A 68501-nucleotide genomic window follows, 5' to 3' on the forward strand; every position below is an offset into this window, starting at 1 on the left:
GTTGCTTACAGCAGAGCAAACACAATCTTACTGATGGATCATGATACCTTTGACTTCCCTACTTATGTTCTCTACAGCTGTGGTGCTCCATTCAATTAAGTAATTTTCTCAAACAGTGAGATGTCATTTGACTGTTTGATCTTATTTAGAGTGACACTGAAAATTATTTTTCCATCTCAAAAAAAAAAAAAAAAAAAAATTAAGTCTTTAACTAAGAAGAAAAAGTAAAGATATGAGTAAGAGATTAAAACAATGAAAAGAAACTTAAGCAACTTATTTAACAACTTTAAAACATTTCAATTTTAGTATCAAGTTTTGAACTATTTCAGTAGGTTTTTTTAAATCAAATTTTCATTTAAAAATGTTATACTTAACAAAGAAAACAGATTCTGATAGAGCTCATGCATAATTTCAGTAAAAAAGTAATTGGTATTTTCTGATTGAAAATTTTATCAGGTCTACTTTAAATCAAATATCTCAAATACTTTCCCAAAATACACTCTTTTACAATGTCTTTCCAATCCAGATGTAGTAAAAACTATTACTAATCCTGTCTCTCCTTTTCTCAGTCAACCTTCCATTTCAGCAGGAATAAATACTAGTCTCACTTCAAACCTCAATTCCAAATTTGCATTTTCCTAGAACAATCTTTTATTCAACTCTGAGGAGCACAATAAACCTCAAATGGCACATTTTAAAGTAAGACTTTACTTATCTATTAGCTGTGTATGTGCACGAATTTATCAGAAATATAGATCTCATACATTTTTGCCTTCCAATCTGTATCAAAAAGCAATCAAATCAAATCTGTAACATTTTTCTATATTTTCAGCAAGTTATAGTGATCCTTGGCTTGGATATTACATTTAGTTACTAGCAACTGATGTAGGCAGATGGTTACCCAAGCTGAATCATTCCTAACCTTATTCAAAGTCATTAGGGAAATTGAACTTGAAACATTGTGACTGAAGTTTGTGTTTACTTGGTTTAACTAAGGTTATTTGGTGGGGATTTTGAAAAATATATTTGAATAAATGGATACAAGCATCAGTGAGCTGATCTACATAAAATTAATTTGCTCATCTACTCAGGGTTGTGTGGATTTATCAGACTCTAAAATTAAAGTATCATTGTTTATAAGCAAAGAAGTGAATAAATCTTACTCTTATATCATCTAAATGCTCCCCAAAACAAGTTAGAAGTCCAGGAGCAAAGGGTAGGGATGCCTTGTGCCTGGAATGCACAGAGTTCCTAGCAAGCACATTTCAATGAAGATTACATAGATAGATAGATAGATAGATAGATAGATAGATAGATAGATAGATAGATAGATAGATAGATAGATATACAGATCACTTAGAATCACAAACAGCTCCTCTAATAATTGTATTTCAGTGGGCATGCTGTTGATTGTAGTTTAAAGCAAAATTTGAGTGCAGATTACAGTCTGAGCAGAGCTCGGAGGACTAGCAAATACTGGGATGGACTGACTAGCAGTGAAATGCAGAATGAACACATCTAATCTGATCCTGTACAGACAGATGTGCTATTTTAATTCTGAACATTTGACAGAACTGGGACCTGATAGAAAAAACAAGGTCTCTGAGTAAAATAATTTGTAAGGTCAAGTGTTACTCAGAATGTTACATTTCTAAACAACAGAAGAAAAATCATCACAGAGGTGTAGAAACATATTTTACTTCAGCTTTAGAAGGCAATCTTACAGTAACATTTTATTTGTAAAGGAGACAACCACAAGATGGCTCCTTTCATATGATGCAAGCTGAAATAGAAACCATTTCTGATTAGGCTGTTTAGTTTTTTTCAATCCCTTTCCCAAACAACTGAAACACCAGGCACTAATCTCAGAAGAAAATGTAGTGCCACAATTGCTTTGTTAAATCATGGTTTGGGGAGGAGCATGCTCTTGTTGAGAAGTAAGAACTAAACCCCTCAAAATACAAGAATATAATCTCACTGTACAGGGTGCAGGTTGCAAGAACACTTGCTAGCTCAGAGACAGATGTTTCACACTCTTCACCTTCCTCTGGATTTTTGTTTCCTCTCTTTGTTAGTGGAAATGCCATTTTCACCTTTATTAAATACTTTCTCATGTGAAGGTTTCTAGATTATTACATAATTAAACAATCCAGTTTTCCCAATAGGACTTGCTGAATCCAAGTGATCAGCAAGTGAGATTTTTATTCACCCTAAACGTTAGCCTCTTTTTTTTTCCCCTTTATTTTTATTTTTACAGTCAGGACACAATTTGAAGATAAGGACATTGAAGAACGTTTCTGTCACTGGGCTTCAGGCTCAATATAAATGGAAATGGTTTGGTACTGATTTCTTACACTACTGTTTTTAACAATATTGGTATTTTGCCACTCAAGAAATGTTAATTTTTAGTTAAAACTGGTAAGGAATGTGGGAAAAAGAAAGGCAGTTTGTCAAAAAGCCAAGAACTATAATTAACTCCCTTATCTTTTAGGGACTAGACCTCTCAGCTGAGCACAGCTCAGTGACTCACATGTATGAAGAAAAGTTGCATAGAGGCTGAACTGACAAAGCCTTATGATGAAAAAGGTCACTCTTCCCAGGCTCATAAAGGATGACAGCTTTACAACTGTAGTGCAACAAATCTGTTTTTATTTATTACCCACGAAATCGCATCGTTTCCTAAGCAGCAAAGTTTTTAAAAAGGGCTTCTTTATGCATGAGTAATGATTTTCCCAATGAACTCCTGGTTTGTCTTGCAACCCAACCCTAGTTTATTTAACAGTGAGATTGCTTTCTCCAGGGAAGGCAGTCAGAAATGGGGGATGGGGAAAGGCAGAAGTTGGCTCTGTCTACAGGGCACAGCTGCTCTTTGCTACTAGCCTCCAACAGAGTAATACATCAGTAATTATTTGAAAGTCAGACAGATTCCCTGCTTTTCTTGCCAGACAAAACTCTGAGAACTGAGGAGTGGAAAGGAGGATAAAGGACTTTCAGTTTACTGTTTTTCCACTCATGACTTTTTTTTTCCATGTTAGCAGCTACTGCTGCCATTAATTTTCTGATCTTTGTACCTCCAGAGACATCACATAGTATGCACACTCAGTTTTAGCACTTGAGCACCAGTGTTCCTAAGTTTAAGAAATTGACTTTTACAAACTGTTAGAGCTGTTTTACCCAATAACTTCCATCTGAAAAAAAAAAAAAAAAAAAAGAAAAGTATTTATTTCCGATTCTGTTGTAGGAGTGATTTAAATAGAACACTTGGTCTTTGCTGAAGAAAGGTGAAGACAGCCAATTATCTAGATAAGAGCAACATATTTCAAGTGGTGCACCACTCAGCTGAAGTTTAATTTAACCAAAAACCGGAAGTAATCTAATCTTTTAAGTATTCCCTGAAAATGATGAGTCAGTCTCTATTTACACTGGAAAAATGATGGCAAGTTCCCACCATCACTAAAAAAAAATCATGGCTCTATAGAAATGTCACATTTTCATCACAGTTCACTGAGAGTTTTAGGGGGGAAAAAGGAAAAAAATAAAGAAAAATGAAAAATTAATATAATTTGAATAAGTTTGTCCTTTTGGAAAATCATCCTCAAAGATAGGAGAACAAAATGAAACATAAGTAGCTACTACAATGACCTACAGACCCAGAACTAGATTCAGATATAATGCAGGATGTAAACAGCGACTCTGTGACAACCTCCTCCAAACACAAGAGGTTTTATGGGACTCAGGACCAGACAAAATTTGAGGAACTCCTTATGTGACTGAGCACATCAATTCAAATGACATTTGTGAGAAGTGTTAGCCTTAGAAGCCTTCAGGCTTGCAAAGTATCTTATCAGCTCTGTGCAGGCATGGCAAAGAACTTTTGTAAACTGATCCTGTTCTGCAGCAGCAGCTGGCAACAGGGACAAATACTCTTGGGCATCTCAAATGGCACTAGAAATGATGTATGAGCAACTAAATAAAGCCCCAAGTGTTAACCAGTGCAAACTTGCTACAGCAAGAATGGAGGCATTTGAATGACTTCTGTATTTGATTAAATTCTAGAGTACTTTTCAGGGGAAAAAAATGAAAGAAAGAAAACAAACAGAACAAAAACAACAGAACCCTGACTTTGCTCAGTACAAGTTATTATAGAAAGCTCCATATTCAACCTGTCTGAAAAGAGAAACAGGAAAATACAATTTATTTGTATCAGAGTGGCACAGAGAAGATAAGTACACTACAGCTAAGTAACAGAGCAAATCCTTTTTCACAAAAAACATGTTTAAAATTATATGCTTACTTTTTAAATATATAATTTTTAGACTAGTGAATATTCAAGAAGTCTTCATTTATGAACCATTTTAGTTCTGTGCCATTAGCCAAAAGAGAACATAAAAGTAAACTTAGCTAAAATAGAGCAAATCTCTTCTTCCACTCCACTTTGTCTATAAGCTTTTCTGTGTGTTTTGCTGTTTGAAATTTAATTCTCTTAAACGCCCCAGCAAAACATGAAGTCTACCTCCTTGATCTGACAGAAACAGAAACAAAGCTTCTCACTTCCCTTAAAAGACCAAGAATAGAACTGTGGATGAAATTAATGCAAATAGAACTGCAAATAACTACCTTTTTTTTCGTATATACAAAAATGTGTTCTACTAAGTTTAGTAGCTGAACTCTGAGTAATTTTAAAAATTAAGAATGCATTTTTAATAACATTTGAAATGAAATGTTAAAAAACCCAGAATTTCCATGTCCTCAGTTTCACAAGATATGACAGTAGTTAAAGATTTTATTTCTATTAAATTTAATTAACTTATAAAGTCCATTGCCAAAATATGTTAAGGAAATCAAAGGAAATGCAGAATATCAAAATATATTACACATTTATCTTTTACATTTATCTGGATAATGATTCACATTTCAAAAAATAGAGACACAACTGTGATTTCACAAGTCATATGCCAACTACAGACTGATTAAGGAATCAGTCACAGAGAGAGCACTGTGCTGTGCTATTTTGGAACTTTTGGTGTAGATCACTGGCACGGAAATAAAAAAAAATTGACCTCATAACAAAGAATTTAGTCACGAAACAAGATACACCAGAATTCATTTCTACATGCCAAATTCCTGCACAGCATCATTAAAGTCTCTGCATTCTCCTTCCACCTTCCCAAAAAAATGCAGTGGTAGTTGTCTACCTTGTGGGAACTACTAGCAGGTAAATGAAGTCACTGTCCATAAGGAAACTAGCCAGACCCCTGTCTTTGGTGTGGCAGTTCCTATACCCCTGTATGAGATAAAAAGAACATGCAAATCTTGAATATTAATCTTATCAAGGTCAGGAATCTTCAATGTTTGTTCCTCTTCACTACATTCTCTACATTTATTGCCTTTTATGATAGTTATAAACAATGTGAACAATTATGTCAGTGGTTAAACACTATAATATAATAAACATTGCTTTTTACAACCTGGGAAATAGTGCTTTTTCATACCAAACATTTAGGTAAAGTCCATTTTTATGACATAAGCTGTGGTAGAGGTTGGGGGTTTTTTGTTTGGTTTGGCTTTTTCCTTTTTTGTTTTTGGGTTTTGTGTGGTTTGGTTTGGTTTGGTTTGTCAGGTGTTTTTTCCTTTTTTTCTTTCAATTGCTCCATTGTATAGGATCTGCATTATTTAATTCCAAACAAGGCACGCAGATACAAAGTGTTAGCATCTGCCTAGCTGTACATGTGAAAAAAATCCCCATAACCCAGGATCAGAAGTGCATGTAGGATGGTGATCTCTCAGAGCTTTGAAAACAAAGGCCAGGTCCAACATAAATTGGATGTTTTTGTAAGGCAAAGGGTAAGAGACAGAACTGAAAGTTGCTGTAGCTGAAAGTACTCCCTCCCCTGGCCAAAGCATTTAGCTTTCCCGTGCTGCAGTGTCACCATCTATAAAAGGGCTGATTTGTAATCCATCCTCCATTGCACATTATTCTGACATCTATAACTTGGCAGCATTCTAGAAGCTGAAGTGATATTTTATTTTGGTGAATTTGTAATAACTAAAGGGGATACAAATATTAGCTGCAGTAATGCCTCATGTTGAAATGCCTTATCTGTATATTCATACCACAGTGCTATTTTTTTACCTCAAAGCACTTTGATTAATTGAGTTTCTTACCACCACTCAGGACAGGATTTTATTATTCCCATTTTGAGATTAAAAAAAATAATTCAATAAGTCTTTACAGTTTAAATTTAAAAAGACAGCTAAGGTTAAAACAAAAGTTTCTGAAAGCAAGATTTCTATCTTCATATTCTGACTTCATACAGCTATAAAAAATTAAGCCACATTTCGAGTTAATTATTTTTATGAATTTAAATATCTTGATACCAGACTTGTGCCTCTAGTCCTAAATACAGAGAGCTGTATATTATTATTTGACTGTGCGAATCAAAATAAGATTTTGAGAACACACAAAAAAAGGTGTTTCATTTTGCTATGATTTTTACAGCCTAAATCCATGCTTTCTAGCTCAGGCCACCCCTGTGATATTTTAAGGAAAATCTTAAGCCAAATCTCCAGTTTGCTGTTGCAACAGCTTTCTGGAAAGTACCTTCTCTGCATGAGAGCAGTACAATCCAAGCAAACACCCACTCTCTATCAGTGCCTTTACACAATAAATGAATTCCTTAATCACCTTCTTGAAGGCTAAAAAACTGCCCCATATGCTGACTGTCCAATTCCTTTTCTAAGATTTTACATATGTACAAAGAGTACTTGCCATGGGATGCACATGTCAGAGGGGTGTCTCATGCTGGGCTATAAGCCAAGGTGCAGTTCCTCCTGTGTGCAGGTGTTTTTCTTTATGCTGGAACTCTCTGAGCACTGGATACTGCACACACAAAGCTTTATATATGCCAAAATGCAAAGAAGCCAAATAAATGTGGGGAATGCCTACGGAATCACAATTTCTGAAAAGTCTGAAGTCTTATATTAAGAGAAAGATATTTCACAGTATATTGGTGATCAATTTAGCCTGATGTTAAAGAAAAGCTTTTTAAATGCTAAATGCCCCTTGACACTTTCAACAGAAATTTATTTGCACCTTCTTTGCCCCAGAATATAATTCCTGGCTTGCCTTGCTTAATAATGTGTACTGGAAAAGGAATACTCCTGGATGCCTAGAGAAGCTGTGGATGCCCCTGAAGTGTTCAAGGCTGGATTGGATGGAGATCTGAGCAACCCCACTTAGTGGAAGGCATCCCTTCCAACCAAATCCATTCTATGCTTCTGTGATTCCATGCTTTTTAGGGACAGGTGAGTGTACTGAATTCAAACAATTGTACTCCTCAATATAACCAATTAAATGTCACTGGCGTCAGAAAAAGTCGTTCACAAATACTTTGGGCAGAAAACAGGAGCAACCAACAGACGTTCCTTAAAAATTCTGTGGAGCCATTACTCAAGGACTGGTTTCTGGCTGCAATTTAAAATCTAGCGTTGTCATTCTAACCAGACACTGACAGGCTATCTTTTGGCTCGCAACCTAAGCAGCACAAAGCCATAGCGATCTCCCAGGGCTGAGGCTGGCCTGGCAGCACGTCCGTGGTGTGCGGGAGCAGACAGCAGGCAGCAGCGCCCCGCGGGCACACACACACACACACAAACACAAACACACACACACAGACACACACACACAGACACACACACACACACACAGACACACACACACACACACACAAACACACACACACAGACACACACACACACACACAGACACGGAGCACAGAACGGCCCGCCCCGGCGGCCAGAGCGGCTCTGCCGCCTCGCACAACAGAAAATCGGGCGTGGGGCGAGGGGAGAGAGAGAGAGCGGAGAGCGGAATGGAGAAAAAGGAGGGAGGGCGGGGCGGGAGAGGAGGGAGAGGGAATGAGATGGAGAAAGAGGATGAAAGGGCGAGGGAAGGAAACGGAGTGGGGAGGGAGGCGGGGAGAGGGGGAGGGAGAGACAGAGAGACAGACAGAAGGGAGGGCGGGAGGGTGGAAAGGCGGAGAGGTGGGGAGAGGGAAGAAGGGACAGGCGAAGCCGGAGAGGGAGGAAAGGCGGAGAGATGAGGAGCGGGAAGGATGGACAGGCGAAACCGGAGCAGGAGGGAAGGCGGAGAGATGGGGAGAGGGAGGAAAGGCGGAGAGATGGGGTGAGGGAAGGAGGGACAGGCGAAGCCGGAGGGGCGGGCGGAGGAGCACGGCGCTCCGGGCTCCCTGAGGGCCGAGGTCCCGCCCCTGAGGGCGGAGCGTCGCGCGCGGCCCCGCCCCGCTCCCTTTGTGCCGGGGCCGCGCGCGCCAGCCGCAGTCGCCGCCGCTTCCCGCCCGGGCAGCGCGCGCCCGCCCGCTCCTTTTTCCCCTTCTCCCTCCCCCATTCCTTCCCATTCCCTCTCACCGCTCTCCCGCTCGCCATGTCGCTGGGAGCCGGCCCCGAGGCGGGCTTCTCCAGCGAGGAGCTGCTGACCCTGCGCTTCCCCCTGCACCGCGCCTGCCGCGATGGGGACCTGCCCGCGCTGTGCGCGCTGCTCCAGAGCTCGCCCCGCTCCGACCTGGCGGCCGAGGATTCCTTCTACGGCTGGACGCCCATCCACTGGGCCGCGCACTTCGGCAAGGTGGGGCCTGGCCGGGCTCGGCCGGCGGCGGGTGCGGGAACGGGAAGGAGAAGGGGAAGGAGGGCGCGATTCCCGCTCGCGCGCAACGCGGCGCCATCTTTGCCCGTAGCGCGCGCTGTGCCGGCAGCGCCGCCGCCCCCCCCCCTTTCCTCAGCGCCTCCTGCCGCTCCTCAGGGAATCGGGCGGGACGGCAGCGCACAGCCGTGGCGCTTGGCTCCGTTCCTGTCCCCGCGGTCAGCGAGGCGTGGGTGGCTCGGGTCACGGGGCTGGCGGCACCTGCCGTCTCGGCATCACTCATCCCACCCCCGCTGCCGGCGGCAGCCGCCCCTCTCCCTCCCCGCGGCTTCCCCGGACGGCGCCCGGGCCGCCGGCACAGCCGCGGATGGCGGGGAGCGGCCGATCCCCTCCGGGCACCCCCGGCCTGGCGGCGCGACCCTTCCCCGCCCGGGGCCGATCGTCCTTCCCTCCCGCCCGGGGCGCTCCGCGCTTTGTCTGCGCGCTCCGCTCGCCCTCCGTGCCGTGCTCGGGCTCCGCGCCTGGAGACCGCTGTGTTGTGCTGCCCGTGTTATGACAACCGGCTCGCTGGGATTCGGGCAGAAGGTGCTTGTTGTGCCTGTAAGGCGCTCCTTTTCTGCCTTCAATAGGAAAAATAAATTGCGGTTGGTTCATACGTATGGAATTTTCTGCATTGGCGTCGTTGCATTGTAGAAAACACCGAAATATAAGTAGCTGCGCTAATTTCACATCTTAGAAGGAGTGGTATTCCAGTTTCTCGATTTTTATATATGCGTTTCCTGTTTATGGTGTAGTAAGTATCTCAGACTATGCAGAATTCCAGCCTAGAGGGTTAGGCTCTGATTTTTTTTTTTTTTCCCCTCATTGATTTGAGTTCAGAATTCGAGGGGCTTTTGTTCTTGTTCTCCCTCCCATTTCCCTTATACTTCTATTTGCTTATTGGTTGTGTGCCAGAGGAGGAAGATTGATGTACTTAGGCAGTTGTCATGGTTTATAAAAGGACATTAGGAGATGGTTTCTATACATTGTGATCTTCTCTGTAGTTGCTTCTTTTAGAAACAGCTTTAGGTAAGTAGTCTTCTAGTCCTAAAAGCAAAACAAAAAACCCTAAAGCAACAAAATCCAGAACGTAGAACAGTCTTTTATCTGCTCAGAAAGAAGCTAATAATCTGCACTCTGAAAAAAGTGGACTGCCTTTATTTTCCTTGTGAAGTACACCTGCAGAAAATATTAAGATATTAATTGGCCTTACAGTCTTCTGTTTCTTTTCTCTGACTCATATGAATTTCTTTTCAATATGAGCTTCTGGTAGCCTTGCTTTTCCAAGGTAGTTGTTATTGGATTATTGGATACAGATTTTTTGGATAGTGTATGGGTTGTTTTGTTTTTTTCCTTTAAGCATCTTCAGCTTTCTGCTAACCATCCTAGGTTGAGTGAGCTTTCGTGTGCATTCCAGTTTCTCTTCAAGAGACTCTTACAGAAACTGCAAACAAAGGGAACAAGTCAGCCTGCAACATGTGCTTGTATTTGATTTATTCATTCTTGGGTATGGGCAAAATTTGATGGGTGCTGATGTTGCATATGGGGGAATGTGACAGATGGAATGAGGCTTGCAAAGGTGACATAGGCTATAAATGGATTTTATAGATTTTTTTGTATATGTTTTTTCCTTAAAGCCATCAGGTCTAGGTAGCAATTTATAGAAGTTATCTAGATACTTTATAGTCTAGTTAAGTTGTGTTCCTTTCTCAGAGCTGAAGACTGTACAAGGGTTTGAAAAAGGTACCGTGGTGTAATTGGATCCCACAGCCGACTGAGTTTGTGTTTGTGTGGCATGGTTACACTTTTACCTTTCACCGGTTAACAGTGTTGCCAGCAGTGGCAGGAGAGCTGCTCAGATGCCTGTCTTACATTCATATTTATGGCTTTTTTTGTTTCCCAAATTCACATTCATCAAAACAAAATGGAAAATTATTCTGCTTCTCAAAGTACCATAGATTTCAAATGATAACTTTTGAATTGTCCATTAACAGTTACTGAACAGGTCTCTTTCTCTTCACATCTTAATTTTTCTAGATTTTGTGGGATTTTCGCTTCTTTGGTTTTTTTCTTTACCTAGAAGAAACTATGTGATGGCAGAGCTTCATGTCTGTCTGCCTGATACAGGAACATGATTAGTAACATGGTCCACCAGACATGTATTGGTTCTCACTGCAATTCTGCAGGAGGCTGAAAAGACAAAACTGATTCAGTTATTTTCTGAACTACTTGTGAGCAATGAAATCTAAGCCAGTTCTTACATGCACATGTGTGCCTGCACACACAGCATGAGTCCAGATTTGGTGAACTTCAAAGGGAGTTTTCTTTCCCTCTGCCTGTGGCACAGGTTGAAGATGGAAAATGGCTCTCCCTGCATCAAAGGGCAGTACAGAAGAATTTTACAGTAAAGCTGTGTACAGCTACATTCCTGCTTGCAGTTGTAGATATCCTTGGGGAAGGAAGTAGCAGCAACAGTCAAGTTGGTTATAAATGAAGATGTGAAAGAGGAAAGGTGGCTTATTGGCAGCAGGGAATACTGGTGTAACACCAGTACCAGTAAAAATGGGGTCTCTTACAATTATGAGTTGAAAACACAGAGTTCTTGAACATCTTACTCTAAAACATACTTTTACACTTTGCAGGTAATACTTAAAATAGCAGCAAAGTCAGTTGGTGGTGATAGATATTGCAGCTTGTGTTTCTGGTTATGCTATCTGGACATTTAATGACAACATGGATCTCCTTTTAGAGATAGTATCAAGTGCAAATTTACTTGTTTTGCTGAGTACCTGTGATGGAGTTTGCATATTCAGACTGCAGAAAAGTGCTTGTCTCCTGAGATGTGAATTAATTCCCATTAGAGTTTCTGTATTTTAATTGGAGCTAATTGTAGAGTGTCCTAAATTACACTGGTATTCCATAGATTTATGAGAAGATGGGTCAGAATGTAAAAGTGTTAAGAGTCTAAAAAAGGTACCAGCGACATAGAAAATACAGGGCTTGCATGAAAAAAAAAAAAGTTGGTCTTAATTTTATTTCACTTTGTTTTGAACTAACTTTAATTTTCCTTTTAATCACTTGCAACTGAATTTTTATTTTCTCTGAGCACATCTATTTCCTTGTGCTCTTCTGCTTTTGTTTTTTGTCATTTGAGTGTTTACATTGTAGGAAGCAAAATATTAGTAAATATGCTCTCTTTCTTTTGGAACAAAAGTGGTAGAGATAAAAATGTTTCTTGCTTGGCATTTTGCCAGTGTTGTGGACTATGTGGAGGCCTGTCTTTCTTCACTAAATCAATTTAACCTCTGCTTTAATTTGGAAAATATCCACTGTATTAAATTTAGGTTATTTAATGAAAGTGGACTTGCATGTCCTGATCTCAAGTGTAAATGATCAAGTGAGGTATTGTTTTTTGTCATGTTGACTTTTCCTGTTCATGGATGTAATTAATCTCCTTCTTCCATAACGTTGGAAGAAGCAGGTTTACTGGCAGCCATGATAGACAAGATCCATACTCAAGCTTTTAATGGGATAAAATGTTGTATTCATTGTTAAAGCCCTGTGACTCTGAAGTCAGAGTATGCAAAAAAAAAAAACAAAAAACAAAAAACCGTTCAAAAATGAAGTTGCATGGATAATCATGGTGTGTGGCCATCTTAGATTTAAACAGTGCAGGATAGCACTGGTGAATCAGTTTCTGTGTTTTTCCCTTTTTAGTTGATGGGCTGTAATGCCTGTCTAATTAAGGAGTTCTTTCAGCCCAGTGCCTGGGCAGGAAATATTATTCTTTCCTGAAGTTATAAAGCTTGTCTGGAAGTGTTTTCAAATTAACTCTATTAATAAAGTCTATTGTTCTAAAAACTGGCTGAAATTTATTTTTGCCTTCAGTTGCCACGGATAAACCTCTTGGTGTAACTGGAGGGGTGTTTTCCATTGCATGACTTACTAATAATTGCAGTGTAGCAATTTAATTAATAATTGCAACAGATTGACTGCAATATTACAAGTGCTAACATGTGAGCATCAAAGAAAGTCTAATATTGGCAAATAGAAAATGTAGTTCAGTAGTCTAGCATTGCAGTTACAAATTTTCTTACACCACTTACTCAGTGTGATTTTTTTTTTTTTTTCCAACCAACTTGCTTGTTTTCTTTTGAAAGGGTACTTTGTCTTTGGAAATGTTGATATTTATGGAGCTAGTTTCATTAGTATGCAATATTCCAGTTACCCTCACCCTTACTTCATGCAGTTAGGGAGTTAGTGGTAAAACTGTCCAGCCTTAGCTCCATTACAGTAAAAAAAAATTACTTCTGTATATTCCAAAGGATATGGTTTGTTTGACTTATATGAGGGAAGGAAACTAATTAAGTTCACAATGTATTTGTAAAACTAATATAAAACACTTCTTTACAATGGTTGGTACTTTTATCTCATGTGTGTAATTCAGTAAGATCAGGAATTCACAGGTTGAGAGAGGGAGAAAAAAAGAGCTGAGGTACATCAACAGAGAACAATGTTATAATAGTGATGTTGATGCTTCTATCTGAGCCAAGCTGCCAGCCTGCATTCAGATTTTTAATTGTTCCTTTATGGACAGACCATTCCACAGCTGTGGTGTGGCTGATGTTTTCTTTAGTTGTGATACACTGGGACACCCACAGATTTGTTTTATATGAACCAATGCCTGAGCCACTGTAAGGGTCTTTGTTTTGCTGTTGCATTTGTGTGCAGTGGTTTTTGTTTTCTACCCACAGTAAATGGATGCCTAGACTAAACTGTTTATTTCAGCATAGTGAGTTCCTTTTCCTATCAACAAGACAGTGTTATTGTGTGACAGGAAAGAAGTGTTGTTTTGACTATTTTTGAAAGTTGAGGTCATTGTAGCTGTGGTTTGCCTAGTTTCTACAAATGGGAAGTTATGAACCTTTAGAAATAGTATCTGGTTATCTGACACTTCTGGTTAGTATGTTGGAAAAAAAAGAGCAGTATATAGTTTGGCAAAATACTGCATTTTTTTTAAACTAAAAAGGCTTTTATTATCTTTGTGGTGCCACAAATATGCACACTGTTTTGTTTTCCACAGTTTCTTATATGAAATTACAAGAAAATGGTGGAATTAATTTATTCCTTGTATAAATTTAGCATATTATATATTAAGTGTTAGTTTTCTTGACTAATCCTCTGTCACTCCAGGAATACATGAAAGAAATGAAAAATCATTTGTTTTTCTGATATAGCTTTCTCTAAACTCTCCTGAGACTGAGTCCAGCATCTATGTATCTCCTAACAGCACACTTGTTTTGGCAGATATTATCTAATAATATGTGGTTAGTATCATGTTTGCTGGATAAGAACTCTTCTCCCCCCCTCCTTTTTTTTTCTCCTCTCTTTCTTTCATCTCTCACCCTCTCAAAAAAAGTGAACTGAATATCTCTTGTAGTTAGAATTGAAGTGTTTATGTTCCTCTTGTTCTCTTTTCTGAAATTAAAGGTGAAATTCAGTTTTGGAGGTGAGAATTAAGTACTTCTCAGGTATGGTCTATGATCAAATGAGGAAGGAGTGAAGGAGGAGGGAGGAAATCCTAAATTTTATATTTGGTCTTGTTTTTCATTCATGTAGTCTTGCTAGTAAGTTTAGCTCTTCTAGGTTTTATATATTCATTTAGCACATGCTAATTGCCATAGCACATCTGTGTAACATTTTTGGTTTTATTTTCCCTCATGTCTTTAAAGCTGGAGTGCCTAATGCAGTTAGTAAGAGCTGGAGCTTCTGTAAATGCCAGTACAACTCGTTTTGCTCAAACACCAGCCCACATTGCTGCTTTTGGAGGACATCCACAGTGCCTGAATTGGTTGATTCAAGTGGGGGCCAACATAAACAAACAGGTATGGATTAATGTGTATTTCAGCTATGCATATAGTTGTGCAAGAAGTGTCTTGATTCCTTTATATGACATGTATGATTCTTACATTAACATACAGATACTTTATTTTTGACATCAGCTGAAGTCAAATGGCTGAATGATCAGTTACAGACATTTTATATTTCAGGAGAGATAGGACTAATAAATGTCTTCTAAGCCTCTAGAGATTTGGAGGCAATTTGTTTTAGGAGTTGACATCTTGCTGCTTCTTGAAAAAAATGGTAATGTTGCCTTGCTATTGGCAGCATTAGCAAATAGTCTGATACTGTAGTGCTACAGTAGGGGCAAGAAAAAAACTAGTGAGGAACATAATACTTGCTAAATATGCTAAGAATTGAAAAATTTACCAGTACCTAAAGAACCATGAGACCTTTGTGGTGCTTCATGATTTACTCATACATCTAACTAGTAGGGGCTGCCTTGATTTATTTTAACATGCATCTGGTTTTATGTTGTTTTTCTTTTAGACTATTTCTAAAGCTTTTCTAGTAGCTTTCTGAAAATAGATCAGAAACATGTACTTTACTAACAAAGAACAAATGGGTGATTTAAAAAATTTCTTTTGCTTTTTTTATTATAATTTTCATTAGTTTTATGTGAGTATGAAATTATTTGGTAGCAGAGAGTACATTAATATAGCAAAATTCCTGCAAACAATTGTTGTACAGTAACAGAATCAACGCTTAAAAATTGTGTTTGAAATACTGAATGAATCTGTTATGTATGCTGGCATACATGACATTCTTTTTAATGGTAATAAAAATATTTTTAATAATATTCTATGAGTAATTAATACTACAGCATATGTTGTTGTTAAAAGCTGTGGTATAGTACAGCATCCATAAAATGTCTGGCCTGTTAAATCTTGCATCATACTTTTCTTAAAATATTTAAGGGCCAGACTGCATTTTATATGCAGTAGAGTTAAGCTAAATCTGCTGAAGAACTTAAACATTTGCATTTCTAGAGTTTGGTTCTTTTTTTTTTTAAGCTGTGCAAAAATAAGAAATGGGGAAGTTTGTGTTGAGTTTTCAGAAAAGAAGTCTGGTGCATTGAGAACAGCTGTGAGACACCAGGAGAATTGTAGAAACAATGAAGGTGGCTGGATGCAGAGGCTATAGATGGCATCTTCTCCTTGATACCTGACAAAAGTAACTTATGCAATAAGTTATTGCTGCATAGTGGTAGAATCTTCAGAAGAGAAAATACAAGAACTATAAATGCATCTGGAGACCAGGTAAGAATGTAAAGAAATGGTGATTAGAGAGGAAACATGGCATGCACAGAATAAAGATATACAAATAACTGCTAAATAAGAAGAGAAGAATGAATGAAAGTGAATGAATGAGAAGAATGAAAGTTTCCAGCTATGAGAATAAAGAGAAGAACTGACCAGTGAGGTTGAATTGAAGAACAAGCTTGATGTCCTGGAACATGATGAGGGGGAAAAAGTCACATGTAGTGAGGTTGTAGCAAAGAAGAAAGTAGCAGTTAGCTTCCTGAAGAAGAGGAGAAGAGTGTGGAGAGATCTCTGCATGGGCTGAGGGCAACATGCAGATGACTATAAAAGAAAGCAGAAGGCAGTATAATATGCAGTTTAAAATGGGCAGGAGACTCATTCCAGTTTAAAGAAGTTGCTAAGTCAAGCCAGTGACTCAGGAGTCTGTATGTTGGTGGCTTGTTGCCAGAGTAAATTGTTCTCCACATTGTCAAATTTTGAGGTAGTGATGATAGTATCCTGTAGAGTTGTAGGGCAGACTTAGGCAGTGACAGGCCACAGACACAAGAGAGATGGGTACTGAGTGCTGACACTGTCTGCCTTGTGTGTCGTTAATGGTAGGCTCAAGTTACACTTGAATGTAGCAACTTTTTTTTTTTTTTTTTTTTTCCCCTCACAAAATAGTAATTAAGTATATGACCAGAGGTATTTTAGACTCAGTTCAGTGATTAAAATAAGGTACCTCGGGTTAATTAAAATGGTATTAGAAACAAAAAAGTCTCTGAAGTTTATAGGATGCAAGTTGTCAGTCATTGTTTTTACATGCACTAGCACTAAGAGCTAGGCAGTGTGCCTTGGTGATAACTGAAGCAGAAAACTTATCCCACAGATAGTTGGAATGTTTCATATGTGGCTATGTGCATGCTTTGCTGTCCCCAGTTCCCCCAGCTGTTTATTGAATTGCAGTCAAATTCTTCTATTCTTGTTTGATTTGAACTCCTTAAATTATCTCAGTTCCTTATTTAATTTGCAAGCACTTTTAGGTGATCATTTAGGGCTTCCACCCACACTTTAGAGCTTTTGAAGCACTATTTCCTGATGTGTATTTTGTTTATTCCTTCCAGCTCGCTGACTGATGCTGTACTCCAAACAGACATAGTCACTGGCTAATGCTTGTGTGAGGACAAGTGTTCCATGGACACTGGATACAAAACACATGCTGAGAAATCTGGGAATGCTTGATATTTAAACTAGTAAACTTTTCCTTCCAAACTGACTTCTGGTCATTGGCTACAGACTAACCCTTCACTTCTGGAAAAAGAAAAGGATAGCTTCTGAAAAGGAATCCACCCGAGTCTCTCAGTTTTACTGTAAACCTCTGGTACTCAGTAGAATTTCAATGCATGCTTTCTCATATCTGCCCTGAGGTATTGTATTGTAGTTCATGCTGCCTGCCCTGAAGTTTAGAGAAAAAAAAAAAAAAAAATTAAAAATGTCTTATCTCATTGCTGGTGACAGTTGCCCAGGACACTCCTCAGGTGGCAGCAATGAAGGACAAATGCTGAAAACTGCTTGTCCCAACTGTACTTTGCTTCCCAAATAAATTCTGTGAGTATATCCTGGGATGCCCAGCCCTCTTATGTAACTGTATGTGCTGGCTAGAATCACATCTGTCTCTCATCAGTGGGCAGTTCTCTACCCCCAGGATCGCCATATAAAAATGTGCAGGAGAAAAGCTGAAGTGCCAAGCAATGGTCTGTCTGTTTCTACCCAGCAGTGGATCCAAGAGAATGTCCTGTTTGTGATTTTTCTTTTTTTTCCCCCTCAGCGGGCTGTGCCTGCTAATAGTTCTTAGTGATGTGACTCAGGACCTGCATTTGGCTGACTCCCTGCTCTAGTTCACTGTAGCAGTGCAAAGCAATTATCCTACTACTTTTCCTGAGGATTTTTTTTCCGTTTTATCTTTGTCACAACACAGATTGATTCTGGGCTGTTGTACATATTAACATCCAATAATAATGAGTACTTTCTGATTTAGAAAACCATTAACTTTATTTAAATATATTTTTCCCTCTAGTCTCAACCTACTGAACATTTCTATTGTATGTTGCCTTTGTTCATTGGCCAAAACAAGTGTTGCGTGGCCTGTCATAAAGAGAAGGGAAAAGAAATACTGCACCCTTACAGGGCATGCAACTTAATATTCATACAGTCAGTTACCATCACATGGCAGTGGTGGCAGATAGTTTTGAGGGTTAGACTACCCCTAGGAGCAAGAACTGTAAACAGGCTGATATCCTTGGTGGAGAAGAAGAAAATATTCTTTTGGCATATTACAGTTTTTATTTTAAAGAACAATTAGGTTTAAGTATGGATAAAGATTCCATCAGTTCTCATTTGCACTCAAAAGCCTTTTTAGCAAAGGAGGAAAAGGACTTAGTGTTCTTTAGTTCCTACTCCCTAGCTTCAGAAAGGGTAAGTTACTGGTTCTAAGAAATGTAAGAAATTAGTAGTGTTTGGAAATGTGATCATTTGGTAGATTTGAGTTAAGGAATGGAGTTAGTTTGTATTTCTTAACAAGTAAGGGCTTTTGTGTCTTAGTCAGGTATCACTACTAGAAGTATTTTAGAAGTGCTTGCATAGTGTTGAGGTTTCACCCCCGTGGATACTTAAGCACCCCACAGCTATTTCCTTATTCTCCCCACCCCAAGGTTAGGGGAGAATTCATGGGTTGAAATAAAGACAGGTTAACAGTTAAGAATGGAAACAAAGAAAAAGAAATCCAAGAAAATCAAGTGATAAAACATTCTTAAAAATCTCACAGCACAGCCCAAAAAGTTTTGTTGTGCATTACTAACTGACTGATGCCCAGCCAGTGCTGGAGCACTGACAGCCCCAGTTTTTTTTACAGCCCCAGTTTTACTTGCTGGGTGTGATGATACAGTGTGGGATAATCCTCTGGTCCATTTGGGTCAGTGGTTCCAGCTGTGCCACATCCCAGCCCACTGCTAGCTATAACATTGATGTACTAAAAGAAAAAATAACTTTGCTGGTCACAAATCCAAAGCATGTTACCTGGTACTCTGAAGATAATTAACTTTATCCCATCCAAATCAGTATACATACTTGAAAGCTTTCAGTATAAATGTGTGTGGGAGCTTTTTATTTTAAAAATAAATTCCTGCAACTAAGTTGGTTTTGGTTGGGTGGGTTGTTTTGGTTTTGGGGTGTTCTTTTGTTTGTTTTGTTTTGTTGTTTTGTTTTGGTTTTTATAAATGGAAGAAATGTAAAGGTACCAGTGAGAGAAATCATTGCAATCCTATCCAGGGACTTGGAATTGGGAGAAAAAAATAGGAAATGAGCTCTGAATTCAGGTGGGCCATCCTCAAGCCAACAGAATTCAGGTCCCAGAAAGACAGAAGGAGGAAAAATGAAGTAAAAAAAAAAAGTCTTTGGACTGAATCGAAAAAATACCCATACATGAAAGAGGCGTGGGAAGAGAGTTTGAGAAAAGTATTTAATCAGTAGAGGAAATGTCTTTTGAGTTTAAACTGCATAGTGAGGAACTGAAAACTGATGAATTAAGCTGAGGTAGATTTAGTGATTAAAGCCAAAAAAATCAAAAGACTCTTCAGTCGCATAAGCAAAAAGACACTAAGGAAGGAAGCTAGATGTTTATTGAGTAAAATGAAATAGAACTCAAAGTAATCTAGTCATGACCTCAAGCTAGAGAAAATGCCCCTGCCTGTGTGAAAGGGTAGCCATCCTTTCCAGGGGGAAGGAGGAAGGCATTCTGCAGTGAGTTGCAAAAACGAAATGTTTTTGGTGCTTCATGAATTCTTTTTGCCATTTCTTCAAGAGTGCTTATACAAAATATTTAGTAGCCACAGAACCAATGAAATATGTTATCTTGAGTACTAAATTTATAAAATTTGAGTTTTTACTCATTTATTTATAATGCATCCTTTAGACTGAGAAATGAGTTTGGGCTGTTGGTGCAGTGTTGCAACAGAGGGACAACTTCTGCTCTAGTTGTGAAAGGCCAGTACAAGTCATTGATGCTTCCCTTCCTGAAATATCAATACAAAATGAATTGTTTCAGACTCGAGCACAGATGGGGAATGTGACCAATTTAAAGGATTATGATAAGAGAGATAAGCAGGAATTTATAGAGCTTGTCAAAATAAAATAGCTTCTTTTGCTGCACATAACTAAAAAGAGATAGGGAAGAAGTATCTTAGACATAAGAATGTGCTGACAGACTAGACTGTGAACTGCTCTCAGAAAAAAACTTACTTTGTTTTCCTGTTTGGTCCATCCATTCCAGTTGTTGAACCAAAACAGAATTGTTCTGAGACTCATACAGAGTACTTTTGTTTTCTTCTGTAGGCATGGTTTTGAATCCATTGAAAAATGAGTAAATTTAAAAGAAATCTTTCAGTGGGTGTATATGTATATCTATTTTCCACTTAGTGTGGCTTACAATCTAGAGAGAACCTCTGAGGAGAGCTAGGAAAGTGTTTCAGTGTGAATACTTTTGGCCTCTTACAAGAATTTCAAGGAAACATTATAGTAGTGATGACTGAAATTTGGGTGCTGTAATTAAAAGGAATGCTATAAAAAGTTGAATCTTTGTATTCTGTAATTTTTAAAGTTTGTTTTTAATTCCTTAACTTTAGACACATGGTTTTCTGGGCCAGTAATTGAAAGCAGACCTTCTCAAGACATCTATTCTCTTCTGAAATACTAATCTTTTTCTGTTTGGTGATGGAAGTGGTAGTTCCTCTAAGCTTAGCTTATTTTTCTAATGCAGTGCTGGGGAGTCCTTTTGCAAAGGTCTTCTCTCATTCTTTTTGTCTTTCCCCACAGCAATGTAATATTTCAGTTCTCCAGATCTTGCTGTCAGGTTTATGGGGCTAGGGGAGATTTTGTTATCTCTGTCATATGCATGGGCCAACTAACCCTGAACTGAACTTCATGTTGAGTGCCCATCTTTTAACTTAGGATTGGGTTTATAGATATTAATGCTATATGATATTAACCAAAATAGGCAAATCACTTACTTTCTGTACTTCCACCACTTTAACAAGGTTGGGGTGGGGGGGAACCATAACAGAATGTTGAATGGAAGACTGCTTCTATGATTGGAAAATTTACTACACAAAGAAATTTTTTCTGGATTAATTAGCGTTAAATTTTCATGTATGATAGTTTAAAAAATGTATCCTCTCTTAAGCTTCTCTCTCTTCCTGTTACTTCAGGGGACATTATAAATAGGAGAAATTGTATAAACTTCATTGGAAAGCAGTCTTCTATCCATCAGCTGCAGACATCCACTTTGGAACAAGAGCTGTATAGCCCTTTTCTAATCTCTGAGGCATTTGCTGCTCTTTTCTGTGTCCAAACTTCATCAGCCTCAACAATTTTACCTAGTTTATAAGAAAGTAAACTCTGGTGCCATTATTGTTCCCTGCTGGGTGTGTTAGGTAGTTCACTATTTGGCTGAATATATGTCTTAAGCACTGGTAAGCTGGCTTACCCTCAGTGAATTTGTAACTTGTTATAAAGATATTTCACCATGAAATAAAATTGTCAAGTAGAAAATTGAGAATACATACATCATAATCCAAAATTCATTTTCAAGTTATACTTACATGGCCTAAAAGACAGGATTAAATTTCTCAAACACTTGGCAGACAATTTAAGACACTTAGTATATTCTAGGTAGTATGATCACATTTTGCTTATATTCACATTTCAAGTAGAGCTAAAATACAACCAGGCAACCAGTACTGTGGAGTTAGGCATGTACACTTGTGTATAAACACTGGTGAATCAGTAAAGGTGCTGTGTTAATTTAATAGCTAGTGATGATAATATAATAAAAGGAACGGGAGCTAAATTGGCACATACATTTAGAATATGTTTAATATCTGGAGCAGACTAGTGAAGTCTGTCAAAAGTTTGGAGACAAAGAGAAGGGGGGAAGAAAACAAAGGGGAAAAAAAACAAACTGTGGAATTGTGCTACACTGTGGAAATGTTGAGGATTACTCACATTAACAAACCAGTAACAACATTTACTTGCTACTTGAAGGCAATGTTTCATTGCAGATTCTTCTCTGTGGTTCTTAAAACTGATGATTAATTGCAAGTACTGAATTTCCTCTGCAGCCTGTAGATCATGATGCATGAATTTACCTGCTGCTTGCTTGGATTTGTAAAATTGTTGTAGATCCTCCCTGTTTCCTGGGAGACAGTTAATGGGGAGGAGTTGTCTGAAAAGCAGTACTCTATCCCTAGTATGTCTGCACATTATGCAAAAGAATTAAATGATTGGTTAATAATAATGGAATACAAATTAAGAAACTCAGAAAAGTGTATAGGATGTGAATCAATGTGTATGTGTTGGGAGAGATCTGGCCTGTCCTGTGAACACTGGGCATACCTCTATTGCAGTAGAGCTCTGTGTGTGTGCTTCTCTCCTGCCAAGTGCTGATGGTGCAACACTCAAGGACTGAGTCAGTGTGTCAGCAAGATCTGGAGGCAGCACAGTCCCAGACTCGGCCCTGCTGCTCCCGAGTTCAAGAGGGCTTGCACACCCCAGTGAATTGGGAAAGCAAAGTGCCAGCAAGTGGAGGTGTTAGAGTAACCTGCTATGTGGTATATTTTGGGAGAGTTAGCCAGTTTCACTGAATATGAGTCTGCTGATTGCTGAGCTATTGGATAAGGCTTATCCTGTGAGTTAAATGCCCTTAGCATTACTTCTTGCTAGAAGTCTAATGAACATGACAGCCAACTGCAGATTATAAAGTAATGATAAAGTACCTGATATATTTACTAGCTAATAATAAATGCTGTTTTTATGTATCTGCTATCTTAATTAAAGTGAGTAATGTAATAATAGTATTTTAATTTTGAGAAAGATTATGCTTGACAAAATGTAGTTTGTCTTTACAGGATTATGTTGGTGAAACTCCTATTCATAAAGCAGCACGGTCTGGTAGTATGGATTCCATAAGTGCCCTTGTGGCTCATGGTGCGCAAATAGAGTAAGTGAGGTATTTTTTTTGTTGTTGTTGTTTGTTGTGTGTGTAGCTGACTAACTTAGATTGGTGAACATAGATACTAATTTCAGAAAGAAAAGTCAAAATGGCAGACACGTGATCAAAATAATGACAGCTAGACATGTTCAACTGTAATGAAGCCTAATATATTTTGCATGTCTAGTAATAAAATTAATTTTCCTTAAATGATACAGTTGTGCTACATTAGTGTTGCACGTACATCTGATATAGTGAAATATTTATTGTGCTTCTGTCAGATGACCCCAAACTGTACACTTTATTCAGCATGTAGTTATTTTTTACAAGAATTTTACACCTTGCACTGGTGAATAAATATAGAAAACAATGCAAAAGCAACATTATGTGCAAAACAGCAATTCACATACTTCCCCATTAGTTTATTACTGTTTGTTAGTGTATTGTGTATTTGCCCTGTTAACTTTTTTCTTTAAAGGTTTGTGTACTGCAAAAACATTCAGAAAAGCTCACAAACTTTTGCAACTTACAGCATGGACAAAATGGATGCAGTTTTCACCTAGAAATGTTGAGTATAAGCTCTATGGCTTATAAATAATACCAATACCTTAGCAATTTATTTTAATTAGAACTAGCTTTATTATCTTAAATGGTAACTAGTTACTGTATTTTAACCTGCACTATGAAATTTTGAAGTTGTAAGTGAAATAAGAATCATGTAGTTAATTTCTTGTTTTACCCTTTGGTTTCCATCTTACTGTTTTTGTAATGCCTTGATAAATATACCATAAAATTTAACTCTTAGTGATGTCATAGAATATTCAGGAAATATTATTACCTTTTAAGTTAATGGTAGTGAACTAATTGCTTTGTATGAAGAGATTTCTTAATAGAAAAATGAAATCAGCTGTCTCGGTTATTGACAAGCACATTAAATCAGTCTTAAATGTATGATTTTCCATTTTTCACTCAGTTTTGAATATTTTTAATATAAACTTGGAATTAAATTTACTGTGGAATTGAGCAAACCTTAATTATCATCATCAATTAGTATATAATCTTGTGATTTTCACAAAGTAGCCAACCAAAAGACCAGTCCTGGAACTGCATAAACAATGTGAAATGGGTGATATCTTTGACCAAAGCTATTTGCAGCAGGAGCAGTGTAGGTTTTTAGGAACTTTAGTGAACAGGAAATAATGTGAATTCTCAGTTTTCTGACTTTGAATTCCATCTATGTTTCAGTAGAGTTGTCGCAGGTTTTATAGCTAATTAAACATCAGGTCATATCATGGGAATGGTAAACTCAGGGATGCAACTGCAAAAGGCTTGTGGAGCAACCCAAGTTTAATCATTTAGAGGATAAGCACTCAGCCTTGTCACCTGAGGGAGTTAGCTGTTTTCTGGTAGGGATGAGGATTATTTTCCTTAGAATCCAGTTTCCAAGTTCAGTATGTTATATTAGGCTGAATCTATGTATATGCTTTTGACACTGATTAATTTTGGGTCATCTGGTTTTGAAAGCTGGCCCCAGTTAATGCTTATGTAGATTTCCTGGTTTTTGTAACAACTTGAAAATGTAGATGCCCTGAAAGTTTTGACTCCTTTATTTTATGGCTTCAGTAGAAGAACAGGAGAGAGATTTCAGTCATATATTCGAGTTTTAATTTATATATATTAACTGAAACGATGATTGACTGTATAAGATCAAGGCAAGAATTTTATGAAATGCAGAACTAAGGACTAACTAAAATTAAACTGCTGATCTGTACTGATAAGTGCTTTTTATTTTTACTGGGATTAGATCTTCTAATCAGTTTTGGGTTTTTTTTAAAGTTTTATTAGTGTAGTTAACAGTACTGAGGTCTAGTTTCATAAGGATGAATGAAATACCCCTTGGGACTGCAAATAGTCAAATATACTGCTTTTGCATGATATTTGCAATATATGTTCAGAATGCCATCATCCCTATTTTTTTATAGCAAGCAGAACAGGGATGCTAAGATTTCATTATTACACAAACACTAGTAACCAGTAATGTAATATTGCAAGAAATGTGTTTTTTGTTAATGAGTGATTATTGGGATACTGCTGTTTAAATGAAGTAACTTTGACTAGAGGAATCTTGTTATCAGTGTCTACCACATTTCTATTTTATTCCCTCCTTTGGTTACATTGGAAGACAAAGAATATTGATAATAGTCAAGTTAAGCATAAAAGTAAGAATTTTAGTTTTAATAAAATAGCCTCACTTGAATTTTTCTAGTTTGCTGTATTTCAGGCTTTTTAGAGTATTGCTTTAACAGAGAAAGACAGGATGTTGCAGTCTATAAATCTCATTAAGCTGTTGCATTGTTTTCCTAATTGATGAGAGAGAATTTGGGTCTCTATTCCTGTGTAAATTTTTAATAATATTAAAAAATAATAATTGTACCCTAGTGAAAATATTTTGATTTTTTTGTGGTATTTACCTTCTCATTTTAGCTGAAGCATATTCTGTGCACAGTATGTTCTACAGCCATAAAAATGGTTGCTCCACTAACTATGGTATTCATGGACCCTTGAAGAGGGGGAAGCAGGTGGTCACAATGTCCTCATATGAGTGAAAAGGTTTGCTGTGTAACTGACTTTTTAATGTGGATAGTACCTTTTAAAGTATCCATAATTACTGCTGGATTTTCACTACAAGGCATATTGGTGCAGTTTATGTATGGTTAATTGTGTGTAATTGATTGGGACAGACAAGTGTCCACAGCCCTTTATGGAGGAAAAGCCTTCTTGGTGCCATGTTTTGTTTTGCTGTTTTTCACTTTTATCTAAATGCTGTGTTTTAATGTAGTTATATAGATTGTATCACAGCATATATAAAAATACAAAATTCAGCTGTTGACACAGGACTCCATTGAATCAAAAAGAAGCAGCAGATGCAAGTGTTGATTATGCTGACTTGTCTCATGTCCATTTGCATGTAGTGCCTTTGTGCATTGTGTCCACTTATTTCTGAATAAAAATTCTTCTGCAGCTGTCATTTAAGCAGTTGTGTATTCCTTAGTGTCTTGATTTACAGCTAAGAGGGAAGTTTCAAACACTGTATTATCCTGGGTTAGAGAGAGGTGTAACTTGTGGAATAGGGTGTGTCTTGGTAGGCACCCATCCAACTGAATACAAGTTCTTGCTTGCATAAGGATTTTATTGATCATGATAATTTGAATAGTATTGTAGAGAAGTTTTTTATGTGCCTGGCAGAAATCTTTGGGTAAATTTGAGTTGTATACCATGATGGAATGTTGCGAGACCCCAGAGATAAAATTTTCTTTCTGGTTTAATATATGCTGTGGTCTCAAGGTTTGAGTAGGAGAAGTGCTGGGATAAATAAACCAGTACATCTGTTTCCACCAGATGACAGATTCATACTGTGATGTTGATCTGGTTTAGGCAGACACTTCAGCCACTTTCTTGTTAAAGCTGTCTGGCATTCATCTTAGTGTGTAAATTCAATGCCAGAAATGTTCTATCACTGATACTAAGTTTTTCAGCAAGACATTTAATCTCATTCTTTGACAGGGACTTACTTATTTTATTTCTTCTTTTTAAGTTCTTATGTCACCAGCTGCATTGTGTTGTTTAAAAAGGCAACATTAATATCTTCTTTCTTCTTCACAACTGCTCTTCATCCTCCATAACAGGAATCTGTCTGCACTGATTTTTTTACTGCTGCTGGATTAATCCTTTGTGAAATTCTTGTATTTGTTTCACTTGACCACTCTTGTGATATCTCAGCTTTTATTCTTCTCATTTTGTACTTTTGAGATTTCTTGACTTTCTGAAAACCAGTCAGCGTTAGTGAAGAGACAGAAGAGTAGTGATATATCGTTTTCATGACAACACAGAAGTTTGCCATTCCTTTGTGATGTGAACCATCAGTTCCTTTTCAGTCTGTAGGGGAAGCTTTCATGGCCTGTTCTCTTGAAGGGTCTCAGGGTTCAGAAATCTGTTTTCATTAATGGATATCTTCTTGATTCCTTAAAATCTTAAGAACTCCTTGCAAATTTTTAATGTGAGCTTGTTTATCTTTTCAGTGTAGAAGAACCAACATCCTATTTTCCTACAGTCATTAAATTAACCTCATCTTGAGAGTAATGCTTTGGAGTCTTACTGATTGTTTGGATTTAGGTGCTTTTTCAACAGAGAGGTTCTTATCTGTTACTTACTATATGAGTGCTTCTGTAATCTGTTTGGTGCTTTCCAAACTCAGACCTCTTGGTACACATTCTTTCTATAAACTTGATTGCCTCTAGATACTAGTTAAACTGCTGGATTAATTGCTGTCATTGCATTATTAGACATTGCTGTATAATTAAGGAAAAATACATGGCAGTTCTTTGTTAATTGTATGTAGCATTCTAAGGGCCATCACCATAGTATTCTTGTAGTGACAATTTTTTAGTGTGAAGGATACATGTGTTGGAATTTATTCTGCTTTTCCCATTTTATATAAATCCTTATGGAAAGGCAAATTTGAAGTGGAATGTGCATTTCAGTGATAAAACACTAATTCTCCTTCAAAAAAACTGTAAGTAAAGCTTGGTAATTTCTTTCGTGTTTGGTTTCCTGTTTGGTTGCTATGGTTGTAGCAGTACTTGAGGTGTTTTGTAGGAGCTGGTGACTATGAGGTACAGCAGTAATTTGGATTTAGTCTGAAGAAAAGATTTGGAAATACCAAAGTAGAATGCATATGTATGGGTAACTAATAAAAAAATAAGAGAAGCTCAGTCTTAGAGTACACCAGTCTGGAAAAATGTAGTTTTCAGAGTTACAGATATTCCTAATAATTGCAGGAAGCTGAGGCATACTTACACCACTGAATCCCTGTTCAGTTTGAATGCAGATTATTCTTAGTGGGGGTGGAATAACAACAGTGATCACTGACATCAGTTGGAAAATAGCACAGGATATGAGAGGTTGTGGTTTTTGAGTGAAGTAAAATCCATCATTAAAGCAATGATACTTAAGACCTTTCTGAAACATAAAGAGGAAAATCACTAGATGCATGTGAGCTTGATAGGTTAGCTTAGTCATTAGTGAGAAGCCTTATAGCACTGGGTTCTTGCATTTTCTTCAGTCCAAGAGAGCTGGTTAAAGAACATTGAAATGTTACCAAAACTTTTATTTGCAGATAGATCAGATTTCTGTCAGGAATGTTTGGGATTTTTTGTTGGGATTGATCGGCCTTCACATAAGATACTGTGCTAATGTTCACATTAATGTGTACAGTTTCCCTTAAGATAGATTTGGTTTTTTTCCTGCAAGATAAGCTGTTCTGTGTTAGCGAATGGAGCTTGTCCAGAGTAAAATACAGTGAAAGAAACAATTATATAAAAACAAATATAGTAGTGTTGTTCTGATGGTTAGTCCAGATGGTGGTGGTGGTGATCTGTAGGGGTGCTGTGCTTGATCTGGCAATAGTTTTTGACTAGATAACATGATGAGAGGATTGTTTCTAGCAATGTCTGCTCTAGCCTGCTGTGTTGATTTGGGTTTTGTTTGCTGATCTGGTTTGTGTCTTTTCAGTTAAGTTGTTCATAGACCAAGTAGTACCTAGTAGCCTGGACAGAAAAACCCAGGAGGTAGTTATGGTGTGGCCCAGAGCATAATCAGGTTGGTCAGAAAAGTTTTCTAATGTATGTCATGCACTGCTGATTACAAGATGTATCTCATGGCATGGAGGCTTAACAAACCCATGGAAGAACTTTCGTAATTATAACTTAGGGAAAATATTCAGCTTCATTCTGTTTTCTTGATTTGGCTTATATGTGATAAATTTTTTCTCTCTTAATAAGAAAATTTCAGTTTTTCATGAAGCTCATTTAAACTGGTTTTATGCACTTTAGCAGTTCCTTAATCCTGGAGATTTTATGTCTGTTTGAGTAAACGCATCAAGTTTATTTTTTGACACCAAAAAGGAAAAAGAAGGGGAAAAAAAAGTGTAGCTTGATAGTGTCTCTATTATAGGAAAATAGTGAAACCATCTACTACCTATAGTCCTTTCATTCATGATTTTTTCCCTGCTTTGGGCACAGAAATTCCTTAACATTAATTTACCTCTTTATGTGAGTTTTATTTCCAAACTTCCACTATTCATGCTTTTTCTACTGAAGAACTTGAACTTTCTTTTGAGTTTGGCACATTTGAGAGAAGCTGCTTCCTTCATATCTCTAGTTCTGAGCTATCTTTGGGTTTCAGTTGCTGCGTTGAAGAGAAATAATATCATTTTATTTGCTACTAGAGTCATCGTGGTAGAAATCTGTTGCAAGGTTGTTTTATCTTTTCAAGTCAGTTTGCTCTGAGCCTGTCCTTAATGGTTTTCCATTACACTTTCTTCATTGTTAGCAGCTTTATTTGCAATTCTTGCTCTGTTTCTAGAGACATTAAAGCAATGGTAGTGATAGTTCTCATTGTCATAAGGTTGTCTAAGGAACTCTTCTCTTTGTGTTTGAAGTGGATACAGTACTGTAAAGATGCATCTTTGGAATTTAATTTCACTAGTGATATAGGGAATACTTTCATTTTAGTAGGAAAGGTCTTTTCTGTTACGTTGTATTGCAATCAGACTGTTGTTTCAAGAGTTACCATAATCTTTCATATCTTCCCTTTGTAAATTGTTTTCAGAAATCACTTCTTAAATAATGAAGTATGAGTTTAAAAATACTGTTGCTGATTCCAGGCCAACACAGTCCTATATTGTTCAGGGAAGGGTTTTTTGTACAAAATATTTTGTACAAAAGGTACTGAAGTGCACAGTTTGAGGTCTTTAGTAAAGCGTGTAAACGAGAATACAGATAGAACAAAAAAATCCTGATGGTGATGTTTGTGATAATTGCAATGTTGCCTTCCTTGATTAATGAATTCTTTCTTCTTCCAATATTTGCTCAGTCAGGAGTTGAAGTATCGAGGAGCTAATATAGCTGCAAAATTCATAGTGAGCCTTGATTTTTTAAATTTTTTTTTCCCTGTGGAGAAAGTGGCTTCACAAAGCAGAATCCTTCTGACCATTATATTGCTCTTTTTGAATTATTTTGGATATATCCACAGGAACTCTACTACTATTTTTAAAAGTGTAAAATAATTTCAGCTGCCAAATGCTTTGTTGTGAAATAAAAACTTGGCACCAACTTGTGCTTTTGTAGCTGCCCAGTGTGTAATTCTAGCATGAATTTGTATAGCTACCCCAGCAGTGACACACATCTGTTCGGTTAAGATTATTTTTCTCTTGGTATCTGGAAAAAAAAAGTTTGAAACAATTTTATAACTACTGTATTTGGACACCAAAGGGTTAAAACACTTAAAGTTTAGTATTTGAAAATAATTTTGCATTAGAAATTTTAGACTAGTATACTACTGTTTATATAGGAAACAATTTTTCTCACTGTGGGCGTTTTAGTGTTCTGATCTTTTTTTTCTCTTTCTTCTTTTGTTTTGTTTTAATCCTTGTATCTGCTAATTTTTGTATAGGAATTAGCTACTAATTCTTTTGAGATACAGCCTACTAAATTTAAAGTAATTGAAGCCATGAGTTGACCGGTAACTTTAATCCATTCTATATAAATTTCAGTGAAGAACTGAAAAATTGATTTCAGGATGAAAGTTATAATGCTTTTAAAGGCATAAAAGGCTTAGTATCTTGTTGTTAAGGTGGTCACATGATAATGGCTTACATATTGAATAATGTGCTACAGCACTTTATGTATGTTAATGTACTTTTAACCTTAATGTTGCCTGCAAATATGTGATCCCTTATGATATAAGTTTCCTGTTTATGCACCATTGCCCGTTTAAATCAAACAGAAGATTCTGAAACTGTAAAAACTACACATGTCAATGTTTTACAGCTACGTAATTCGAATTGACTTGATTTTTTCAAGTAATCCTAGAAAGGGGGAGCATTCCATATAGAAACTGCTGAAACTGCCACAGGTGCTTCTCCGAAAACCTTACAGTTGTGGCATTGAATGTTCAGTATCGCTTCCTTTCTGCACACAAGGCATACTGTTGAGGTATTTGTTGCGGTGATTGGTTTTAATGCTAATCTAGGAATTCAGATATAGAATCTATAGATTTGCATGCTTTGCTTACCCTAATTTACAGTTATCTACATTTTTATTTGTAAACTAACAATAGATAAGTTGAGATCAGTAATTTTTAACAGATATTACATTGATATACGAAAACTGTGGTTTATTTTCTTAGATTGTCGCATGGCATTAACATAAACACAGTAAGCTGTAGGTGCTGTAATCACTATTTCAAATTAAACATTTAGGAGAATTTTTTTTTACATATATGATTTTCAAAAATATTTATTGTTGACTTTTTGTGTAGCAAATGTTTGTTTTCTTTTTCAAGGTATGTGACATTATAAGTTGAAGATAGAAATATGCTATCTTAAAAACCAGAAATCTGCTTGGTTTTTTCTGCCAATGAGTATGAAAAATGAACAATTAAACCAACTTAGAAGCAATTTTTTTGGTAGTAAGTTCAATGTGAGAAGAACAAGTCATTGTTTTCTTTCTTACAGCCCTTTCAAAGAGTAAATTCTGTAAGTTACACTGAAGTAAATCTTCCTTTCAAAAAGTCATATTTAAACAATTCTAAATTTTGAGTGTTTTGTTGTTTTGGTTTTTTTTCCTTTCTAAGGCTTAGCCATAGTGGAAGCATCTTGAGAATTTTTTAAAATCTTGCCTCAATTTTTTTCCTTTCTTTAGTAAACTTCTTAAATTAGATTGAAATAATAAAATTTCCTCATAAATAAAGCTAAGCTGAAAGTTAACTTTGTGTTTCTGTACACCAATCCTGTTTGGCCAAATAATGCACTTGTCTCTTGGTGTTGAGCAACAATTGAATTACACTCACAGCCAACAATTTTGGAAAAGCATTTCAGAAGAAATACCTAAACTCATGCTTCATCAGTGTCCTCCTTTTAGCTGCTTTAATTGGATACCAGGACTCTCAGATGAGCTGGCATTTAGAACGGGAGTTCATATGATGTCAACCCAGAGGGAGACTAAAAAAAAAAAGTCCTCTTCATGCCAAGATCAGTCAGTTTTTCAGACTGTGGACATCGCTTGATGGAAGAAGAAAAACATGTTATAAGAGTGTTGTTTTAAGCACTGCAGGTCTGTGAATAAATGTATATGCAAAAGTCAGAGCGTTAACTCAATATTTCAGTGTGCGTTTTGAGTTTATTTATAAAACACCTGTCACTACAGAACAATGCAAATGTCATATGTCAAGAAACTTCAAGATCATCTACTCATCCATATTCAGACTTTTGCCATCTTTTCTCAAGGATTTTTTTCTATTTAGAATAACTTTATAATATGAAAATGTATCCTTCCTTACATTTGACTTTCTTATTTTGCATTTGAGTTAGCATCTTATACTCCTGTACTTTGAAGAAAACAAGATATTTTTATTCCCAGCTCCTGGATTGTAGCCTACAAGAAGGCTGAGGGTAAATAATACCATTATTCATGATTTTAATTTATTTCTACTTGGAAACAGTGAGTAAAGTATATAACAAAAAATTGCTGCTAAGTGAAAAAGCCTGAAGTCGACTCGGTCAGTTTTCAAACACTTGAGTTGCCTTGGAAAGGATGCAAGATATGTGTTTTCTAAACATGGAGTGAATTGACTTTCTGAGGACTGCTTTAGCCCTGGGCAATGTTAAGTAAGGAATTTTTCTTCTGTTTGTCAGTCCATACCTTCATGTATGTTCCTGTCTGGAGCAGGTGCCAAAATAGCAATGATATTTTCAGAGCTTTTGTTTTCAGTGTCCTTTCTTCAGTTTTTCTACCTGTTCTTGTAGCTATATTGACCTTCAGAGTTTCTTTAGTTTTGGACTTTTTTTTTACTGCAGAAAGAAGGAATTAAGTTTTTGGAGCACTGCTCTCTGGTTTGACAGTAGCTAAGCCAACCTTTAGAAAATTCTGCACCAAGTCAATGAATATTGTTTAATAAAGCTGACTAAACATAAAACACATGTCACTTTACAAGACTTACTCTGATTTTCTTACTTATGTCTCTTTCCATCCTTCCACACCTTTCTTGCTGCTGGCATCTTCCTTCATAATGAATTCATTTGAAAAATGGTGTTTGTAACCAGCTATTTGTGTTGCTTCAGCTGGAAGCCTAGCTAAGAGACAAGCCTTGAAAAGAAACATAAGCTTGTCCTTACGTTTGGCATCTTTGCCACAAAACAAGAAGTTGTTTTTTTTAAAAGCCAATAACAACACAAACCCCTACAAAACAAAATGTAAAACCTGCTACAAATTTCCTTACTCATTTTTAATTCTGAGTAATGCAGTTGCAGAAATAGACCTGTCCTATTTGCTGTATGATTAGCAGTAACAAAAGGACAGTTTGCCTCAAGATTTAATACCAGTGTGTTCTGAGCTTCTTGGAGCTTCCACTCTTTCAGGGTGTTTAGGATAAAAGATCAAAGCTGGTGCCAAAGAGATTTTTAACTTATTAAAAGAAGTGGAGGATGGATGGAAAAGATATTTTTTTCAAGGCCCATGACATTGATGTAGTTGGCCGCTGGTTTGTTTTTTCTTCCAGTTTTTCTTTCACAGCCCAGGTCTTGAAGTTACTTTCAGTTTTATATATCCTTTACTAATCCTTCTTTTTTATGTCAGCAGCTGCAATAAATGAAGTACCTTTTAAGGGATACCTAATAACTGAAATAGCTGTAAATTTACTTGAATACAGCAATTATCTCTGAGTTTTCTGCTTGTTGATTTTTCTTCCACTTTTTTAGGCACACATTCCATGTTATGTGGCTACTACACTTTGTAGCCAAATGAATCTCATACTATTCCTTTTCACTTGATAGTCAGGTTGCAGATAAGAACTGAGGGCTGACATAGGAATTGCACATAAGAGGTTGAACTTCTCTTGTGTGTGGTTGGGACAGTGAACCATTTCTATTTTCATCTGTATCATCTAGTCTGTCTACAGTAATGACACTTAAATTCTTAGCTCTTGGGATAAGCTGAGGCAGACGCTTCACTGTCAGACATGGGTAGCAGATTTAGTATTACATATGTTCCTACTTCCTTGTAATTGCAGCTGTAACAGGGTGGTTCTACTCCAAGTTCAGATTAACACTTTTTTAAAGAATAGTGTAGTAGATGTCTTTGATTTTTAATTCATTCAAATACTCCAGCATTTCTGGAAGGACTATATTGCACTGTTTTTCTGTAACAGATTAAGAATCCTTATAGTAATTGACAATATTTCTAAATCATTTTGAAAATACATCAACTATTCCAGTCTGGTGAAACTCTGTGATATCTGTTAAGAGCATTTTCTTTCCTATTTTGTTCCTATTTACATTAGCAATTTTTTTTTTATTGCTTGCATTTTGCTATGATAGGCTAATATAGTACAGCTAGTTCTTGCTGCCTTTTGTGTTCCCACTGACAGATTTTTTTTCCTCCTAGAGAAAGAAGCTAAAGAAGTGGGTCTTTTTTTATTTTTCTGGCCTGTTTCTGAGAAAGCTTCTGCACAATTTGTCATCTTTTCCTTTTCTCCTTCCTGTTAATATTGGAATGCAAGCCAGTATAACAGAAATTTGAAAGCATATGCAAGCCCAAGAATAGTCAGTCTTTGATTAAAATAATGGACATTGGCAACTGGATATAGAAAAGATAGTCAAATTAGTGTTCCCACTGTAAGTGAGCAGAGAGAACTTAACAGTTATTTTTCATAACATTTGTTCAGTCTCTAGGGTCATCTAGAACTTACAGTCTCCTCTTATTTCATTGAACTTTTTTTTTTGTTTTCATTACTAACTTGATAGGCTAAATTCAGATTCATACCTTCAAGAGAGGTATTTCTAAACTTCAGAAGCAAGACTGTTAAATCCAGTAGGCTTGAGGGCCTATGCAGTGCTTCCAGAATATTTTTGTAAAACAAGGAGATCTTTGTCTACCGGTTAAGAGTAATTTGTTCAGGGTAGGGATGGGACAGATCTTTAAATATCAAAGATCATTACATTTTAAAATTTTTGCAAACTAATTTCTGTTTATTTCGTTTCTGGGAAATTTCTTTTTTTTTTCCTAGGGTTTGGTCATGTAGCTTTACACACTTTAATCTTAGTTTATAAATCTCCAGGTGCCTCTGGCATCTTACATTGACAATCCTTTGCAAAATGATGGCTTAATTGTAGTCTCTTGCAGTCAATTTTGAAAAGCAGAGTTAGTATTCTGTAGTACTTGCTAAGTAACAGAATTACTGACTCTTTGATCTTCTGTTAAATTAGCTGGCCATTCAATACCATATTCATTTTGTTATTTTTATCTTTACATAACTGTTTATTTTGCTCTTGGTTAGATTTCTTTTACTGTTTCTTCGGGGCTTGAAAATTTTGAAAAGGTGTCTTCTTGAATAAATGATACGAACTTTTCTTCTTGAATAGAATAGATCTGTTAAGGTTTCTATTTTCTAAGCTGTGGTTTCATTGTTTTGCATCCTCATGCTGCACAAGTAAATCAGAATTACTGAAGGAGTGTCAAATGTTACTTAGCAGCAGCTTCAACAGGTCATCTAGTTCAGCAGGGGGAAAGGATTGACAGTCAAATTTCTGATATCATAGGCAACTCTTAAAGTGAGAAGAAACCCCTCTTAAGATTCAGCAATCTTCATACTCTAAAACTTTCTTCTGATGCTAGTTTAATTATCCTTTGTTCATATTAATCCCATTCATACACTGCCTACACAGGATGCACAGAACAGATTATTCACTTTGCAGCTCTCCTGTAGGTATTCAAAACTAATACCACCTCCAAGTTTGTTTTAACTAACTAGGTTTTTCAGTGTTCTGAAGTCTTACTTTCTAGAGCACTCTTGACTGCTGTTCCATGGATTTTCACTGGTAATGCAAGTAAATAATGACATATAATAGTGTAGTATGGAATTAAATGAATCCTGGTTTAGATTGTGAGGTTTGTGATTCTGTAGTATTTTTGCTTATCCATTCATGGAAATAGTCTTGCTGCAATAGTCAGTTTCTAAAGGTTTCCTATAACAAGTAAAGTACAGTGATCTAGGAAGAAAATCTGGGCTTTGTTCTTCAATTTCTGCTCATGAGCTGGAGTTTCAAGAGAATCAGGTCTATTCATCTTGTGAATTCTTATTCTGTTAGCTGGTCTGTTTCTGGAATTTTAAGTAATTGACTTGTCTAAATGAATGAAACCAAGAAACAAAAATTCCATTTTTCTGACTAGTTACATCTGTCTGGAAAAAAATATTGGGAAAGATTAATTGGCATATTTTGCATCACCATCTAGTTTTGTCATTCCTGGCATTCTTGTCTTCACTTTTATGCCCTTGCTGATGAAGTTAGCCTGTATTGCTAAGCACAAGACATCCCAAGTGTTTGTGTAAATGCATGTTATACAGCACTTTTTCTCATTAAACCTCTACCTTTGTACATGTTCTCCTTTATTTCATTCCTGACTGCCTTGATGCACTAGAATATGCAAAATCAGTGCCATTTTCTTGTGCACGGAAAAGTCTTAGTTAAAATTACAAAAGCAAGTTTCAGTACTTATGATGTCACACACTTTGAAATGAGAAACAAACCAGAAACAAAAGTATAAGCAAAGCATAAATATAGCATCTTTCTTATCTATCTTTTACTATATATGTATATATTTTGTTGTTAGGAAAAATAGTGTTGTTGTTGTTACCTTAGAAACCAGAATGCCATGGACAATTGCCAAGTCATGTTAAGTTTGTTTTGAGTATTTGATCTTTTGCTCAAGTTAAAGCAATAGATTGCAGAATAAACTGCAGAAGATGGTAAAATTCAACACTTTATTTAGTCTGAAGTTTATGTAAAGATCAGCTACTTCAGACTATTTTAGAATAAAGCATTTTGAGAAGTTTAAATAGGAAGATGGTTTAAGGCACATAGTATATTGATTTTATTTAAAAGTGTATTGTCTCCCAAATTTTGCTTAGAAGTGAGATGTATGTGCAAGAAGTTAAGATAGTTATAAAACTAAGAATGATAACTAATTTCTTAATGGAAAATTTGCTAAGTGTATGTTTTCTCTCATCACCAGCAGATAGATAGTCAGTAAGGGCAGCAGCAGCAGCCAGCTAGCCTGATGAATGAGTGTAATCCAGTTTCTTTGTATTGTACAGCTTGAGAAATGCCAGTGGCCTGACAGCAGCAGACCTTGCACATACCCAGGGCTTCCAAGAATGTGCCCAGTTTCTCTTGAACCTCCAGAACTGTCACCTGAATCGTTTCTATAGCAATGGCACCTTAAATGGGGTTCATCAGAATGCAGGTCCCAATCTATTCAGTGGTGGGACAAGTCGAAAGAGATCCTTTGAAGACACGGAGTCTGCTGGAGTAAAGAAGGCTAGAACAGAAGGTGAGACCCCAGAGGTAAATGGGATGGGTTCATACTGTTGCTGAGAAAGGAAAATAAACATTTTGAAGTCATTTGGAGTGGATGTTGAGTATTATTGACAAACTCGCATATCTAAATTGCATATTAATAGAAGAAGTGGATTAATACAATTATTCCATGCTGCAAGATCCCAGTTTCCCTATCATCATCTTGGCATGTTCAGAAATTCCTATTTCCAGAGAATGCTAAAGCTGCATGATGCTGAGAATAATTATGCAGAGGAGTGAGAGCTAAAATTAGCTTCTACTCCTTCCTCAGTTTCTTCGGCTTCTGGAGGGCCAAGTAACAATCCATTGATTCCCAAAGATGCCTGGATGTTCTGATGGTAATTTTCCATTCTGGGATTAGTTCACAGTTCAGAAACAGCTCCATAAGGTGGATGGAAGAAATTGAATGCAGAAGGGTCTCCCAAATCAAGAGGGGTTATGTCTGTAAATTAACATGCCCTAAGTTTCCAGGATTGTTTTCCTTGGGGAACTGGTATTTTATTCCAGGATGTTAATCCAAAATGGACCCTAAGATTTCCTATGCAGCCTTGTATGTTGAGGATACTGCTGCTTTGCCAGCAACAATAGAATAGTACAACCTAAAGATACTTTTTGGTAGCTCTGTAGAAATCTTTTTTTTTTTAGAAACACTTTGAGTAACATAATTGAGGAGAATGATCTTCTTCCTTCAGTCATTCCACTAAATTCTTACTAAGAACAAGGGAGTAATTCTGCATTTAGACCTCTCTTTTCCTGATAATGCTAAAGAATGCTTTTCTTTAGCATGAGGAAAGGGACTTCATAGGTCTTCATTAGAGGCACTTTGTTCAGTTAAAGATGTTCTAACATACGTGGCTTTCAGTGTGCCAAATAGAATGGGCTTAAACAGTGCTTAATTTAGATAGCAAAGGGGAAACTGAGACCTAAACTATATTTCTAAATATGACACAAATCACACCAATATCAACACTACTATTTGTTCAGTACTTGCTATCCAAACACAACTTTACCTATATGAGGATCAGAGACCTTAACTGGGTACTTCATGGCCAACCATAAACAGGATATGTTGCTTCATGTAGCTGTTCTAAATGATAAATTTCATTATGGAGAAGAGTCCCTATGCAATTAAATACAAGATTTCAGGAATAAGTATTTCCTAAGTAGCTACTTAGAATAAGAAAACTTGCCCAGTAGACAAGTGTCCATAACAACTGCAGAAATATTTTCAGTCCATTGATCTGCTGCCAGAGGCATCACTTGAAGTCAGGTTAATTTATCTTGCATTTTGAAGAGCTGCTCCATCTGAGTGTTCCTAAGCAGCTGTCTTCCAGAATATGCTCCAAGCTAGTCAATAGGCAGTGTTTCCCCACAGTCTGGAGGATTGGTGCTGTATCTGCATTACCTTTCACTGTACTGGAGTTGGCCTAGTACCTAAGTTAGATTAAGCAAATAGACAGTGCTTGAAGTGAGCAAGTGCTCCTGGGCAATTACAGAAATGTTGTAAAAGTGGCCAGGGTAGGTAATTTTTGAAATTACTAATGGTGTAACTTTTTGAGACCTTCACAAACAAATGCAAAAGCTTTGCTGCTTTTGCTTGAAGGTTTTTGGGGTAACTAAAAGATGTATCCCAGCAGTGGGAGCTGCATTTTCTAATCTGACATGTTTGCCCTCAAAGACATCAGCATCAGTAATAACTGTTTGCATCGATGTAAAACCTCTCTTGCACTGAGAATGAGTCACTGTTCCTGAGGCACTTTGGTAAACAATAGAGCTGAGTAATGAGTTAGCAGTACATCTTTGTGCTTAGCTGTCCTTTTTACAGAAGAAGCCCTGTTTTGTGTTAAATTTAAACCCTTACTAAAACTGCACTAGTTTGTTGTCCTTTAAGACTATTCTGCACAGGAGATTCCAGATGTTCAGAGAGTGTAACCAACCTGTATTAGTAGGGAAAACTCAGGTTTTGATGGCCATACTCGAAATCAGAACAATCACTGCTTTGAAACTACTGCAACAACATATGGGACAACATACGTCACTTACAAGATCCTGCAAGCACTAGAGTTGAGAGAAGTTAAATGCTTAATGTGTACTTTGCCCTGGACTAAACTGGACAGTGGATGGGCATTACTTGTTTATATGCACACAAGTGTATCTGCCAACAGGTTAATAGTATTTTAAAAAGCCTTAAACCTCGAAATTAGGCAACACTGATACATGATACACTGTGATAGAAACTAATTATTCAAGTAGAATTAACAGAAGTAAATTGGTGACTACTTTCAGAACACATGCTGAATCACTTTTCAGTTTGACTTAGAAACATAAACTGGACTTTATGTCCATATTTCTGAAATCAGTTCCAGAAATTTCATCCTGCTTCCCGGGAAGGTCAGCAGAGGGTGATGATGATGCACACCAGGCCAGCTGTTCACACAGCTGTGTTTGTGCCAGTTGTAATCCTGGCCCCTCTAGTCCACCCCTCAGCAGGTTTACTTGTGCTCTGTGGTGTGTGTGCTGTTCACAACCAGTATGTTTTGGTGTCACAGGCCTCAGCACAGATACTTGGGTGTTCTGTGTGAGCTGTGATGGATGGCATTCCTGGAACTGGACCCTGGAATTGGCCAGCATGAAACTGCACTTACATATTCCTCTAGATAACTTATAAAAAAAAGTCCCTTCCTGGTTTAGGGTAATTTGAAGCCTCCTGATCCAAAGGCCCTGATGTCATTTAAGCCCTCAGTGATCTCTTTGGACCTGGAACACCTCAGGGCTTGAGGTTCTTTTAAAATAAATAGTCACAAGAATTTTGGTTGTGCCCAAGGTGATGGGAGCTGAATTGCAGTATACCAAAGCATGCATTTTTAAATATTTAGAGTGTGTGCAGTGTGTGTAGAGAAGTGTGTTAATGTCAGTGTGAGAGCGGTGTAGGGCCTGCTGGGATAGGAGTGGAGCAGTGCTCTGGGTAGGTACAAGTAGTACTGATATCAAACCCATCTTGCTTATTAAAGCATTCCCCCCAGCAGTCTAGCCACTTGGCAGCTTCTCTGAGAACACAGTTCTGCATACTCAGCTCTTGAAGAGATCCCTGGAGCAGTCTCATACAGATAAGGGTGGGTTACTGGGAGCTGGTCCTTGGGAGTGAAAAAGGGAGCAGTCTAAACTGACAATAAATAAATATTTGTAGGGCACATCTCCTGTAAAGCCTAAAAATGCATGACTTAAATTTTTCTTCATTGAACTTTTTGTACATCAGACTAATAACTTTATACATAGGTGCAATGTTTAATAGGTACCCTGGTAATTTTCTGGTTTGCTTTAATAATCAAAGTAATAATCATTTTGTTGGGTGAATTTTCAAGTAGGCACTAATGGCTAAATATTACTTTTTATGTCAGCTTACAGCTTTGATGGCTTAATACCAATGGTGAATGGAGGAGCTGAGGACGATGCTGACAATATGCACATTGATAGAGAGTTTGCTGTTGTATCAGGTGGGAGTGGACAGTTTCCTGTTAACTACAACAACATTCAAATGGTTGAAGACACCAAACAACAGGAGAGTACTTCTGTTGGACCAAAAGAAATTGAAATATACACTGTTTCTGCAATGCAAACTCCTTGTCGTTGCAAGAATCAATATGCATTCTATTTTTAATTTAAGTATAAAACTTAGTCCTTTATTTTTGCACATTGTTGTCTGGAGTCTTGAAAACTATTGTATTCCTGTAACACCCATTATATTGGGGGTTTAGTAGGTATTGAAAATTAGCTGTTTCATGCAATGTATTGTAATGGTGAAAGAGAAGGTTTATTAGTAGTTTCTTAATATTTCAGGTAAACTGAAGTCCATGATGGCTGTTTCATCTTTAACCTGAGGCTTGTATTACATTGTGCCTTGCTTCTAGTTGCTATAATTTTGAGTTAAAGGAAATTCAGAAATAAGTTAAATTATTTGTTTAATTTTGATTGAGTAGATAGTAAGAAGACTTGGTAAGAAACATATTCTAGCTTTGAAAATAACATGTTGTGACAAAACTATATTCAGAATAGCACAATAAATACTATAGAGAATAGTCTAGACATACACCCAGTGTTCAGAATTTGCTCAGACACAATGACATAAGTGCAGGATCCTGCTGAGGGTTTTTTTTATATGAATAGAAGACCAGACATCACAGTTTTAATCTACTATTTGGAAATAGTGTACCTGGTAAAACAGATTTTGTATTTTGTACCAATCGTCATGAAACGGTAAAATGTTACTAGGATTGGTCAATATTAATGCTCTAGATTTTTTAAGGACTGATTAATCAAGATGCTTTTGGTAACAGGATGTGTATAGAGTTTGATTAAAACTGTCTTGGGTCAGCCTTTTTTGCACTTTGTAGGTTAAGACAGAGTTACTACAATAGTGCATTATTACATTCAGAAATTAATTTCCTATTTATCAATTTTTTCTGCCAGAAATACGTTTATGCTTTGTACCACAGATCCAATTCAACAAAGGGAATGATAAAATAATAGATATTTATAATATATATATATATATATATATAAAACATATATATAATCAGTACTTTAAAAGTAGACTATGATATTTTCCAGTGATAATTACTAAGTGTTCTTATTTATGGAAAAATTATTTTCTTTCATAAATATGGTCTATTACTGTATTACTATAGGTGCTCATTTTTAACCAATAATAACATTCTATAATTATCACTAGAACTATTCATTACCTACTTTTGCATATTAACTAATAAAAGTGCCAGATTTATTAAATTTGGTTTGGCAAAACCAGCCAATAATGGTTTCTTTTAAAACAATTTAAAAATTGCACTTTTCAGTTAATAAACACTATATGAAACTCCTTCTGTGCGTTTTCATCACTGAACTATTAACTTTGATGTCTTGATGGGTTTGTGGGGTTTTTTTTCCAGTTTTAATGAGAATTCATGATCAGTAAGTTCAGCTGATGTGGTTATTTTAACTGATGTAGGGACTAAATGGGAAACTCCAGTTAGTACATCCAGGGAGTCACAAACTGGACACATATCTTGTGTAAAATACTGGTGTCTGTGAAGTGTCAGTGTTGTACTTCAAATAATAGCCATGCAAAAAACTGAGAAAGAACCAAAGCTCCAGATTCTTCTTTGTCAGACAGTGGTACTCATTATGTGTCACTTAAATGGGAGCCCAATGTTTTACAAATGTGGGAAGTTGCCAACAGACTAAATAAACTGGATTAATTTGCATACACGCAGAAAATGCAATCCTGTTTTGCACATGGGTTTATGCATTTATGGAGACATAAACATATGTGCATGTATCCAAGGATAATCACAGAATGTAAAATCTTTAAATGTCACCACATAGCTCTGTAGTTGCTATGTTTGCCTTGCTCATCTCTACCAATATAGACATAAATTGTATTTTAAAAGCAGAATATTTCATGCATTTTTTGTGCTAGTACTTTTGAGTACCACTGCAAAAACATGCATTTCAGACTGATGAAATCTGTTCATGGAAACAAAACCTGTTGTACCGATTGCTAACTTCAAAGGGGAAATTACTTCAAAACAGTTATCAGTGATTTTTGCATGCACATTTTTAGAATTTTGTTTCCTACTACTACTTTTTAGTCTTCTGTACACTCTGCTGTTGCTATTGTATGGCATTTTGCATGTGGATTGTACACGTGCTATTATGAACATAGCATTAAATATAAACCTGCCCAGTATGTTATCCAGCAAGCTGCTAGGTACATTGAGGTAATTTTGAATAAAGGAACTTGGAAACATTTCATATTAGTACCCCAATGTGACATTTCCTTGTTTGATTTACTTCAGTGCATACTGTACTGTGAGAGTTACAACTAAAAAGAAAAAAAAAGCCACAGTTAAATTACAGCTGCAAAATGGGAAAAAAACCCACTGTTCACCCTCTCACAGACATTCAGTATGTACATAATTTTCCATCCCAAGAGGGCATTACAATTAAGGTGAAAAGATCACTTTTATTCCACCCTTGAAAACACTGCCCAGAGTGTTGTCTGCTGCACTGACTTCATACAGTTAAATGAAAAAAAAAATCTCAGAAGTTCACATTGTCTTTGCAAAGATTAATGTAGGCATATTTTCAAAACAAATGTGGATTAAAAAGTTGCATTTTCAACTAAGAATCCATGCCACAAACTTACTGGTCACGCCTCATTACTTGGAAGTACCTGCATTGTTATAAAGAAAGGGTAGATTTATTTTCAGAGCTGTGTATGGAAACATTTTTAAGTAAGTGAATTATAGTGGAGACATTTTGATGTATTTCGATTTATTCTTAATTGTTGGTGACAGGCTTATTTCTTAATGCAGATATGAATAGCAGTAGCTCCATATTGAATGCACTGACAAATGGATGTGCCATCAATGGACACTTGGATTTCAGCGCCGCGCAGCAGCTCAGCGGGATGGATGCCAGGCGTGGGGAGTGCTTAGCATTAGCACCCAACGGAGTCATTCCTGGAGTAACTTCTCCCAGCAGGCATCGAATTCACACCACTAACGGCATCGAGGAGCCGGAGAAAGCCATGGCTAATTCCACTGACATGTGTGGATCTCTCCACCTCAATGGAAGCCCGAGTAGCTGCGTTTCCAACCGGCCCTCGTGGGTGGAGGACCCTGGAGACACTTTGCACTATGGACACTATCATGGTTTTGGGGATACTGCTGAAAGCATCCCTGAACTCAGTAGTGTTGTTGAGCATTCCAATACTGTCAAGGTCGAACAGAGATACGACAATACTGTCCTAGGCACAATGTATTTGTACCACGGTTCCTAGGTGAATGACATTTATATCCAGCATATTGAAATTGCTACCAAATGAAACTGGGGAGACAGAATCCTCACATAGCATTACATTTGAAGATCGCAACTTGTTGCTATTTTTACACTTTGTTTATATGAAAAGTAAACCTTTAATTTGACAGCCTTATACAATAGTTGTAGTTTGTTGCATGTATGGGGCTTATTTAGTGATAAAATAGGTGCTGTCATGATGGAATGTTTATCGTTTCAAATTTTTTATTATGGAATGTTCTGGTTTTGTATTTTTTTTCTAAGCTTGTGAACACTATCTTTCCCTTTTTAGAGCTGTTCTCCCTTTTATTAAAACAATGTTTAACTGAATTTTGTGAAGAAAATGCTACGTATGTGCATCACTTAGAAGTAAAGATTTTTCTTTTCCGTATCTTCTGCTGAAGCTATGGTAGCAATATCAATGCCAGCTCTCACTATGCAAGGTTGAAAGTGGCAATCTTCTGGAGCTTCTCTGACTTTATAGTTTGTACATTCGTTTGGTATAATTAGATGTTCACCTTTAAATTTTTTGAACAGTGTGTTTAAAAATGCGGAGACAAATTTGGAAGGAGTTGCTGTTTCACTTTCTGTAGCGTAGAAGTGCTTTTTGTTGCTGTTGGGCTCTTTGCATTACAGAGTGGGAAAGTGGGCTGCCTTTGTTTGGTTGCAGTTGGGTGTGCCTCAGGTTAGCTCTGTGGTGGATTTCTTTGGCTTCTCTCCTTTGTACGTGTGCTTGATGTTTTACCATCGCTCACAGACCAGAGGCATGTTGGCACTGTTCTGCTTTGTACACAGTTTAAAATTGCTGTTACTTGTTATAGAATTTGCCAAGTCAAAATATTTTGAGTTTGACTGTCTTGGATATACATTTATTGTCTTTTTTTTAAACATATACTTTGAAAATGTAACGTTGTGTACTCTTTGGGCTATGCTCACGGAAAATACATTGTATTTAATGCTTAATACACAAATCAAAATTCATATAAGTGCACTATATGAGCACTAATACTATAAGTTGCTGCTTGTGTTAAAGTGAAGAGTGGGGAAGAATATGGTAAATGAGATAAGCCCTCTGAATTGTGTTGATTTTTTTTGTTCTTGTTTTGTTTAAAAAGGGACCTTTACAAATTGGATTAAAAAAATAAAGAAACATATTACATTGTATCTGAATATTTGTTCAGATGTTATTATTTTAGCGGCAAGTTCAGAAAGCGGTAAATAGTTTATAGGTCACAATTCTTTTCATCTTTCTCAGTGCTGCTGTGGAATTTCTTTCTTTATGAAAGTGAATGGGAACAGCCCAACAAGTTGGCCTTGACTGAATTACAGAAACACAAACTGGATATTTGGTGTGTGACAAGTTGCATCAGCCTTCAGCTTGAAAAATACTGGGTTAAAAAATTGCCTGTCTCTAAATAAAAAATAATACAGTCTCATTCAAACATTTTTAAGCAAAATGTTGCTCATTGTAGGGAAGTCAGTGTTTGAAATAGCCTTTGCACTCTACAGGGTTCACTAGGCACAAGATGCTCTCAGTGTATTCAGATTGAGAGTAGGACTGACAGGATTGATACTCAGATTGAGAGTAGGATTGACCAATTCTTTTGCAGACCAGCAAAACCCCTCCAGTGCCTTCTGGAGACAAAAGAAAGGGACCATTGGAAAGCTGAGTGTCACCTGAGATGAGCTGCTCTGGAATGCACATTAACCACTTGCTCATGCTTGGCCAGCTGCACCTGAGCCCTGTTTATATGTGGTTTGTTTTGCTGGTGTGTGCCCAGAGGAGCACATGCCATTGCCATTGCACTGACAAGACAGTGAACTCTCATTTGCTGCAACATTGGGGTTTGGGATCTTCTCAGTATTTGCCAGGTTTGCTCCACATGCTCTCTTATACTTCTAATAAATTCAAGCAACTCATAAATCTCACCTTCATGGCTGTAAATCCCTAGAGAGTTTGCTTTGGGTACAACCAAGTTGGCATATGGAGGTGTAATGTTAGGTACATAATTTTAGCATTATGAGATTTATACTCTGTTTGTAAGGCAAGGTTTTTAAAATCTGTGTACATTTGGTTTTCATTCACTTGCTCTTCACACGTTTTTTTCCTAAAAATACCTTGGAATACATTGTACTTCAAATTCAAAGGGAGAACTCAGAGCTTTATTTTATAAAACACTTCTGTGCCTGTGTGTTCAGCCATATGCTGATGGACAGATTTGAAGGTCTGTATCTGTTGCCAATCCCCATTGAAGCCAATTGTTAATTCATTGTTAAATCTTTGTTAAAGACCAGTGAGGGCCATACAATGTAGGTGTGCTGTGATGTCCCCAGGTGTCTTTGTCTGCAGTTAATGTTCCAAAGGTAGAACGATTTTAGAACATCAAATAAGGATAAGAATTCATGGATGGCATTTTTGCAGGTGCTCTTTGAGACAATATATTTACTTACTGCAAAGTTCATTTAAAGTCTTGTTTTTAAATTATCCCATAAATTTTCAATAAAACATAAACTAGGGAATCACAGAATCCCATCATGGGTGAGGTTGGTGAATACATACCCAAATATATGCTGCTGTTGTGAGCCCATACCACAGTCATAGGAAAAAAAAAATTCTCATTCTTGGATTTTTCTGGTTTTCAGTTTGACTTATATTTGAGATACATGTGAGCAATAAGTTATAACAGTAATGAGCTCAGCAGGTCCAGGTGCACTTCTGGGCTGAACTGGTAGGTAAAGAATTGTCAAGCACAGAATAAGTTCTGCCAGGTGCAGCTGTGTCTTTCCATATCAGAATCATAGGATAGCCTGGGTTAGCAGTGACCTTAAAAATCATCTACTTCCAAACCTCCTGCAGTGGGCAGGTACATGTAGCTATTGGTGATAGTTAGAGGTATTTAAAAACCAGCAGAGGCCTTTTTAAGTACCTTGATGTTAAAATACAGAAGACTTTCCTGTGTTGCTGTGCTAGACCAGCTGAGGTAGCCTGAGAAGCCTGTCAGAGCTCACAAACCCTCCCCAGGCCAGGCTTACCAAGGCTCAGATTCTGCTGGCAGCAGTGCTGAGCGATTTAAATGAAGCTGTGCTTCATTCCTGAAGAGTCTGCTGGTTTTAAAACACCTGGACCTAAAGTCTCAAGCTTTTTGCCTGGCAAGGGCAGTAGCATTGTGGGACTGAATTTTCAAGACTTGCATCAAGCAAGCATTTTTTTAGGTGTTGCTTTGTCTTCCTCTTATTTTGGCTCTCGAAATGGCTGTCCAAAAGCAAAGTTTTCTTCCCATCTGCCAGATGTAACTCCATAGCACCACTGCTAATGTCATATGGAATTCACTAACTGGTTATTCTCACCATTTACCTCATAATCTGACTCTCAATTTCGTATGAAATTTCAGTTTATTTCTTTCTGGCTGATGCAGATGTTGTTGCCCTAATTCCTCCTAAATGTAGCTCCTTTCCTGTTTTGTTTTCCAAAACCATTTGCAGTTTTGGCAGAAATGCAAGTCAGTACAGATTCAGGCAGTATTTTGATACAGAATATTTCTGTCTGAGTAGTTAAAATTAGCAACATTGGAAGAGGGAAGTGTTACACTGCTTCTTACGTAGTTACAGTCCTTAATATTTTTAACAATCTCTGATTCCAAATAAAATCTAGTCTAAACTTCTAACAGTGATGAAGAAAGGCTTTCACTTGAGCTATGTATTAGGTTGAGATGCTCCTTGGCTTCAAGAGCAGATGCAAATAACTTTCACATGCTGTGAACTTTACTGATTGCTGGTCTTGCATCTTACTGATCAAATCCTGATCCTTGTCTGACTTCATGTGGTAAGCTGGCAAAGGACACTGTAATACAGTGTGTTTCACTGCTTTAACAATCTGTTGTCCTCCTGCAGTCTGAAATTGTACTGCACCTTCCTAGCTACAAACCACTAAGGAGCTTCTGCCATTCCAATTACAAATGTAATACATCCAAAAGAGCTGCCTCACAACACATGGAAATAAGTCCTGAGCACAAAGCACAGCTAGACCAGAGAGGATTCCTTGCTGTCCCACAAGGGACAGCCTACAGTACATCTGTTACTAATTACACATGTTCTGAACTACAGCCCTGCACCCATCTCCACCTATTTCATGCACTGCCACTTTCTCCCAATCAGTGAAAAACCACCTTGCCCCAGCTGCCCAGTTTGTGATTCCATGCTGCCACAGCCAGTGCAGTACATCCTTTTTGTGCCCTGATCTGGGAATGCAGGGCAGCAGCAGCAGAGACCACTGCTCCATTGCTGGGGACACATGCAGCTTCCCACTGACATTTTCAAACCCTAATGTATTTTCGTCAGGCTAGTTACTAACGTGGTGAAATTCTTTTTAATTGTGCTTTTAGAGACCTTTGTGACAATTCACACCTTCTCTGCCACTCAAATAAGTGATTTTTTGGGTTTGGGGTGTTCTGTGGTATTTGGGGTTTTTTGTTATTTGCCCCTAAATGCCAAGAACAGCTTCATGTCAAGCTGCAGCTAAAATTAATTTCTTGATGTTCCATGTTTGGGGTCAGGTAACCTGGGGATGGAGCAGTGTTGTAGATGTCCTACAGAGACAAAAAGGAATAGAAGTGGCATCTTCCTGTGCTGGACAGTGCTGTGCAGCAATTAGGCTGAAGCATAAGAGGCAGGAGTGGAAGGTGGTATCCTGGGAACATCCCATTTTGCTGCTGCTGCAGGACTGGGGAACACAGATTCACAAAACTGAAATCCTTGAGACCCAGCTGAATCAAGAAAAAAAAAAAAAAGAGTCTTGTGTAAGAAGGATTTACTATTCCTGGCAACTGGTAACTACATTTCTGCTGCACTGCTTAATGACTCCCAGACATTTCACACCTCTCCTTCCTTTCCCAGAGTTTCCTGTCTCATATTGGTGCCTGGTTGTTCACAGGCAAGGATCAAAAGAACTCTGGTTTAAAGCAGATGGTTTATTTTTAAAGCATATCTGGCTTTAATTTTTTTTTAATACAGTGGAATAATTTATAAAAGAGCCATCTACTTTGTTATGAGCATTATTAATATCCAATTTAAAAGCTTTACCACTCTCAAAATCATACCCCAGCCCCCAAAAAGCATAATGAATGTTACCTGTGGTATGAGAATGAAGGCTGGGCATCATGTCTCTCACCAGAATGCTTAAATGGGATGAGTAACTTCTCTTTGCTTCCTTGAGATGGAGCTGCACATTCAGGACTTGATAACCATTTCTAAATCAGTGGGAATTAGGCTCAACTGACTGAAGTGCAATCAGGGGAGACACACATTTGACACTGAAGACAAGTGCCCTGGCTTGATCACTAATCTGAGCAGTGTTCCACAAGGGAAATAACCAAGTACTTGAAGTGAACACAAAATTAAGCTGCGTAGTCTTAATCATATTTCTTCTTGCCAGCTAAAACTGTAAGTTAAAGGAGAAAAAGAAGTTTGCCTGAATTTCTTTTGCTGCAAAGGCAGGATGTAATCTATCTACAGAGGAAATACCATGTATTAGTAGAGTTCTCCTTTTGATGCTGCTGAAAGGTCAAGCACTGTTTGTAAGTGCTGGCTGGCAGCTAAGTCTCTCCAAAGATACTTGTGCTTTCCTGTGGCAACCACAAACTTCATCGTGCTTGCAGTTTTTGCCAGGTTTTCTATGGGGAGGCAGAGGAGGAGTTGAGTTTTTTTCCTTTATTTTATTCTCACTGTTTCCAAAATATGTTGTAAGTTGGATAAAGTGTCAGTAACATTAGCTACTTAGCTTAGAATCTGAGTTTATTCTACTTCATATTCGACACACAGTATAATACAAATGTTTTCTAAAAATCAGTACCAAAAAGACAAATTGTGAAAATCAGGCAGGTACACAGTGTAAGAAGACCCAAGCAAAAAGTATATGCATGATGCAGAAAAGCACTTACTTAAATGGTGGTTCCTGAGAACAAGCAATTCTTCCTACTATAAGATGTCCAAACAGAAAATCCTATAAATTCTAAGAAGTGTAAAATTCTGAGGATTTTTTTATATAAAGTACATCTAATAAAATGCCTAGGGATTTATTGGACTATATTCATAATTAATATTTCAAACCTGCATTTTCAGCTGAAATTCTAGTATTGATAAATCACAGAGATATTTTCCATTAGCTGATGGGTTGGACACTGTTTCACTAAAACTGTCAACATTTGCTAGATAGATCTTCACTCTTCATCTCAGAGCATCATCCTGCAGGTGCAGGTTGGCACTGCTGGCAGTAATCATGAACAACATTGATGATGACCCTGTTTCTGAATGCACAGCAATTCTCTACATGAGCAGTGCTGCCTCCATCAATAGGGGCAGGTATCCTGTTGCATCTGGTAGAGGCAGTTTTACAGGAGGCAAGGAGCTAAAGAATCACCATTATCCACACTGGCAGCACCCACCTTCACATTTTCCAGGTGCCTGCAAAGCCAGCTTTTCCTAGCACGGGCAGCCCCTGCCCAGCAGCAGGATGGATCATGCTAGACCTGCCCTGTGGCCTGCAGGGGAGAAGGGCAGGAGGGTGAAGGTTCCAGATGGAAGGAGAGCAGCAGTGGCAGCATGCCCTCAGCCCTGGCTGATCCCTCTCCATGCCAGGACCAGCCCTCCCAGTCCCTGGTGCCCAGCCTCCCCTGCTGGGAATGGCACAGGCTCGGGGGGCACACTGGAGCAGCAGCCCCATGTTCCTCAAGCTGTTGTTGCTAAGCTGCTCTGGCCAGCCCTGCACAGCCCCAGCCAGATGTGTGCCAGCTGCAGCCAGGTTAGCATGGCACCAAGCCCAAAATGACAAGCCCTGTTTATTAGGTCTCTGGTAGTCTGCCTGAGGTTAAGCCTGCCGTGACCCCAATAGTAAAAGGCAGAACTGCTGAGGGAATAATCCTGCTGAATCCAGAGACTGCAGAATAAGATCATCCCTTGGACTCAATTTGCAGTGTGGAAGAGCTGAGTTATGCACAGGTGACCTCTTGGACAGGTCAGCTGGGTGGTGTGGGACTGCAGACAGCAAACATGAGCATTATTGCCTCTTTTCATCATGAAAGAAGTTCAGAAAACAGCAGCTCCATCATGGAGTGGCAGTAACACTGAGATACTGTGTTTTTTCCTCTTCTTCTATGTGATATCCCATAGGAACCTATTTGAAAATACCAAATACTCTGAATGCTACAGATTGTATCCCACTGTGATTATGTGCAAGAAAAGTTTGATTTATTATACATTTAAGAACATTTATTATACATTTAAGATTCCTCCGTATCCTGCTCCTGTAATATGTCAAAAAACAACCCTTTCTTTACGTCAGATTTTAAGACCCTTCTGACTTCTCACTCAACACAAAAATTTATCCATCATTACCCTATTTATTGTCTGCAGCCCTGAGTGCAGCTCTGCTCTAACCCCACCCTGGATTCTCTGCTGCTCCCTGAGGGTGTGCAGAGCTTAGGCAATACCCTAAAACTGAAAGTGAAGAGGCACCAGCAAAGAGAGAGAGAAAGAAATCAAAACTGATTATTCCAAATCTGCTAGGAAAAAGAAACCAAACCAAGGAAAAGCAGCACTTAGGATATGAAACTGCAGCAATGGAGGGTGTGCAGGGCTTACAGGAGGAGGGAGGATGGGAAGGAGGTCTCAGTCCTGGAGAGGGAAGGTTCTGGAGTGAGAAGTAGATTCCACATCCAAATTCCCACCTGGAAAGGATTAACTGGATCAAACAGGACTGAAATAGAGGACAACCAGCTAAGAGGTTGGAAGAACCCTTCCAGCAGCTACTCTGTCCCTTCCCAGTGTCTGAACCCAAAGGTGCACAGCTCCTTCTTTCACTGCAGCAAGCAGATGTTTCCCCACCCTGCCTGGGGCTGCTAGCCTGGGGCAGTTCCTCTATTCAGCACAAGAGAGTAGGTGGGTTTTGTGCCAGATCAAAAGCAAACTCCAGTCTCCCTCATAATTTCCAAGGCTTTCAAGGAGGTGTGCTGGTACCATGAAAACAAGGACCCCTCTCAAGTGGTGAGAGGAGTAAATTGGGAGACAGTTGTGAGAACAGATGTTTGACACAGAATAAAAATGGGAAAGGACAAAAGCAAAGTGGGGAAGGTGTTTAATGAAGCCCCAGCAAACATTTGTGCACTCCCACGAGGCCCCTTGTCTGCTCCCAATGGCTAGAGGTGGGTTTCAGTGTACTTAGGAACCCCTGAAGGAGTTTAATCATTGCACATTGCAGAAAAGGAAGCTCAGCATGTGCCCGGTGTAGTGTTTAAGATGTGGGAGGTTTCTGTCTTGCAGATTATTACATGTTGAGTGTACTGACTGAATTAGTCTTTGGTTGCACCTGTATTTCTGCTGTGCACATCAGCTCTGGTGCCCTCTTGAGAACCCGCTCCCTGAGACAGTTCCGTAAATGGGAGTGCACTGTGCCAAGGAGTGTGTTTTGGCTTGCACAGGGGGATGCAGAGCACTCTCTCAAATAGTGGTTTGCTATGCTTAGGAGCACATGGGCTATGGAGACATATGGGCCTCTCTGTACAACTTGAGTGTTAGGAAAATGAGCCTTTGCAAGGAAAACAGAAGGGAAGGGAAGGGAAGGGAAGGGAAGGGAAGGGAAGGGAAGGGAAGGGAAGGGAAGGAGGGAAGGGAAGGGAGGGAAGGGAAGGGAAGGGAAGGGAAGGGAAGGGAAGGGAAGGGAAGGGAAGGGAAGGGAAGGGAAGGGAAGGGAAGGGAAGGGAGGGAAGGGAAGGGAAGGGAAGGGAAGGGAAGGGAAGGGAAGGGAAGGGAAGGGAAGGGAAGGGAAGGGAAAGGGAAGGGAAGGAAGGGAAGGGAAGGGAAGAAAGGGAAGGGAAGAAAAGAAAAGAAAAGAAAAGAAAAGAAAGAAAAGAAAAAAGAAAAGAAAAGAAAAGAAAAGAAAAGAAAAGAAAAGAAAAGAAAAGAAAGAAAAGAAAAGAAAAGAAAAGAAAAGAAAAGAAAAGAAAAGAGAAAAGAGAAGAAAAAAGAAAAGAAAAGGACTCAATAAATACAAACAGCAGGTGTCAATTGGGGTGCACAATAAAAGCCAAATCTAGAGAGAAATAAACCACTATTAGCTGAGGAGTCTGAAGACAGAGAGGAGCTTTCTATTTTAATGTCCCAAATGAGAGCAAGTGTGAACTTCTGTCTCCCACAGCCATCAGGAGCTGGTGGTGCCCTTCCACCACAGGCACTGAGGCTGCTCTGCCCAGTGCCATGGGAGCAGGGATCCTGCCTGCTTGAAACCTGCCAGGGCATGGAGCAGGTGGGAATGGAGAAAACACCCTAGAACCCCTGTCCCCCTGTGTCCTGTGGAGATCAGACTGCTGAGCTCAGGGAGCTGACTCAGGAGAGCTGTCTGTCCTTGGGTAACCCTCTGAGCCTGAATCATCCCTACTCTGCCGTGATCAGGCGAACAAAGGCAGCAGAAAGCTCCTTGGGGATCTCTGATTACTGACTGCTCTACCCATCCTCTGACAGGTGGCTGTAGCAAAGCATCAGGGAAATACTCATGCCTGTTCAGTGGGCTGCTGGCTCAGCTGGCTGAATTAACAAATATCCCAGGGCCCAGCCACACATCTCTGCTATGCTAAGTGAGGGCTGTGCACCACCTCACTCCCTGAGCCCCTTACTGTCATGTGAGCAGATTAAATTAGTGCTTCTTCTAATGGATTTATGTGCATTTTTTCACCACCTCTCCCCTAGTGAATATAGAGTGTTGCACATGCTGTAGCCATCTTGTTCACCTCTGTCCTGTGTTTATTCTCAGGAGCAGTAGGGTGCACCTTCTCCTCCAGGCTTTCCTTTCACCCCTCCTAGAGCATCCAGGCACTGTACTGATCATTCCAGGCTGAGCTCCGAGGAAGTCATTGACCTCCAGCTCCTGCACCCCTCTGTCCATACCTCATGTGCATTGTGAGCCCTGTCCTCTGCACATCTATTACCCAGTGAAGATGAGATGGAGATAATTCTCAGCCTACAGCAGCTAATGATGAGGCCTTCTTGGGTTTCACTATCACATCAGCTTTGCTGCAAATTACAACAAATAAGTTTTTATTGAAATATGGTTTTGAGCTTTGACATTTGGCACTCCAGTCCCTCCTGTGGCTGGACTAGGGCAGCTGCTGGAACCAAAGGATATGGCCCAAAAAAAAGCCCACTTGTGCAGCTTTCACATGTTATGAATAAGTGTCTCTTGCTGAACTGCTTTAGCAATTCAGAGGTAATGGAGAAAAAAAACCTTCTAAAACCTCCATAGAAAATAGAGCCTGGAATGCATTTCTGTTACCAGGTGTATTCATTTGCTGGAGAGAAAGTTGGATGTGAATTGAAGACTTGAAAGAAATTAAATTACTTGAGAGGATACTGTAATTGAAAAGAAGAGAAAAGTGTGTGTTTGAAATAAATTTATTTGCTACCACTGGAGAGCTGTAATTGAAAAGAAGAGAAACTTGTTGAGTGAAGCATTTGGAACTGATTTGAGAGGGAAAGAAAGTATAGGGCTCCTGCACTCTGAAATTAATTTCTTGCTTGATTTGTAGTATCAAACTTTGGAAACATCTATATTGATTAATTTGAAAGTGTGATGTCTTGCCCTAGGAAATCAGGTGTTGCTGTTTAGAGAAACATTATGCTCTAAGCCTGCTCCTCAGCCCTTACACACAGTGGAACCAGGCACTGACTAAAATACAAGTGTCCCAGTCTGGGCTCTTCAGTGCAAAGGAGACATGGAGCCCCTGGAGCAGGTCAGTGGAGGGTACAGAGATGGTTCAGGGACTGGAGTATCTCTTATGAGGAAAGGCTGTGGGAGCTGGGACAGTTCAGCCTTAGGAAGAGACAGCTTAGAGGGGACTGTGCCAATGTCTGTCAGTGTCTGTAGGGAGGGTGCCAAGAGGATGGAGCCAGGCTCTGCTTGATGGTGCCAGGCAATGGGACAACAGGAAGAAACTGAGGCACAGGAAGCTCCCCCTGAACATGAGGAAGAGCTTCCTTTCTGTGTGGGAATAGGCTGGAATAGATTGCCCAGAGAGGGTGTGAAGTCTCCCTCACTGGGTATATTCAAATACTACCTGGACACCACCCTGTGCCCTGTGCTGTGGGATGATCCCTCTTGAGCAGGGAGGTTGGATGAGATGACCCCTGTGGTCTCTTCTAACCTGCCCATTCTGTGACTCTGTGGTTCTCTGATGGCAGTGCTAGGTCTGCATTTCAGATGCAATGTCACCAAGGTTTCCTTCCCACTTGTGCCTCAAATTTACCTGAGGGTAAAATGAATATGCATCTTCATGAAGTGACTGATGAACTCACAACTATCTCAGGGACTCCTATTGCATGAGGAAAACAACATTTGCCAGCATCTGTCTAGCACTTGATGGAGGAGCTGGTTTGTCCTTCTTATAAAAAGATAAAAGATACATAGATAAAAAGAAAAAAAGGATGAATATTGCTGAACAGCACAGCAATTTCTCTGTAACCAATAAATGGCTGGGAATGACTCTCACACAGTTCTCACCCTGCAGCCCATACAGCATCTGTTCTGCACAGCAGGTGAGCTGCAGCCTGCCTGCACCATGGACATTTATGAAACATCACCCTGGGACTTCCAAGAGACCAACAGCTCTTCCACTGTTGTTTCCACTTGCAACCTTTTCAGGAATTCACTCAGTACCAAAACATGGGCTGAAATTAGGTGAAAAATGGCCTTGTGTGAAATTAGGTAAAAAACACATCTGTGATTTCTGCACTACAGATCTAGTAGCTCAGGTCACTCTGGAAAACACCTGTGCTAGGTCTTCTCAGCCACACCTGCAAGCTCAGCTTAGGAACATAGGTCTGAGCTTATCTTTCCTCTGCCTGACACACTGCTGAGTGCATTCAGGACTGTGCAGGGTACTGAAGGCTTTCATTGACACCTCTGCAGCCACAGGGCAGGAGTGATTGATTGGCTGAGTAATAGGAACTTGCAGAAGGAACCAGCTGAAGATGTACAAGACAGAGTGGATGCCTTAAACTACTTTCTCTTCCTTGAAATAACTCCTCAGGGTAGACACAAATTGACTGCAGTTACAGTTTTACACTGTCATAAGGCTCAGGTCACTCTCAGGCTTCAGGGCTTCTCCTCATGTGCTCTGTTATCCCCAGAATTGTGCTCCACTTTTTATTAAATTTACTTTTTCTCTTACTGTCTACATTTATTCCTTTGTAAGAACACATGGAAAATAAACACATGCATTGACTTCAAATCAAGGGTGATCTTGTTCAGTATAATATTTCCCCCCATGTATCTTTCTGACCTCTGAAAATTTCTCCCTAAAGGAATTAGGATTAGAGAATCAGAGGATAAGAGGATAGGATCACTGGGAAATTCAGGCTGGAGGCTTTTCTGCACTGGGGCACCAAACTGGGCTGCCCAGGTGTGCTCTGGCACCCAGAGCTGGGCAGGGGGTCCTGCCCCAGCCCCTCCTTGTGCTGCTGCTGCTGCAGCCCAGATGCTGCTGCCTGTCCTTGCTGCAGCTCCTGCCCAGCTCTGCCCCAGTCAGTGTGTGTATCTGCTGACCAGATTCCCATATCCCTTTCTGCCTCCTCTCCATCAGTTTGTCTCATTGCTTTTGAACCTGCTCATAATTTTGGCTATTACATCTTTTGCCAATGAGCTCAAAAAACCTCCAGTATTTTGTGAAAATTCAATTTTCATGAAAAAGTGCTCCTTTTCATTTGCTGTCTCTGCTGGTTTCATTTGGGGACCCACAGTTCTGTGAGAAGCAGTGAATAAATTTTCTTATGCAGCACACAATTTTGTAGAGCTACATTATATTTTTCCTCAATCATCTGTTTTCCAAGCAGAAGAATCACATTCTGTTCAGTACTTTTCTGAAGTGGATCTATACAGCATATTCTTGTTATTTCCTGTGCCTCTTTTCCATTTCCATGATAACCTTTTGAGATGAGATGACAGTATATGAAAAGAGGATGCATCATAAATTTACAGTGTAATGATGCATGCTGTTTTGTGCTCCCTTCTTTTCCTAGTAATTACCAAGAGTCTCTTTACTCCTTAACACTGAAATGGTGTTCCCAAAGCACTATCAGATATTTCTTATGCATTTAGAGGAAACAGAGCCCATCAATACTTGTGTCTATGTAGTTAAGATTGTTTTCTGTGTGTGACCTGTGGTGAATGCTGGGACACCAGCTTTCACCTCTGCCTTTGTTTCCAGTTAATTTGTACCAGGAGATCTTCTGCAGCTGTCTGCAGCTGGTCACAGTTCAGATACCTTGGCATAATTTGGAGATGTGGCCTTAGGGGCTTGGTTTAGTGGTGGACATGGTGTGCTACTTTAACAGGTGGGATCAATGATTTGAGAGGTTTTACCAAACCTAAACAACCCTATGATTGTCTGACCAACAAACCCTCCCACCTCATGATGGATGCTTTTCTTCCTACATCACTTACAAGTATTTTGAATAATGTAGGTCACAATCTAAATTTCTCTCAGACTTCACCCATATCCTCTTCTCAGCTGCTTATTTATTTCTACTTTTATACCCCTACTTTTAAAGCTTTTCGGTATCTTTGTTTCTTCAAAGATCTTGGACAAAGCAATCTGGGGGAAGTACCAAAGGTCAGCAGTGTCCACTGGCCTGAACTGACTTTTCAGAGAATGCTCAGTCTGCACCAGAAGGTGCCCACAACCTGAAATCTGCATCAGATGTTAGAACATGCATGGAACTGGCCTTTCTCAAATAACAAACAAATATTTGCAAATGCTCCTTTAGGGAGCTGTGCCTGAGCTCGCCCCAGGCTGTGCTGCCATCCCCTCCCCACAGTGGGGAAGGGGAAGGTTCTCCTCCCTGGGTGTGCAAGGAGAAACAAGGAGCCACTCTCACCACATGCTCCTGCATGTCCAGTGCTGGGGGAGCACTGGAAGCAAGAGAGAATTCTTGAGCTGCTCTCCACTTGGATGAAGCTCCCAGGAGAGCAAGGAAACTGTTGTTAACCCTGTGTTTGTCTCAGCACTGACAGACCAGCTCACTCACTCCTTGGGTTTTTGCCTGTTGCTTCTCCTACAGCATAATCTAAAGGCTGCAGAACTTAATTCTGAACTCAGTGCTCAATATAAGACAGAGGTCTGCAGATCCTTCAATTTTTATTACTTTAGTGGGGATGATTACTGTGCAAGAGAGACAAAAATCCCTTTAAATAAAAACCAGTTTTACTTTTTTTGTTCACTAGCCTCAAACCATGTTAGCATTGAATTTTAAAGGTCAGGGCTGGAGTAATACAACTCACCAGTTAGGTCTTCACTAACCTGTTATTGCACCAATTTCAGAAGGAGAAATCTGAAAAAATTGCCAAGGGAGATTGAGATCAGGCGGGTGACAAAAAAGGTGAAATGAAACAATGAGGCTCATTGTGTTGGTGAGTTTATTAGTTTTTCAGCTTTCTCCTGAAGTGTGCTTCCCTCTCAAAACTTAAACACCAATGCCCTGCCAGAAAATCCCCTGGCACTTGGCCTGTTGGGTCAGACATCTGTGATAGCACAGTCATGTGCAGCCCCTGCAGATACTGAGGGCACCACATGAACTACACAAATAGAAGTGTGTCAAAGTCAGGCATTTTAGACTCTGTAAGTGGCAAATTTTCATGCAGCTCACGAAAGGGCTCCCATCATCCCTGAGAAGACAAAAATGTGCTGTCCCCCAGGGCTCCTTCTGTATGTGTGATTTGTAAAATGTTAGGAAGTCAGCTGATGGTTTCAAATTGCTTGACACTTGAGAGAAGGGGTAAATAGTTGAGGAAAAACAGGAGATCAAGGACTCTCTACTCAAACAGCTCACATTTAAAAGATGCTTCATTAATATCAACATATCAACACAACGTGGAGGTACTCTGCTTTTGTAAAGCCACATGCTTTGGCAATTCAAGAACAAACATGAAATGTCCACATGCAAACAGCAGTAAAAAAGTTAAGAAAAGGATTCCTTGCTAAAAATATTTTGTTTGAAGTCGGGTCAAGCAGGTAGAACAGTTAAAGAGGAAAGAACAGCTAAAACACAGGATGGGCAGCAGGTACAGTCTTTTGTAAGCAGGCCAGCACTTTACACTTGTTTGACACTTTACTTTGATCAAATAAAGCAGGTTTATTTCCATTTTGAGTTTCTCCTAGCAATAAAGTGATCTCAGAGTAAGCCAGCAAGCTGCTGAGCAGGATCCTTGGGCCAAGCTAGCAGTGCATACAGTCCAGCACATGTGTTGGGGGATGCCAGGCACAGAGATGTTTCTGACATAAGTCATCTGCCAAGTGTAACAGCTAGTAATATCAAGTGATAGCTAAAGAAGAAATATTTTCTCTAACAACATCTTAGGTAAAAATCTGCATGTTTTCCACAGCTGTGAAGAATATGTTCAATGCTCAATGAGTAATAAATAAGTGGGGGGTGCATGAAATGGGAGACTTCAATGCCTGAACCTGCGTGTGCAGTGCCTTCACCCACAAATTCCTCTGTTCAGGCATTGCCTAGCAAAGAGGCCCTGGCAGCCAGCCCATGGCAAATGCCTCTGATGGACTTGCAATGGAGGGTTTTGTGATTTAAGAGGGCCATTTATTACCTCCTTGACTCTCATCAGGTTGATTTATACCACTGAATCACTTGGACATGTCTGAAAAATGTTTGCAATACCAATGATTTGACGATGGTTATTAGCCTGACCTTGCTGACCTTGACATCCACACTATGGACTGTGATACATTCAAAGTGCTCAAGCACTTTGGGGGATTGGGGGTAGTTTTTTCAGAAGCCCTGGTAGATGGTTGAAATATCACAGCTTTGGATCTTCCTGCCTTATGTCAGATGGCTTTGGCACTCCAGTGCTAACAGATTACTGCCCTGTCCCTTCTGAACCTCAGCCTAACTACTAGAATGTACTATAGAAAACCAGGGCTGTGCAACATCTCCTGAAGGTGGGTTCATGTTGCAATATTAGTGTCATGTGATTCTTTCTAGGTCAGCTTTGAGTGGCATTTGTGTATTTGTAATGAAGGAACAGCAAGCTAAAAACGAAGTCCTGGGCTTTCAAATGACTTGGCATAGCCTACATAGCTGCCTGAATGTCAGCTCCAGCTAAATGTCTTCAGGGGTCAGATTGGAGTTTTCAGTCTTCAAAAACATGTTGCAGTATTAATATCCCTTATCCTTTTCCTTCCTGGGGAATTTTGAAGGATCATGCCTTGCCAATGTGATATTTTACCTCCTAAAAGTTTTATAAGAGGTGACTCCATGAAAAGCAATGTTGTTGCTGTTGGGGAGGTTTACATTTTTTTGTTTCCTTACCTCTGAGCCTTACACTGTGCTTGTTCACCATGTGTGGGTCACACTGCAAAGTGACACAGAATTCATTTAATACATGATTCAAATGCTAGCTTTGAAACTCCATCCAATCTTTCCAGACTCAAATATTTTGTTAATTGATTCTCATTTTCAAATCTCAAATATATTTGTGAGTATTATAGCAGACCATATGTTTGCTGACATTGAAAATGAAATTGAATGAATGGATGAAATTATCTGATTCATCATTTGGGAATTGTGACCGTACCCTATGATATCTCTGAATGTCACCATTCATTTTAAAATGCTCTAAACTAATGGCACTGTAAGGACTAATTACTGTGCTGTGATTCTAGGTGTGTTACATCAGTCTTAATAATTACATGCTTGATTTAAGATTAACATATTGTGAAACATGCTTGTATTAAGATATTGTTTGTGGCAAATGGGGCATCAAATATAACAACAGTTCTCTCCACAGCATTAAAAGAATCTTTTCTCTTTTTCCTACAGGCCATGCCAAATCACCGTTTTCCTCACTTCAGTGCTGAAGTTTTCTGACATTGTTGGGATGTCAGAGGACAGCAGGATTGTATGAAGAAATGTGTAGATTGAATGGAATAGATGGAAATGGTATGAGTTAACCGAGTGAGGATGAATCTTGATACAAGAAAGAACATGCCAGCGCCTTCACAGGTTTTGGCTGAATAAAAAAGAAAATAGTTGTGTTGGTATCTCTTTTACCTGAAGAGAAAGTTATTTTGCTTACAATAATTAAAATGAAACATATTTCAAAGTCTGGACATAAGCATCTTTCAAACCTTCAGCCCTCTGCTTATGTGCCAGTTTGGTCTGGAGAAACTTTCCTCTTTTTGCATGACTGAGTTTGTACTAGCAATAGCACCACCCTGCCAAAAGGGAGAGCTTGAAATCCTCCCTTGCATTTCCCCTGTGAGCATGGGCACCTGGCACAGGAGAGAGCACAGAGCACAGAGCACAGGGCACAGAGCAACCAGCACAGAACACCCAGCACACAGCACACAGCACCCAGCACACAGCACCCAGCACAGCACACAGCACACAGCACACAGCACCCAGCACACAGCACACAGCACACAGCACACAGCACACAGCACACAGCACCCAGCACACAGCACAGAGCACACAGCACACAGCACAGGGCACAGAGCAACCAGCACACAGCACACAGCACACAGCACACAGCACACAGCACACAGCACACAGCACCCAGCACACAGCACAGAGCACACAGCACACAGCACAGGGCACAGAGCAACCAGCACACAGCACACAGCACACAGCACACAGCACACAGCACCCAGCACAGCACACAGCACCCAGCACCCAGCACACAGCACCCAGCACACAGCACACAGCACCCAGCACAGAGCACACAGCACAGGGCACAGAGCAACCAGCACAGAACACCCAGCACACAGCACCCAGCACAAAGCACACAGCACCCAGCACACAGCACCCAGCACCCAGCACACAGCACCCAGCACACAGCACACAGCACCCAGCACAGCACACAGCACACAGCACACAGCACCCAGCACACAGCACCCAGCACAGCACACAGCACCCAGCACCCAGCACACAGCACACAGCACCCAGCACACAGCACCCAGCACAGAGCACACAGCACAGGGCACAGAGCAACCAGCACAGAACACCCAGCACACAGCACCCAGCACAAAGCACACAGCACCCAGCACACAGCACCCAGCACCCAGCACACAGCACACAGCACCCAGCACCCAGCACCCAGCACACAGCACAGAGCACACAGCACCCAGCACAGAGCACACAGCACCCAGCACACAGCACCCAGCACAGAACACCCAGCACACAGCACCCAGCACAAAGCACACAGCACACAGCACACAGAGCACCCAGCACCCAGCACACAGCACCCAGCACACAGTACCCAGCACCCAGCACCCAGCACCCAGCACACAGCACACAGCACACAGCACACAGCACCCAGCACCCAGCACCCGGCACACAGCACACAACACCAAGCACACAGAGCACCCAGCACACAGCACCCAGCACACAGCACCCAGCACACAGCACACAGCACCCAGCACCCAGCACAGAACACCCAGCACCCAGCACACAGCACACAGCACCCAGCACACAGCACACAGCACCCAGCACAAGCACACAGCACCCAGCACCCAGCACCCAGCACACAGCACAGAGCACCCAGCACCCAGCACAGAGCACCCAGCACCCAGCACACAGCACACAGCACCCAGCACCCAGCACCCGGCACACAGCACACAGAGCACACAGCACACAGCACCCAGCACACAACACAGAGCACCCAGCACACAGCACAGAGCACCCAGCACAGAGCACCCAGCACACAGCACCCAGCACAGAGCACACAGCACACAGCACCCAGCACCAAACATCCAGCACACAGCACAGAGCACCCAGCACACAGCACAGAGCACACAGCACCCAGTACACAGCACCCAGCACAGAGCGCCCAGCACACAGTACAGAGCACAGAGCGCAGAGCACCCAGCACAGAGCACACAGCACACAGCAAACAGCACCCAGCACACAGCACAGAGCACCCAACACACGGCACCCAGCACACAGCACTCAGCACCCAGTACCCAGCACACAGCACCCAGCACACAGCACAGAGCACCCAGCACCCAGCACCCAGCACCCAGCACAGAGCACAGAGCACCCAGCACACAGCACCCAGCACACAGCACCCAGCACCCAGCACACAGCACACAGCACAGAACACCCAGCACCCAGCATACAGCACCCAGCACACAGCACCCAGTACAGAGCACCCAGCACACAGCACAGAGCACAGAGCACACAGCACCCAGCACACAGCACCCAGCATACAGCACAGAGCACCCAGCACACAGCACCCAGTACCCAGCACACAGCACACAGCACACAGCACACAGCACCCAGCACCCAGCACACAGCACACAGCACCCAGCACACAGCACACAGCACACAGTGTCTGCCTGAGCCCCAGGGCTCTTCCCTTCTCCCTGGAGACACCTGGCACCTGGAAGCACTTGCAGAATGCAGGCTGAGCTGCTGCTTGCAGCTGAAGCTGGATGCCCAGCTGAGTCTGCAGAGCTGCCCATGGCTGAGGAAAGGGAGTCAGTCCCACTCCTGCTGCTGCTGACCCCACTGGCCCACCACCTTCCTTGCATGGCTAGCACCTCCTTAGACCCTCTCCTTTTCCCACTCACCTACCAAATTGGCAAAACCTGGCTCTGCTTTTGCTCAGAGAGGAGCCTTGTGCGTGTCATCTCTGGCAGAGGTGGTGGTAGGAGCTTTGGCCAGGGGCTGGGATGGGAACCATCCCCTTCTGGCAGCAGGGAGCTGTTCTGTTGGCTCACACCTTCCTAGGAAACCTTACCCCAAGACAGCTGCAAAAGGAGGAATTGCACAAACAGCAACCTGGAAAGGAGGCAAAGCAGCTTCTTCCATCTCAGCCTGACATTTCCCTGTGGCAGCTGGCTTTAAGAAGCTGGTGAAGGGGCAGGAGTAGAAAGACCAGCAGTAGTGTACACAGGTGCCCAATAAAGGTGTAAGAGCAGATTGAAGCCCCATGTGCCATCTCTAGCAGTGTGTCTTTAGAAAAAAACATTCATATCCAGGAGTAAAATATGACTTCCCTTAGGGAAAGGAAAGCACGAAGATGAGTTCTCTGGGTGACCAAGAGCTGGTGGAACTGCCCAGGACAGCATCCCTGCTGCAAGGGCCATGTGCTCTTCTCCTTCCCCTTTGATAAACTCCAGACTTCTGGTGTCCCAAAACCAGCCCATGAGACATCCATGACTATAAGGGCAGTGTGCAGGTCTGGGGCTGGTTCCCAAACTGCTCCACAGAAGTTAAGGGACAAAACCTCAACTCAGATTTAAAAATCCCTTGAGAAATGAGGGATACTGATGGTAGCCTTACTCCTACTCCTTTACTCTCACTCTCCATCCCCTGATATTTCTTCAGTTGATATTGATGCATTTAAGATGTATAAAGCAAATAACTGTATTTAACAGCCCTAGTTGTGAGCAATCAAAGAGCTCTTAGAAAAATCTCAGAATGTGAATCTACAATGTTTACCCTCAGGCAGGAATTCCATTAATAATTTAAGATGTCTGCGTGCAATTGAACAGTAATGGCAATTTTCAGCTACAAGGGATCAATCTAACAGTGTATTCCAGATGTCTGTATACTGTGGAATCAGTTCTTCTCTGGGTAAATGTCATCTTTATATACAGTGAGCTCTGAAAAATTACAGCCATTTTTCTCTATGGTTCATTTACAAAGCTTTATTGAATCCCAGGAAAAGCCCGCCCTCAGCTTGCACACATATCATTGCCTTGCAGAGCCAGCAGAGCTGCTGCTGCCCTGCCCTCAAAGTCCAGTGCTCCCTAGGTGCCCAAAGCCTCAGAAGTGAATGACAGAATCATAGAGTGTCCTGGGCTGGAAGGGGTCCACAGAAACCACTAAGCCTAAATCCTGTCCTTCCACAGGACAGCATGAAGAAGTACACCATGTGCCTGAGAGCATCAAGTGGGGGCTCTGGCTTCAGCCTGCCTTCCTGAGGAGCAGCACAAGATCCACCTGGAGCAGGATCAGCTGCTGGCTCAGCCCAGGGCACAATCACACACTGCACACAAGGCCAAACAATGCAGTTACACATCAGACAACATGCTCTGTCTGCAAAAAGCACCCTTCAGTGGGATGCCTGGCTGTCAGCCTGGTTTCACAGTGGCACCCAAGGTGACAAATCCATGGTGTGTCCACCTGCAGGGTCAGCAGCTCCATGCCAGCCTGGTATGGGCTCCTCCCTCCTGGGGAGCACTGGTTGCACAGGTACAGAAAGGCTCCATCAAGACCAGGGTGCAAACCTACACTAAAAGGATTTTCAGGAGCAACAATTGAGAAATCAAGTAAGGAATATATCAGTGGAAATGAATTCCTCATGAAAATAATAGCTGTAAGAACATCCAGCTCAGGTTCCTCCTGCTGATAGGGTTTCCCACAGGTGGGCAGTGCAACCCTTCAGGTACTGTAAATAAAATGCCATGATACCTCTTTGGAAGGAGTACACCACAAACTAAGCTTTGGTCCAAGGTCTCTGCAGGCTGTCTCCAGCTGGAGGATGGTGCCCAAGCCTGCCTTCATCCTCCTTCAAAAGATGCCAGATGCTTTCCATGCTGGTTGTCCCTGCTGATGGTCTTTGAGCTATGGAAATTTTACCAGCTGTGGTTAACAACAAAAACCAGCCTGACAGTCAAGGCTAATAGTGGGGGAGGGGGAAAATAATCAGTTTTTACTGGACTTTTCTGAATTCAGCTTCCCTCAACAAGGATGATTATAGCTAATTAGGCAGAACATGGTAACAACATTCACATTTGGATGTGTGGTGTCTCGATGGAAGAGGAAATTAAATAGGATGTGATCAGAGAGCTGCAGACAAAGAAAATGAGGCCAGTCCAAACAAATAGCTTTTCATCAGAGAATGGATGAATAGATTAGTCAATTTATTTTGTTGTACCTAGAACATTAATAAGCATTACATAGGACTGTAATTTGCAATTCAAGGGAGCATCTGACATACCATAGTGGAGGGCTTTGTTTCCCTCCTGCCCTGAGCAGACACACAGACACACACCCACACAGACACACACACAGACCCTCTTCACCAAGCATCCAGAGCAGATGTAATACCCGGGATTGTCATGCTGGAAGGATGCCAGGGCTCAGCAAATAAGGATTACAGAATCTTTAAGGCTGGAAAAGCTCCTTGAGATGAAGTCCCCAAGAAGGTGCAAGGTGGACCAGAGGACTGGGTCCAGAGAAGGCACTGGCAGCTTTGGCACAACTCGGAGACACCTGGAAAAATTTCTGGATGTCTTTTGATACAGTACAAGAACTTTAAATGTGAGCAGAGACTTGTGCTGCTTTGGTTGCTAGCAGGTGTGATCCCAGCTCTGAGACACAGCCCTGGTCTGACATCCTGCAAAACTACATCCCCAAGCCTGTAATGACTCTTGAAAATGTAGATCTCCAGGCAAAGGTCTTTTTTACAGTACTCTACCATATAAAAACTGGTAAGAATATATACCTTGAACTGACAACACTCTTTCTTGCCTGCTGTTGGCAGTGCCCCTGGTGTGGTCAGAGACAAGAAGTGACCTGAGTGGGAGCAGGAATCAGGCTCTGTCATCCTCCTCAGCATGAGCAAACAGCAGGATTGTACCTAGTGGTCACTGTTTGAGGTCATTATCAAACACCAAACACCTGTCCATGTGCTGCTAAGGCAGAAAGCAAGTAATTGGAAGATTCTTGCTGATTAGAGGTAATGTCAAGGGAAATCCCTCCAGCAATGAATTCTGCACAGCACAACTTGGGTAATTTCATCCAGAAATTCCTGCTTCACACTCTCCCCATACCAAAGCTGCATCACACTTTCAAGCTGGGCCCCTGGCTCTGAATGCTGGTTTTGGACAGTGATTTTCTCTCTCCTGTGACCTGAAAGAACAAAATCACAAACAAGTATATGAGAAAATTATTGCCTCAGCAATAACCTCTCCATAACCTAGCTGGGAGGAATTGTGTGCAAAAAAAGACTTTGCAGTAAGATATAACAGTTACCAATAAAAGCTTCAGGCCATGTCACTGCAGCTGTATATTATCCATGCAATTTACAGATTCTATTCTGATTTAGCCACTTTCCCAAGAATATGAATGAGGCAAGTAAAAGGCTTCACAGGAGCAGAAACAGCAGTGGAGCTATGGAGGTGTCCGAGTAGGGACTGGCTGGCAGCTCAGGCTTCAGGCAGGATGACAAATAACCCAAGACCCAGAGCCCAGCAGTGTGTGGTTTCTCCCAGGTGCCTCCTGCTGCAGCATCATCCCTTGCAGGAGAGCCTGGCCACAGCCACACCAGGAGGCTGAACAGGGAAGGCTGGCAATGTGCATGGAGAAACTTCCCAGGCTGAGGACAGGGCACTGCTCCCTAGGGTTGCCACTATACAGAAGTGTCCTGCTTGCTAAACAGTGTTTAAAAAAAAAAAAAAAAACCAACAACCAAATTTAGCCAAATCTCAATATAAAGGGAAATAGTAACCCCAGCCCCATTTAAAAATACATTGGCTGCCAAAATGTCACTTTATGCGTTGCCCTCCTCAGAACATGCTACAAGTTTCCAGCTTGTTCCATCCATGCTTCCCATCAGCTTGTTCTGCCACTTGAACACGTGGATACCTCCTGTCTCCTTCAGCCTTCACTTTCACATAGGGATGGTATGATAAACTTATTTTTGCAGACCACATGGAAATTCTCAGGTAACAGCTTATTGGTCTTTAAAAACAAGTATTGATATTTTTCAACTCTTTCACAAATATGGATTTAATTTGTTCTAACATGGCTGCTACTTTTTAAATTTTATTTTCCAAGCACTTTTCTTCAGGAAGGGCAACAATTGAGAAACAAAGGGGAAGAGTTAGAGATTTTTGAGAAGCTGCTTGAGCAGCAATGGACTGAGGACATCAGTATCCAAAGGGGAACTTGGCTGTTCAAACCTCAGCCTATTCATCTGCCATTAAAGCAACCCTGCTAGTACTGCATGTTTGCTGACTTCTAAGAGAGAAAAAACTTACTGAAACACCCAGTTTGGACAAAAAAAAACCAAACCATGTACAAGAAATTTATGGGTCTACAACAGTAGCCAACAACTACATCATGGGAAGCTGGCCTGCAATTAAACAACTTAGCAGCTGCACTGCCCAGCTGAACCAGGCTCCAGCCAGTACCTGTACTCATCTGGATCAATGGTTATTCCAGGCTGCAGAGATCCCACATGATAACAGCATCCCAAGTTTTCACCCATAGAGATCTTTTTTAAAT

General features: G+C 39.9%; 1 protein-coding gene across 2 annotated transcripts; it reads left to right on the forward strand.

The window, feature by feature from the left end:
* Window positions 1-8300: 8300 nt before the first annotated feature.
* ANKRD10 (ankyrin repeat domain 10) lies at window positions 8301-45380 on the forward strand. 2 transcript variants are annotated; one of them, XM_079325017.1, is made up of 6 exons: window positions 8301-8644; window positions 14431-14583; window positions 22800-22891; window positions 37094-37329; window positions 40754-40849; window positions 43709-45380. In XM_079325017.1, exons 1-6 carry the CDS (start codon window positions 8444-8446, stop codon window positions 44191-44193), a joined length of 1263 nt encoding a protein of 420 aa, XP_079181143.1. In that variant the 5' UTR covers window positions 8301-8443; the 3' UTR covers window positions 44194-45380. The 2 variants fall into 2 exon arrangements, with proteins under 2 accessions (XP_079181143.1, XP_079181144.1); XM_079325018.1 differs by having other exon boundaries at window positions 43727-45380.
* Window positions 45381-68501: the final 23121 nt, after the last annotated feature.

The sequence above is a fragment of the Erithacus rubecula genome, assembly GCF_903797595.1.
Source record: "Erithacus rubecula genome assembly, chromosome: 1".
NCBI lineage: Eukaryota > Metazoa > Chordata > Aves > Passeriformes > Muscicapidae > Erithacus > Erithacus rubecula.

Coding starts and splice junctions, on each gene's coding strand:
- ANKRD10 (XM_079325017.1), top strand. CDS start 8,444: ATGTCGCTGGGAGCCGGCCCCGAGGCGGGCTTCTCCAGCGAGGAGCTG. Junction 8,645..14,430: donor GGGCCGCGCACTTCGGCAAG/GTGGGGCCTGGC, acceptor ATGTCTTTAAAG/CTGGAGTGCCTAATGCAGTT. Junction 37,330..40,753: donor AAAGAAGGCTAGAACAGAAG/GTGAGACCCCAG, acceptor TTTTTATGTCAG/CTTACAGCTTTGATGGCTTA.